Raw genomic sequence first — 72,089 nt, 5'->3', positions numbered from 1 at the left:
TCTCCTCCTTTGTTTCTCCTTCCCATCCCTTCCCATCTCCCACCCCCTCCCCCCAGCTCATGTAATTGTAACCCCTCTGTACGATATTTTCACAATTAAAAAATCTTCCTATAAATTCTCATGGTGAGACTCTTCCTAGGAGAGATCTCATCTGGAATATTCTATTCTTGTCAGATATGATTCTGTAGGTATGTCATAAGTTTCAACAGTAGTGAGCAGCAACTCCAAAAAGTGCATAGCTGAATCTATATAACTTTTTGATTTGTAGTTCAATATGCCTTTTAATATAGACTTAGGAGAGCAAATATATTTAAAGAGAACCCTAAAAAAAGGATCTAGCTTTAGTTTTCTACAGGTGTTTAACCAATTTTGCCAGCACCATTTACTGAAGAGGCTGTCTTTCTTCCATTCTATTTTTTTAGCTCCCTTATCGAAGATTACATGGCTATAGGTCTGTGGGTTCATTTCTGGTTTTTCAGTCCTATTCCGCTGGTCCTCAGGTCTGTTCTTGTGCCAGTACCCAGCTGTTTTGAATACTATGGTTTTGTAGTAAAGTTTGAAGTTTGGTATTGATTCTCCTCTGTTCTCTCCACTGATCTTTCTGCTCTGGGTTGTTTTTGCTATTCAGGGTCTTTTATTGTTCCATATAAATTTTTGGGTTCCTTAAAGAATGAGGTTGGGATATTGATAGGTATTGCATTGAGTTTGTAGAGAGCCTTTGGCAGTATTGCCATTTTCTGGATGTTAATCCTCCCAACCCAGGAGCATGAGAGGTTTTTCCACTTCCTTAGTTCTGCTTTACTTTACTTTTTCAGGTTTTTAAAGTTTTCACCATAGAGGTCCTTCACTTCTTTAATTAACTCCTAGGTATTTTGTTTTCTGTGGGGCTACTATAGAAGGAGTTGGTTTCCTGATTTCAGCCATGGTCTTCTCAATATTGGCATACAGAAAAGCCATTAATTTTTTTTTTTTCAGGTAAGGGGTAGGTTTATTCAGTAGACCTGCTGGGACCAGGCAAGGTTGGCACTCCACGTGGCTGGGAAAGGCCTGGGAATGAGAGAGAGCTGGGAAAGAGAGGAAAGAGCTAGAAAAGAGCAGAGAGAGGGGTAAGAACAGTAGCTAGAATAGAACAGAGAGAGCAGAGGTAAGAACAGAAAGAGCTAGAATAGAACAGAGAGAGCAGAGAGCTAGAAACGAACAGAGAGAGAAAAAGCAAAAGCCATTAATTTTTGAGGGTTAATTTCATACCCTGCTACTTTGCCAAAGTTTTGAATCAGCTTGAGTAACTTGGGAGTAGAGTCCATGGGGTTCTTTAAATACAAGATCATGTCATCTGCAAAGAGGGAGAGTTTTACTTCATCTTTCCCTATTTGAATCCCCTTCATGTGTGCATCTTGTCTTACTGCTCATGGAAGGCATTATAATACTAAATTGAAGTTGAGACAGTGGACTTCCTTGACTCCTTCCTGAATTTAAAGGAAATGGCTGTAGCTCTTTGCCATTAAATATAATGTTGGCTGTCGATTTGTTATACACAGCCTTTATTATATTGAGGAATGTTCCCTGGATTCCTAGTTTTTCCAGAGCTTTCATCATAAAGGATGTTGGATCTTGTCAAACACTCTTTCTTTTCTTTCTTTTTTTTTTTTTTTTTTGGTCAGTCGTGGGGCTTGAACTCTGGGCCTGGGCGCTGTCCCTCAGTTCTTCAGCTCAAGGCGAGCGCTCTACCACTTGAGCTACAGCGCCACTTCCGGTTTTCTGGTGGTTTATTGGAGATAGGAGTCTCACAGTCTTTCCTGCCCGGGCTGGCTTTGAACTGCGATCCTCAGATCTCAGCCTCCTGAGTAGCTAGGATTACAGGCGTGAGCCACCAGCGCCCGGCTGTCAAATACTCTTTCTGTATCTATTGAGATAATCATGTGGTTCTTATCCTTGGTCTTGTTGATGTGATGAATTATATTAATTGATTTGTGTATATTGAACCAGCTTTGCACCCCTGAAATGAATTCTGTTTGACTGTAGTATATGATTTTTTGATGATTTTTTTTAATTTAATTTTATTTTATTTGAGAACATACTGTACAGAGGGGTTACAATTACATGGGCAGGATAATGCATACATTTCTTACCAAGCATTGCAGCCTCCTCCTTTGTTTACCCTTCACCTCCCTTCCCAGCCTCCCCCCTCCCCCCCACCCAATCATAACCCCCTCCCCCCCACTCCGACATTGTAAAGCTGGTTTTGACATGACATTTTGTACTTCTCATTGTTGCAACAGGTCCACCTGAATCCTTAAACGACTTGTTTGTCCCCGTCTCCTCCACATGTTATACTGACATCAAATATAGTGAAAGCGGGGGTTACACTGTGGGGGAGGGACATACAAAGCAACAAAGAAATAATCTTATAAATGCATTAGAAACACATGCATGAAAGAAACAAAAACATTAAAATACATATTTGAGGGTTCGTTTTCCTAACATCACATTATCTGACTTCTTCCGCTTGACTCATACCTATACTAGATATTGCATATAAGGGAAACCATGGGACCTATGTTTCTTTGGGCCTGGCTTACTTCACTTAATATAATTTTTTCCAAGCCTTTCCATTTCCTAACAAATGGGGAAATGTCATTCTTTCTGATGGAGGCATAGAATTCCATTGTGTATATATACCACATTTTCTTGATCCATTCATCTACTGAGGGGCATCTGGGTTGGTTCCATATCTTAGCTATGGTAAATAATGCTGCAATAAACATAGTTGTGCTGGTAGCTTTAGTGTGGTCTTGTTTGTAAACATTAGGGTAAATGCCCAAAAGTGGGATTGCTGGGTCATAGGGGAGTTCTATGTGAAGTCTTTTGAGGAACCTCCATACTGCTTTCCAAAGTGGTTGAACAAGTTTACATTCCCACCAACAATGAAGTAAGGTTCCTTTCTGTCCACATCCCCTCCAGCATCTGTTGTTGTTAGAGTTCTTGATTTTTGCTGTTCTAACTGGAGTGAGGTGATATCTCAATGTTGTTTTGATTTGCATTTCTTTTATGGCTAGGGATGTTGAACATTTCTTCATGTGTCTATTGGCCATCCTTCTTTCTTCTTCAGAGAAGCTTCTCTTTAAGTCTTTCGCCCACTTACTTATTGGGCAGTTGTTTCTTTGAGGATTTTTTTTTTCGATGATTTTTTGAAGTCGATTGGACAAAACTTTGTTGAGAAGTTTTGTATCAATGTTCATTAAAGAAATGGGTCTATAGTTCTCTTTCTTTGATGAGTCCCTGTCTGGTTTTGGGATGAGGGTTTTGATGTGTTCAAAGAAAGAGTTTGGTAGTGAACTTTCTCTTTCAATTTCATTGAAGATTTGGAGGAGTATTGGTGTGAGTTCTGGTTTGAAGGCCTTGTAGATATCAGCTGTAAGTCCATCTGGTCCTGGGTTCATCTTGAGTGGGAGGACTCTTATTGCTGTTTCTATTTTGATGCTTGATATGGGTCTGTTAAGTTGTTTTAAGTCATCTTGCTTTAGTTTGTACATGTCAATATTTGCTAGAAATTCATCCATTTCTTCCCGACTAACATAAAGATTTGAGAATTAATCCCTTATAATGTTCTGAATCTTGGTTGTATCTGTGGTGATGTTTCCATTCTCATCACTGAGTTTGTATTTGGGTGTGTTCTCTTCTTTTTCTGGTAAGATTTGCTAAGGGTCTGTCAATTTTGTTAATTTTTTCAAAGAACCAACTTTTTGTTTTGTTGATTCTTTTATTTTTTTTACTCGAATTCATTTATTCCTGATATAATTTTATTTATTTCTTTCCATCTACTGGATTGGGGGTGAGCTTGTTGCTCTTTTTCAAGTATCTTCAGGTGCCTCATTAAATTGATGGTTTCAGATCTCTCCAATTTGTTGATGTAGGAACTCAGAGCTATAAACTTGCCTCTAAGTACTGCCTTTGCTATGTCCCAGAGGAGCTGGTAATTTGTGTGCTCATTTTTGTCAAATATCATGAACATTTGAATTTCCTTTCTATCTCTTCCGTGACCCACTGGTGGTTCAACAGTGTGTTGTTCAGCTGCCATGTGTTACAGGATTTTCTTTGGTGGCTTTTGGTGTTGAGTTCTGATTTTATTCCCTTGTGGTCTGAGAGTTTTCAGGGCATAGTTTCAATGTTTCTGAATTTGGAAAAATTTGCTTTGTGACCTAAAATGTTGTCTATTTTGGAGAATGTTCCATGTGCTGCTGAGAATAACATGTATTCTGAGGCTGCTGGGTCAACTATTCGGTAGGTGTGTGTTAAGTCTAGTTGGTCTGTGCAGTTGTTTAGATCTAAGGTTTCTCTGTTGAGTTTTTGCCAGGTTGATCTATCCAACAGGGATACTGATGTGTTAAAGTCCCCAACAATTAATGTCTTTGGATCTATATGTGATTTTAGGGAAAGTAGTGTTTATTGAGTAAATTTCGGTGCTCCGTTGTTTGGTGAATAGATATTAAGAATTGTAATATCCTCCTGAAGGAGAGATCCCTTAATTAGTATGTAGTGACCTTCTTTGAAACTCCCACCTGTTTGTGAGAGCCGTTTACTTGGTAGATTTTATTCCAGCCTTTTACTTTCAGAATATGTTTTTTTGGGGGGCAAGTTGTGTCTCTTGAAGACAGCAGATAGAAAGATCTTGCTTTTTGATACAGCTAGACAATCTATGTCGCTTAATTGGGAGCTAAGTCCATTAATATTGAGAGTTAGGAATGAGAGGAGTTTGGTAGTTCCTGCCATGTTATCCACTTTCTTGGGGGCTGTGCCAACTGGGTTCTTCTTATGATTTTTGGATTCTCTATTTGGGGGCCATTTATTTGCAATTATCATACTCTTTTTGGTTTTCAATGTGTAAGACATCTTTAAGTATCTTTTGTAAGGATGGTTTGGTGAAGATATATTGTTTAAATTTTTCTTCACTGTAGAATGTTTTTATTTGTCCTTCTGTTATAAAGGAGAGTTTAGCTGGGTACAGTATTGTTGGTTGGTAGTTGTTTGTCTTTAGGGCATGGCATACATCATTCTAGGCTCTTTCTGATTTAATTGTCTCTGTTGAGAAATCTGGTTATTCTGATTGGTTTTTCTTTATAGGTGATTGCTATTTTCTCCCTGCCAGCTTTAAGGATCCTTTCCTTGGTCTCATTTGATCTGTGTGGATTACAATCTGATAGTGCGATGCCCTATTCTGGTCTGGTCTATTTGGAGTTCTAAAGAATTCTTGTATCTGAATGGGCCTATCTCCTCGCAAATTTGGGAAGTTCTCTGCTAGGATCCTGTTAAATAAATTTCTAGACCTTTAACTTCTGTCTCTATTTCCTCCTCTACACCCATTAGCCTTAAATTAGGCCTTCTGATGGTGTCTTCTAAATGTTGAATAGATCTATCATATTTGTGGATTTGTCTTGAATACTTGTCTGTTCCTTCTCTATAATGTCTAATCTGTCTTCAATCCTAGAGATTCAGTCTTCTGCATGGTCTAACCTGCTGTCAAGGCTTTCTACTTTTTTTCATTTCCTTTCCTTCTAATTGTTAAGATTTAATGGCTTCAAATTCTTTGTTAGAGCTTTGTTTTAGATCTTGTATGGACTTAATTTGGTTTTCAGTGTTCATTCTCCAATCCCTTAGTTGATTGGTTATAGTTTCATCAGACTCCATTTCCTTCTGTTTCGCTTCATTCAGCATTCCCTTTGTGACCTCCCTGGATTCCTCCAGTTGTCTGTTTGTAGATTCCATGAATGCCTCTATTAATCTTTGTTTATTTTCATACCGCTCATGCAATTCCTGTGTTAATTTTTATTAGCTTCCTCATGTTCACGAAGTTCTGATATTAATCTTTCATTAACATCATCTCACTCGCTAAGTTCCTGTATTAATCTACAGTTAGCCTCATCACCCTCATGTGTTTCCCTATCATGCTCACACAGAGACCTTTGCAAGCTTTCAATCTTTTCATTAAGCATGTTTACCAGTAGTGTTTTTAGAGCATTTTGGGAACTCTCCTCTGGATTATTCATTAACTATGCTGTTGCCTAATTATCATGTGTGAGAATTAAGATACCTGGACTTGCCATTTTTCTTGTGTTTTTCCCTGCGATATTCTGCCCATTTGGGTATGAAAGCAAAACTAATTTTGTCCTAGAACACTATTTTAAGGCAAGCATCAACCAGAGCCCTGAGGTTGCACAGATTGTTTAATGCAGTCAAAATAAGTACAGATACAATCTAGTTCAATATATGCAATCTAGTTCAACAAACTACTATGGATCAATGATCTAAGAAATCCATAGAAGGAGTCAGCAGACCAGAAATTAATAGGTTTAGGGAGAATTGTAAGGAGAAAATAAGATTAGAGGAGTGTGGGGAGAGAAAAAGAGGAACCAAGACCTAAATTTAGAGAGGAAAAAGAAGGAAAGGAGGAGAGAGATAAAGAAAAAAGGAAAAAAATTAAAAGTAACACTTAAAAATTATATAAGTATGAAGGAATAATACTACAGTTAAAGGAGTTAAGGCTGAGAGTTTGTGAATTGAATATGCACACAATGAAGGATAAGGTCATATAACTGTAACCCCTCTGTACAGTATTTTTACAATAAAAATATATTAAAACACACCATCTACCTAAACGAAAATAAGTTCTCCCCATTTAGTAGCAGTAAACAATTTTCATAACAAAGCTGGACACAGGTGATGCATGTCTTTAATCCTAGCTACTCAGGGGGCTGAATTCTGATGATAGGGTTGAAATGCAAGCAGGGCAGGAAAGTCTGTGGCTCTCATTACCAATAACCACTATAAAGCTGAGAGTGGAGTTGGGAGTCAGGTGGCAGAGTGCAAGCCTTGAGCAAAGGAAGCTCAGGGATAGTGACCAGTCCAAGATTAAGCACAGTACAGAAATTTTTTTAAATGACAGTAAACTATGATTAATTATTTACATATTTTAATATCTAGAATGTCTGTTAAAATATACAAGCTGTACTTTATTAAATTGGTCAAATAATTTTTTCTGTCAATTGTGGGGCTTGATCTCTGTGCCTGGGTGCTCTCCCAGGGCTCTTCAGCTCAAGAGGAGTGCTCTACCACTTGAGCCACAGCACCATGTACGGTTTTCTGGTGGTTAATTGGAAATCTGAGTCTCACGGATTTTCCTACCTGGGCTAGCTTTGAACCGTGATCCTCAGATCTCAGCCTCCTGAGTAGCTAGGATTACAGTGTGAGCAACCAGCACCCAGCAGTAAGTCAAAATATTAAAACACCCCACATTAAGAAAGGAAAACAGGAAAGAGAAACAGAAAAAAGACAGAAAATATTATAAGAAAATGTTAGAATTTTCCAGGTTTCAGGTGGCTCACACATATAATGTTAGCTACTTAGGAAGCTGAGACTTGTGATCCTCAGTTTGAGGCAAGCACAAGAAGAAAAGTGCTCTAGATTCAATTTCTAAAGTGGACAGCCAAAAGGTTAGCAGTTAGAGTGGCTCAAGTGGTATAGAATCAGCCAAGCAACTATGGAGGGTGTGGAATCATACCTCACTTTACAAAAAAAAAATGTTATACCTAAGCAGAAGAATTAGGTTCAAGTTAAATAGTCAAAATAAATTAATGAAAAAGATTTTCATGAAAATGTTTCTACCTTCAAATGTTTCTACATCTATCCCCAGGATATGTTATTCAGTGAGCAGAACCACATACCTCTGAAACTTTCCCCATCGATTACACTGAGAATTCTCAAGGAAATTGTGCTTTCTTACCAAAGGCTTTGTTTCCCTATGATGCTCAAGATCCCTGAACACTCTCACACATATTTTAATGCTGTCTCAATCTGATGGATTTTTTTCTGTATGACAAGTCCTGGAAGACTTATACTAAAGCCTTCCCCACACTGCTCATCTGTAAAGGGCTTTTCTCCAGGATGAATATTTAAGTGTCCTTTAAGATGGCAGTGTTCCCTGAAGAATTTCTAACAGCAAGGGCCTTTTGGGAGTCTCTATCCAGTATGAGGTTTTGCGTATGCAAGATGACCATACCTTGCTTTATCAGCTTTCACACAAGTAACACAATTCAAAGGTGTTTCTCCCATTGTGTATTTTCAGGTGACTCAATATTTGATGGAGTGCTATAAATGCTACCACAGTGGCTACATAAAGTATTTTTCAGTCCAATGATGCTTATTAAGTTTGTTAAAGAACACAACAGTTTTGAATTTTGCAGGGAAGTCTAATTTCCTCTAGTATGTATTAGCTTATGTTTGGTAAAATGAGCACGCCTATGAAAAGCTAAACCACATTCATTACATTCATATTGCTTTTGTTTAGAATGAATTAGTTTGTGTTGCCTCAGAAGAAGCTATTTCTAAAGGTCTTTCTACACTCTGGGCATTCATAAGGTTTCTCCCCTGTATGAATCATTGCATTTCTTTTAAGGTTAGAGCTTGAGCTGAAGCATTATCCACAACTATTACATCTATGTAGTTTGTTTCCTGTGTGGACTCTGATATGCAACTGCAAAGCTGTGAGACACGGGAATTTCTCTCACATTGACTGCATTTAAGCAATTTCTTGCTAGTATGAGCATTCTTTTTTCTTTGTTTTTGTCAGTCGTGGGGCTTGAACTCTGGGCTTGAGCACTATCCCTGTACTTTTCAGCTCAAGGCGAGTACTCTACCGCTTGAGCCACAGCCCCACTTCCGGTTTTCTAGTGGTTAATTGGAGATAGGAGTCTCATGAAATTTCTTCACGGGCTGGCTTTGAACCATGATCCTCAGATCTCAGCTTCCTCAGTAGCTAGGATTACAGGCGTGAGCAACCGGCACCCGGCTTATGAGAGATCTTATGTTCCATAAGTTGTGTGAATGAACTTGAGAGTTTCCTAAGTCCTTGCATCCTTAACATTTTGTTTCTATCTGGTTTCCATCCTGCTCAGGATGTCACCAATGGAGTGACATTCAGGAAGATTGTGGCCATGTGTTGACTCCTAATTGCTGTTCAGTGTTTCTGTTTGCAAATTATTTTGAGTAAGTTGTGATTGTTGGGATCTAAGGGGAGTCATCTTTTCTGAACAGAACTCTGGCGGAATATCTCTGTCCATTTTGTACTGTTGTACACTCTTGCTAAGCATATCAGGTTTACTGAAGTAAAAAAATACCTGACACAAGTTCTCAGGGTTCTTCAATATCACATCCCTATCCAAGTTTGTCTGTTCTGAGGTCACTAAAATCTACTCATCCTTAGAACAATCTAGGGCCACATCCTCAAAATATATTGAGTTGCATGAGTGAAGGCATGTAGTCTCTGCCTCTGTGACCATTGACTGAAGTATATTAATAGAAGGTTCAGCAGACAGTGAGAATGCAGTGGGTGGAGGAGGGTCTGCCATTTTTCAGGTCAGAAAGTAGGTACACTCACGCAATGGCTAGGACAACTAGTACAATGATACTGTTTGCTTCATTGGTCCATTCAGGGAAAGTCCCAAATTCAGAAAGTTGGTGGTCCTCAATTGCAAGGCTCAGTTCAGGCTGCTGCTTTTATAATTTTCAATGTGCTTTCCTTTGGGAAAAAGAAAGAGGCTCTCAGCCCATGGTCCAGTGTATAATGCTGTGAGGGCAATTTTCTGAGTGAGAGTGCACCCCAAAATGTGAAAAGGGGCCTCCTACCATAGGTGCAAGAGCAGAAATAATTAAGGATATTTGAGTAGGTTTTAAAATGCTGTTAACATACAGTACTTATATGTCAACATTTCTGTTAAGTCTGCAATCTCTCAGCAAATAAATAGATATGACAACTATTCATGTTGTTATCATCAAAGAAATTGAAGCTTTGACAGGTTACTTAAGATGCCTGTGTCTAAAGAGATATTAAGCAGAGAGACTAGATCCAAAGTCAGAGAGGGCAATTTCACTCCAAAATTCCTACCTGAAACTACTCTGCTGGTTCTCAGCTGTAACAATAGTCAAATTCCAGATATGTACTGAGCACCTGCTAGAATAGCCAAGCAGTCTCATAATCTTGTCAAACACTTTATAGTATGTCACTCAACTTTCATATCAAAAGTATGAAGACCATAGTATCTTTCCACTCTTCCAGTTTAAGAGGTAGACATGTATGTCAAGACCTTCCTTTGTTCAGGGGCACATGTTTGAGGTCGGGCACTGGGGAGTCTATAGAAGAATGAAATCAAAATGACTTATGATATATTTGCCTGGGGTATTGTAGAGCCAGTATGAATCCTGCCCAGATCTTCCATTTCCCTGAGGCCTCAAAGAGAGGCCTTTGATCATTATCTAGATCTTTGGCCACAAACTCCAGTAGACACCCATTTGGAGTGAGACTGGTGATGGAGATTTCCTATGCTGGAGAAGCCTGAAGCCTTTACAGTCCACATTCTCACTTCAAATCCTGCTCTATAAAGGTGACAATAACAATGTGTGCTACAGACAGAGAAAAAATGAGAACTATTATTAACCAACCCAGGTGCTTCTGCTTCCAGGCATAATGAATACAAAGGAAAGGCTGAGCAAGTGGGCATTTCCAGACAGAAGATGGAGACAGTCACTCACCTTTTATTCATTTGAACATTCGTCTCCCATAACCATTGTTGAGCCTGCAGCTGTGGAATCTTCCCAATCCAGTTGAATGTTCCCTTTGGGCAAGGAGCTGGGGAGAAAAGAAGAGAGTACCTCTGCTACATTTCCCTCAAAGACCAGCCTTCCTAGAGCTTGCAAGTATTTGAGATATTGATTAGCCCACTGTGTGTGCTCTTTACCACCACTGCAGAGGAAGGAAGATCTCAAATACTCTTGGGAGTATATTGCTATATCAGGAAGTTACAGAGCCTATAGATGTCAAGTACACAAAACATTGATGGTGAATTAACAGATCAAACACCACTAAAGTGAGCATGAGGTTCCAAGAAGGCCCCCACACCATACTCTTCCTATCGAAGAAAATGGTGCTGTTAGCTTCCATCTCCAAGGTTTACTTGGAGTATATGGGTCACTACAATAATATTACCTATACAGAAGGCTGAAATCTGAGATTGGAAAGTAGAAGGCAGCCTGGCCAGCAAAGACTGAGAGAGCCTTATTTCCATTTAACCAGAAGAAGCTGGAAGTGGATGGGAGGGGGGGGGGTTGGTTAAAAATGGCAAGTGTGAGCTCAAGGCTCTGAGTTCCAGCCCCAGTACCAACACACACAAAAATCAGAGTGGAACAGTATGCCAACATCACAGAATATTAGAGAATAACTGTATATGCAATTTATTTTGCAGAAAGAACTGCTGAGAGGATGAATCAAAAGCCAGTACATGTACCTGTAGCAAGCAGGCTCAGGTCAGATACAGGAATGCAAAAATGAAACCTTCCCAAACTAATTGGGCAAAAAGAAAGGGGAATGGAACTTTGTACCTTTTATACAGTGTTGATTTAAGAAATTAGTGAGCAGACATGTTTTTTAAAATCCATGGTAACAAAACAGGAAAATGTAGTGGGAAAACAAGAAAAAGTAGTCTCCATAAGTTAAGAATTACAAGCCCGGGAAGTGTTAAACAAACATTAGCTGGAATGGAATTTAGGGAAAGAATGGGATCAGTTTCCTCTATTTAGAGACACTTTGCATGAGATGAGCTTTCATCTGATACCATTAACTGGCCCTGGGGTCCAGGGAGGAAGAAATTCTATGCAGACCCAGGGAAGTGAGGGAGAATTCCACCTTTTAAGGGACAGGAAGCAGCAGAAATTAGCAAGTCAGCTGGAACAACCTGAATGGCTGCTAATGTGCATTCCTCTTCCTTTTCCTCTCAGAAGAATGGTCTATGATTCCTATACTTCAGAAGGAGACTTCTCAATCTTGTCAAGGTCCCTATTGTTTTTGATACTGTGATGTATAGTGGTACCTGGATTTGAACTCAGGGCCTCACACTTTCTCTGCTTTATCACTCTTGGCTGGTCTCTACAGCTGGAGTCACACCTCCAAGTCCTACTCTTTGCTGGTTATTTAAAGATGGAGTCTTTTGGACTTTTTTGCCTTGTACTGCGTTTAAACCTCTGTTTTCAAGGTCTCAGCCTCTTGAGGAACTAGGATTACAGATGTGAACCACTGGAGCCTGGTTGATAGGTGGGTATTTATTTCCTTGGCATTTTTTCCCTGTGAATTACCCATGTTTTCAGCACACCCTCCCCAATTTAATTCTTTGTGATGTCGAAAGGAGTGATCCACTGTCTAGGAATTCACTGAGTACTGCTTTTTCCACCAAATTTGTGCTATACTCTCTTTCCTACTTCTTTGAGGCTTAGTCTCTTGGCTGTAATCAGCTGTCATCACGTTATAACATCCAAGCCTGATTCCTCTACTTTTTTTTTCTTTTTTTGGTCAGCCATGGGGACTGAACTCTGGGCCTGGGCGCTGTCCCTCAGCTCTTCAGCTCAAGGCTAGTGCTCTACCACTTGAGTCACAGCACCACTTCCAGCTTTTTCTGCTTATGTAGTACTGAGGAATCGAACCCAGGGTCCCATGCATGCAAGGCAAGCGCTCTACCACTGAGCCAACTTCCCAGCCCGATATTAATTATTGAGACAGATTTGGAAATCTTGGTTCCCAAAATCCTATTATGAATTCAGATTGGACTTCAGTTTCATGCTATAAATAGGCTAGTGTTCTACCACTTGAGCTAAAACTCCACTGCTGGCCTTTTGCTGATTAAGTGGAGATAAAAGTCTCATGGACTTTCCTGCCTGACATGGTGTAAGACCTGCTGAGTAGGATTACAGACCTCAGCTAACAACCCCTAGCCTCCACATTAATTTTTATTATTTAAACTACAAAGTTTCATATCAAATATTTAACAAGTATTCATTATAATCTCTACATTAGGAAATCAGAATTGTTTGTGTCTGATAAACTGTGTAAAACCTATCAGGTTTTCAATTGAGAACAAGGAGACTAATTAGTAAATGACATGTTCACTCATTTAGTACCATAAGTCCAGACTTAGGAATTCCAAGCACCTGGAAGAAAGATTGGAAGGGGTGAGGATGTTGTAAACATAAGAGTATGCTTTCTAAAAAAAAGAGTATGTTTTCTTACCTTTACTTTTTTCTTCTTTTCTATCTCTTCTTTTCTTTTATTTTCTTTCTCTCCCTATCTCTCTCTGTCTCGATCTGTTCCTGTCTCTCTCTGTCTCTCTATCACTCTACTCTGTATTTCTCTCTGTATTTATTTATTTATTTAGGTTGGTCATGGGGCTTGAACTCTGGGCCTGGGCACTGTCCCAGAGTACTTCAGCTCTACCACTTGATCTACAGTACCACTTCCAGTTTTCTGGTGGCTAATCTGTAAGAGTCTCACAGACTTTCCTGCCTGGGTTGGCTTTGAACCGCAATCCTCAGATCTCAGCATCCTTAATAGCTATGATTGGTGTGAGCCACAGGCGTCCAGCTTCTGTATTTTTGTCTCAAAGCTACTGCTCCATCACTTGAGCCTGAGCTGCATTTGTGGTTTGTCCTTTTTAAAATGGAGAGAAGATTCTCAGGGAAGTTCCTGTCTTGTCTGTCTTTGAACCTCAATACTGAGATTTCAGACTTCTAAATAGCTAGTTTACCAAAGTTTGATAACACCTTCTAGGTTTTGGTTTTGTTTTATGTTTCTGCAGGTCCTGCAGATTGATCTCTAGGCTTGGGCACTGGCCCAGAGCTCCTTTTGCTTAAGGTTAGCAATCTATCATTTTGGCTACAGTGAAACTTCTGGATTTTTGTGATTAATTAGAGATAAGAATCCCAGGGATAGGCTGGGAAGGTGGCTCAGTGGTAGAATGATTGATTTGCATGCATGAGGCTCTGGGTTCAATTCCTCAGCACCACATAATCAGAAAAAGCTGGATGTGGCACTGTGGCTCAAGTGGTAGAGCGCTAGCCTGGAGTTGAAGAGCTGAGGGACAGTGCCCAGGCACAGAGTTCAGGACCCACTACAGACAAAAAAAAAGAATCTCAGGGACTTTCTTGCCTGGGTTTTCTTTGAACCACAATCCTAGTTCTGAGTCTACTGAGTAGCTAGGATTGTAGGCATGAACCACTGGTGCCCAAGTGTAATGTTGGGTTTTAAGTCCTGGTTCCAGTTTTGTTTTGTGGAAATGTATCAAGAGAAACTCTCAGTGTCTGTATAATCCATTGTCATGTTTTCACAGCCTCTTCCTGCATTTTGTGTCCTTCTCATCCTTCCCTGACACCAGTTTTCTATTATGGTCTCTAGTTTAGTGTTGTTGGTTTTGGGTTTTTTTTATAATTCTTTTCTTCTGAGCATCTCCAATTGTATGATTAAATAGTACCCATGTGCATAGCTTAGACCTTGTGGGACTTTCTTGTCACTACTTTTCATCTGAGACTTTCTATATTGGGACACTTAAATAACTGAAATGTCTACCTTAGTGCACCATTGGTTTGGGGAGTAATTCAGATGATAAGCCCTTTAATTTGAGGAAAGGAGAATCACTTTCTCATATGTCAAAAATGTGAAAAATTCTGTGTGGTGGTTGCTCACTCCTATAAATTTAGCTCCACAGGAGTCCAGGATGTATTACTTTCAGTTTAAAGCCAATCAAGACTGGAAAATCGAAGTACAAGTTGTCATGTCCAAAACAAGCTTTACAACGTCGGTGCGGGGGGGAGGAGGGGAGGAGAAGGATTGGGATTGGAGGGGGGAGGGGGGAGGCTGGGAAGGGATGTGAAGGGTAAACAAAGGAGGAGCCTGCAATGCTTGGTAAGAAATGTACGCATTATCCTGCCCATGTAATTGTAGCCCCTCTGTACAGTATGTTCACAAATAAAATAAAATTAAATTAAAAAAAAAAAAGACTGGAAAATCCATGAGCCTCGTATCTTCTAGCAAAAGCCAGAAGTGGAGCTGTGGCTTAAGAGGTAGAGCACTAGCCCTGAACTAAGAAGGACATTGTTGGGGCCAGGAATTCAAGTCCTGGGACTGGCACAAAGGAAAAAACTGAAACATGGAATAGAAAACCGATGTGCAGCTTAGGGAGAAAGTGCAAGCTTATCATGTGGAAATCCCTGGCTTCAAGTTAAGGAAGAGAGAGAGTGGTTAGAAGAAGAGGCAGAGGAAGAAGAGGGGAAGGCAGAAGGAAGAGGAAAATGAAGAGGTAAGGAAAAAAAGAAAGAAGAGGAAAGAAGAAAGAGAAAAACTGTAGGGAACTCTGAAACTGAGCTGTGAAACCTGGAAAGGTTTGCAAGATTGGAACACTTCCTCTACAGTACTGGGAATGATGAGAACTGCCATTGAAGGGTTAAAATGGACAGCTCTGGAGAGAGTTATGAGGCTAGAATACTGCTTCTTTCTTTCTTTCTCTTTCTTTCTTTCCTTCTTTCTTTCTTGTTCCGGTAGTGGGGCCTGAACTCTGGGCCTGGGCGATGTCTCTCATCTCTTCAGCTCAAGGCTAGTGCTCTACCACTTAAGCCACAGTGCCACTTCCGGCTTTTTTCTTTTTGCTTCTGTGGTGCTGAGGAATCGAACCCAGGGCCTCATGCATGCAAGGCAAGCACTCTACCACTGAGCCATCTTCCCAGCCCAACTGCTACATTCCTTTGTGATGGAAGAGCTGAGAGCTCAATCTTGTAATCTAGATAAAATGAAGTATACACTTGGACGTTGCCTGGGTTGCAGTGTTCTTTCTCAAAACAGTAAGGAGTCGGTTTTTCTCACAAATACTGTTTTGTCTCTGATTGTGAGAACAGTAGAGACACTTTATTTTCTGTATGTATCTGTAGTAGCCTCCTCTGTATGAACTCAAATAAATATGCTTGCTTGTGGGAACTTGGGGTCCAAAAGCTGGTGACTTTTGATCTCCTCATTCCCGCTGCATCACTTTCTCTGTGTCTCTGTTTTTCTCATTTCATAGGCTCTGGTACCCAATCATGCTGCCTCGGGTTGTGGTTAGTAACACAAAAGGAAGGGAGTGAGGAAGGAAAATGAGAAGGGCAATGACTGTAGAGAAGAATGGAGAAGATGCAAAGAAGAAAGGAAGGAAAAAGAAGAGGGAGGGAGGGCGCAAGGCTGGTTGATCAGCAAGTATGTGCCTTGTACTTTCCCCCAAAGAGCTTATACCACAGTGACTGCCACAGGACATTTAAGTGTTAACAAATATTCAGTTGTTTACAGAACACAAACTTCTCTTTTAGCAATTTGGCCTCCTGACTGCTGGATGGGATATAACCCATGAAATCTAGTCATGTTTCTGTTCATTTCCATGTCTGGGGTTCCTTTTCCAAGTCCCTGCTAAATGGTTCAAATTCTGGCCAACCTTTATAACTAGTCAGGGCAGAGATGCAAACACAAAGAGTGTATCTGGGAGTCTTCACACCTGAGTTTGACTGCTGTCTGCCTCAAGCCACCTGTGAAGACTTCCACCAGTCATCCAATCTGTAAAAGGTCTTACAGAATGGATCTTAGCTGTAAGAAGTCTGCCTGATCTGAACTCACTGAGAGCATTCTATGAAATAGAGTAAAAACCACCAAACATGATGTTAGTCCCCCTCTAATCCTGAGGGCTTTTTCATTTTGTTGTTGTAGTGTGTGTGTGTGGGGGGGGGGGGGTGCACGCACACGTGCATGTGCGCACACACACACACACACACACACACTTATGGGGCAATAGCAGGGTTTGGATTCAGAGCCTGGTGTTCTTACGTTCCTTGTTCACTTAGATCTCCACCACTTGAGCCACACCTCCAGTATGACCTTTTGCTTTTAATCAGAGGTAGACTCTAGTGGACTTTTTTGCCTGACTGGCTTCAAACCATAATCTTCCAGATCTCAACCCACTGAATAGGTAGGATGAGATATCACGACTTTCCCCAAAATTTGATTTCTGTGTCATATTTTTCCAAATGGGCACAAATTTTCTTTGGATCTAAAGAAGAACTTCTCTACCTACCTAGTCCTGGTTTCAGGCAACTAAATACTGCCTGAGAAAAACAGTGGTTCCATGAATGCAAATATAAACCTGTTGGAAGGGATTCTAGTATCCTAGTGACACTACATGTAGAGTTTTCCCTGAACACTATGGAAAGGAGGTAGAGTAGAGTAAAGGACAGATAGCTGAAGACAATAAATGACCAACTTACTTATCATTCAACAATGCAATCTCTTTCATGCTTTCAAAGTGCAAGTCTCCTCCTATCTTCCTGATTTGCCCTCTTAAGCATGTGTTTTGTTCATGCTGCTAAGAAATCTGTCCAGAGGCCCAGTGCTTACTGTAAAGCAGGTGAACAGACAAATGCTTGCCTAATCTACCCAATTTTAACCAGAAATCAGTAACTGTCTTAGAACCCAAAATCAGGAGATTCTTACATACATCTTATTTGCCAAAGCTGAGTCAATTGGATATCCTTATTTTAAGAGAGGGTATAAGGTGAGCCTCTTTCCTAGGCACAATGAAAATTTGAGGCTGTAATGAAAAAGATAGGAGAAATGGATATCAAATAAGCAACTCTCATTCCTTCCCACATAAAATTTATAATCTGTTTCATTTACAAAGCCCCTTAGATAGGCATCAAACACCAGGGCTTCAGGCTAGAAAGCATCCACCACACTACATACATGTCTATACTCATGTAATTGTAACCCCTCTGTATAGTATCTTTAAAAGAAAAAAATTAAAAAGAAACTGAGTCCAGACCCTGGAGGCTCATGCCTGTTAATCCTAGCTTCTCAGGAAGCTGAAATCTGAGGATTGCCAACTTGGACAGGAAAGATCCTGAGTCCCCTCCTACCAACCAAATGCTCAGAAAAAGTTAGCCCTGAGCACAAGAACCTCAAGGATAGCACTCAAGGCATGAGTTCAAGCCCCAGACTTAAAAAAGAAACAGAAAATGAGAAAAGAGAATATTTAAATCTATTTTTACAACTTGATTGTTCACATTTTTCTTATGGAAATCTATTCCTTTATTTCCTGCTCGACTATAAGTTTTTTATTCCTGATAATATTATGTGCATATATTAAAACACAGATAGTAATTCTTTTTTTTAAAAAACCCATTTGGAGATTGTATCCAGGTGGAACAATTGTGCTCTTCTTTGCAGGAGACTTTAATGTTAATTCAGGTGAGAGTCCCAGTGGCATGAAGCAACCTGGGATAATATTTTCCTTAAGCACTGGCTGTCATTTTCAGCCAAGAGCTGCATAAAACCCAATTATACCATGTATGATGGGGTAGTATACTAGACAACTACTGAAGTCATTAGATAGCATGGGAGGAAACCAGACTGCGTGACCCTGGACCCCATAGCAGAAGCAGGTAGCCACAGTTAGCACTTTAAACCTGCTCCCAAAGACACACTTTTTATCCCCCACATACCAACTTGTGGGCATCATCGGCAGACCAACTGATGATCAGACCTTCACACCCAGGGTAGGGGTGCCAAATGGAAAGGAGGCAGTTCCCTCAGCCTATCAGAAGATGCTCATAAATGGATAAGCCTTCTGGCACTCCCAGTGGTGATTTATAGAAAATGCAGGCAGGGGCTTACTATCCCCCACACAAGCCCTACATGACAGACCATTGTGCCTGTGCATCTGTCCACATCTGTGTCTCTGCAGGTTATGGTAGAGGATTCGGATTCTCCCACTCACTTGTCTTTTGTCCATTAGGCCAGGTGTCCAATGCCATAGACAATTTTCAGGAAAGCATGAGGATTTGGCATTGCCTGGACTGACCTCAAACAAACACCAACTCATGGCAACTTTACTCTCCAAGTAGCTAGGTTAACACAAGCAGGTCACCACAGCCACCAGAAACCCATTTGAACACCAGAGGCCCTGCTGAAACATAATGCCACCCTGTCACTACTTACTCAATAGGGATTAGACACTTCGATTTTCTATAAATAATGCCACCTGGCCTACACAGACTACAACAGCTAGAATCTTTAGGCTTCTTTTAGAGGCTGAATCCTGGTGGAAGAACCTCTTTCCTTATCTCAGAGGTCATTAGCTGAGATTCAGGAATAAGAAACAAAACTCAGAGGCAGCAAGAGACTTGGGGCCATAGTTTTCTCTTGCACTGCCTGGCTGTAAGATGTACTAGCAAGCTGAAGCCCTAACTACATCAGATGGAAGTGGGAGATGTATTCTTCCCAACTGCTGACATTAGTGCATACCCAGAAATGACTATTGTTCCCTTAAATCCAGGCCAACACAAGAGACCAAGGAAGCCACAGTTAGCACTTTCTGTCTTCTCTAGTTTCATTCATGAATCCTTCTTTGCCCAGTGGCATTATCAACAACCCATCCTGAGAATTTTACACTGGATCCTGCAAAGCTTCAAATATCTAGGGAGCAACTCAGCCACTCCAGTATGGGCAGTGGAAGTTTTATGAGTCCTTAGGAACTCTAGCTCCCCACAATAGCCATTAAGAGACAAGCGTAAGGCGGTTCACCACAAAACCCCTAAAATAAACAATCCCTACCCCCATCCACAACTGCCACTCATTCCTGACTCTAAATAGGATTAAGAGTTCTTCACTTGCACACAGTTTATCAGAAACTGCTTGTGTCCCTCCCCCTGTCAATTAGAATGAAGGACCAGATAATAGGATAAGAAGAAATGAGTGTGTTTTTTTTTAACTGGGAAATGGTGGCATTCTGAGTTGTCACTGTTTGGAACTACGTAAGTAGAACCTTTACTGTTTTCTGTAGTGTAATTCCAAAATCCCACACTTATTTTTCAATTTCTCAGCAACATGGGGCTCCCAGTTTAGAAAGAAGACAATTGCCATAAGAGTCAACATTGGCTTTGTGCTGGCCCTCAGATGTAGATTCAGGAATACCCACCCACTTGCTTTGCATTCTCTTTTGGGGGGAGGTTGGGGGTGGGGACATGTTCTATCAGGCAGGCCATACCACTAGTAGCAATGGCATTTTTTTAAACTAAAGCCATGGTAAATTTTCCATGCACTGATCTCAAAGAAGGATCCACTGACAACTATCTTAGTGCTATATTAGCCAGAAAAATAGGAAGAGGCCATCACAGCTACCAGAAACATAATTTTGAGACCAGATGCCCTACTGAAACGTAATGTGAGGCAGTCATCACAAAATAAGTAGGGGTGGATACTTTGGATCTCTTCTTGAAGCTGCAGACAATTCATAGATTTCAACCCTCCCCTCGGGGTACATTAGCAGAAATCCAGATGGGAGGTTTAGTAGCACTCCAGGGGTGGAGGGGAGCTGTGACATATATTCCTCTTCCTACGACCTTAACCAACAGCAAGCAGGAATGCAAGTTGGATGAGATAAGAAGTAGAGATATCTGTCTAACTTCTGGCATTAGTGGATACCCAGAGAAGAACCCAGATCAGCTGACCAGTATCATGAAAAGAAGATATAAGCAGAGTTAGCACTTAAAATGTGTTCCCACAGTGGGAGGCTCAAGTCTGAAGTCCTAACTATACAGAATGCTTATATCTGAGATTTACTGTTTGAAGCCAGCGAGAGTAGGAAAAAGTCCATGATACATTTATCTCCATTTAACCACCAGTAAACCAGAAGTGGACCTCTAGTTTAAAGTGGTACAGCTTCCTGGAGAGAAAAAGTTCAGGGAAAACGAGAATGCCTTGAGTTCAAGACCCACAAATGACAGCAACAATAACAAGAACTAAATAAAACAAAAAAGAAAAAAAAACAGGTTCCCCAAGAGGCAAGTGTCATCTCGTCTTTCCTACCTGATGGAGTTTTCAAAGGACCACCTGAGGACAAGCACTGTGGATTCAGCAGGACGGCAAATAGCCAGTTTGCAATGGGGTCCTTGCCAGTACTCCCTGAGGAGATTTTGGGACTCCTTAAGAGAATTTAGGCCCCCAGCCGTCGGTGTCTGTAGATGACAAAGGCAGAGAATCAATGTCCACGCAACATCTGTACTCCCTATCCCACTCCCTGTATCCCCAACATACCCTCCCTCCTTTCCGTGTGCATTCGCTGAGGTGGCCCAGGGTCCCCACAAGACCCAGGTTCATCTTTTCTCCTCCACTGCCCGGCGGCACCATCCGAGAGAGAGCCGCACCCCAATGGCACCAGGCTGAGGAGCCAGACGTGTTCCCCCTACTGCTGGCATCCGGGATCCCTGACAGGAACGCCTACGGCCTAGCCCCAGCACGAGAAGGCAGTCACCCTCACCACTGTACCCCGCTCCCAAAGAACCACGTGTCCTCTCTTCTCTCCCTGCCGGCGTCTTCCAAGAACCCACTGAAGAGCAGACCTCTGCAGCCGCCACGCGGCAAACAGCCAGGCGGCAATTTCCTCAGCGCCGGGACTGCCAGTGGACACCACGCCGACCTTTTGGACCTCTAGTGCCCCTGACTGCACCTGCGCACCATACCGGCCAGGGTTATGATCTCTTGTGCACACCCTGTGAATGAACTAGATGCCCAGATTGAAGCACACTCCCCCAGCACCAACTCCTATCACTTAGGCTAACACGCACAGTGACGGTCCAATCACAGACAGGAGGTGGCCGAGAAATGAGAGGTTATATTGGACTGGAAGATATTCAGGTATGTACTCACAATCTAACACTGCACCAGTGGAGACACACCCCCAGTCCTTTTATGTTTCCTTAGGGTTTCCATAATGACTCACAATTACCCCATTCCCCTTCTGCTTCTCTTTGTGCAAGAGTCACACCACCATGGTAAGTAGCGCTGTGTGTGCTGAGCTTGTTTGGACTCTCAGGTGCAGGGATTCACCTCCCAAACTTGACTTTCTTCCATTTACTTGGAATTGTTATAATATGACCCATGTAACCAGTACACGAACCACTTTTTCAGAAACACTGACTAAAACATATATTTGCCTGGCCTAGACCCAAACACGTATGCATGAACACATGCGCGCGCGCACACACACACACACACACACACACACACACACACACACACACACACACACACACACAGCCCTAAGTCCCAGGATTAGCTAGAAAAAGCTAGTGGTTATCACAGTCATTAGAATTGCCACTTTTACAACACAGGCTATACTAAAATACAATTCCACTGTGTCACCACAAATTAATTGTGCCTAGAACTTATTTCCTCTTTTGGTGGCTGTAGCTGAGAGAAGGATGGGCATTCTACCTGTCAAGCTGCATTAGCTGAGATTCAGCGAGATTCAGCTTGAGAGGACCCTGGCACCAAGCACCCTGGGCTCATACTTTGCTCCTCTGCTAGCTATTGGAATCATCCCATGGGGAATGGGAGCCCAAAATTCATCAGGCAGTAGGGGAAGAGATATTTTCCACAACTGCAGGCAATGTTTGATAGCCAGAAAATAAACCAGACTGTCTGTCCCTGAACACCACAGCAGAAGCTGGTAGCCACAGTTGGAGCTTCCATTCTGCTCCAAACATGCAATATTCTTTCCCTTGCCCTCCAAGTGGTGACACCACAAACAGCCCCAATATTGAATCTGTAGATGCTGCCTCTGGCACACAGCTAGAAGGTAATTTTCTGTTGACAGCTCAGAGCTTGTACATGGATACAACCTCTAGTGCTCAAAGCAGACATCTATAGACCATGTAGTTGGTACTTCCAAACACAAACCATTGTCCTGCCCTATAAAAGTGTTCAGATGCCCTAAGATTCAAGTAGTTGACCCCCAGCAACCACTGGCCCTCATCTTTCCAATTAAGATTAGAGACCTAACACAGATGAGAAGACAGGGAGAAACTGACTGTTGTTTTGTGATGAGGAGTGGGGGAGTGTCAGAGTGTTGTTGACATTTGTACATACTGACCCTGTACTTACCCCCTGGTCATTTGCATTGGATTATATTTTGAATGAGTTCTCACAATTTTCCCTAGCCCAACCTGAGCTTTGTGTCTAGCAAAAGGAATACAACCTTACTTGGATGTTTGGTGTGTCTGGTCTGGTCCTGGGACTTGGATTCAGGGATTTTCCCACTGTAGCTTAGATTTCTTCCTTTTGAGGTCATTCTATTCCTTGAATTATGTCACCAGTATTCACTGCCCATTTTGGGTGAAAGACTGAGGACATGTCAACTTTTTACCTGGGCATAGGTAAAAGCAAGCTTCACCAATAATGGTCTTTCCTTCAAAATTAGCTAGTTTACCAAAAGTGGGCACCATAGCCTTCAGAAATACCATGTGAACAACACAGGCCTTACTAAATCAAAATGCCACCTGACTACCACATACTCAGGAGGTACTCTCTGGTGCCTTTTGGTATATTCAGCCCAGTGCAGAATACATTCTCCTCCAAGGTGCTTCAGCTGAAATCAAGCGGTGCCCACAGGCCTGGGAAATCCTTTACTCCTCAACTGGCTAACTTCCATATTCAATAACAATTTGGAACTTTAATTGTACCAAGCAGGAGGAACAGGAGGCATTCTGGCGAACTACTGGTATCCGTAGACACCTACAGAGAAACCCAGAAGGCCTGACTTGAGGAACCCACAACAGAAGCAGGTGGCCACAGCTGGCACTGTAAGTCTGTTCCCAAATAGCAATTTCCATCCCACTCATCTCTAGTTGGGGGCCTGAACATGAGAAAAACTGAGAAGCAGGCTTGTGGACCAAATGACAGGACAAAACACTAAGAGGCAATTCCATATGCCATAGTGGTGACAGAACAGAATTGCTGTGTATTTTGGACCTTTGGTGTCCCTGGCAGACATCAGCAGACACTTCAGGTCAATAACAACCCCACCCTGCCTTGTGCTGGCTCTATGGAGTCTGTAGTACCCTGCATTTTCCCACAGTCTACAACAGTGCCACTGGCCCACACCTTCACAGTTAGGCTAGGGACCATTCAGAGACAGTAGAACAGGGAGAAATGTAGCAATTTATAGGGGAAGGGGAAGAAAATATTCCCATTTCTGGTTCCTAAACCATCTTAGTCCACTGGAGCTACACTCCATTCCTTAGGTGGAGGTATATTTTAATAAGGTCTCAGAATTTTCCTTTGATCAACTGATGCTTCTAATCGAGCACAACATGCACCCCCACCCTGGCATCCATTCTGTTTGTACATGCTGATGTGTATGATTTTGCATGTATAGGTATGGAGATTGTGAGACACTGATTCAGGGATTTATGCAATTTTATTTACCTTTCTTGCTTTTAGGACTGATTGAATACCTGGGTCATACCTTGAGATCAATCAATTGCTTTTTTGTTGAGATCAAAGCCAAATCAACCCTCTTCATAGGCAGTGTTTACAATATGAATCTTCGATTTTGTTGCCTAAGTATCTTAGATAGCCAGTTGGATCCACCATACCTGGCACAGAACTTATTTTGGTAACACTGGCCCTAGAGAATAATAATTCCACTGAATCATCATACATTGAATGGGGTCTCTAGAATTTGGGCACCTTTTCTAGCTGTAGCCATCCAGAGAACAGTGGTGGGGAAATTGGCCTCTTCCCTTAGGAATCAGTAGCCAAGATTGAGTAGGGAATTCCAATGACACAAAGTAGCCAGGGAAAAAATTTCTTTCATCACTGGTTGGTGGCATCATCCGACAGGAAGGCTGAACCAGATTATGGAGATGTACTCTATCAACTATACTATTCTATATATACTCAGAGACGATCACAGCCTGCCTCCCCCCACCCCCACAACAGAATCACATAGCTAGATGTAGCACTTTAAACCTGATCCCAAACAAATACTTGTCCTCTCTCACATTCCTACCTAGAGGAACTATGTTCTGATCCAAAAAGGATAAGACCTCTGAACTCTGACACCAAGGATAACTGCTTAATGAGTCATTTTTTTCTGTTAGCATGGTGCCAGCAGAAACTCATGTGTGGTTAGAACCTCACTCAAGTACAGATGGTGCAGTTGGGGCATCACACTTTTGTCCATATTGCCTTGAAGAGTGCTCAACAGCCTAGACTATGACAGAGTTGCCCTATCAACTGAGGCCCAACTGCCCTCCCAATGAGAGTGATGATCACCCCCAAAATGGATGGCAGAGCAAAATCAAAGGATTTGTCTAAGTTTGGGGATGTGCCTGGAGGCATTCTGTAGGTTGAACTTGTATGCAGGCAAAGTAGCAGTGGAGCTATATCCCCACGCTGGTGTGGTTTGCATACCTTGAAGAAAGCTGACTGCATTTCCACAGGCCAAGTCCTAGGTTTCCCAGGATTCATGAGTCACTAGAGATACTTTTCAATGTGCACTGAGTTTTGCTTACCTAATTAAAGAAAACTATTTTGTCTTTTTTTCTCATATGGGTTGGTGAAGATTTTGGTAGTGATAATTTTTCATTCAAGACATTTTGCAAATAATTGACTACATTGAGACATTTATGGCAGAGACAAGAAGTAAATTTTGAGGCCAGCTTGCCCTCTTAGCAAGTTTTAGACGAGCAAGTGCTGCTAGTGATTTTATTTTTTAAAGCCATAAACTAAAACCAAAATTTAAAAATACAAAAGGCAAGGATGTCACTCAGTGATGTATTAATTTCCTTGCATAAAGAAGGTTCTGAGTTAGGTGTCCACTCCTCTAAAGAAGCAAATTCTCAAAAACAGAAAACTGTAACAGTATTTTATGTATACAACCATACAAATAAAGAAAAAAATCAGTTGGGCCATCAATATTTCAGTTAAAGACAAGTTGTTCTGATTAATAATGAACAAAATATTGCCTAACATTTAAAGAGATTTATTATTGAAAGAGAGAAAATATACCAAAGAAACAATTATTCTTTTCTGAAAGAGGAAGCAACTCCAAAAAGCCTTATTTGTTCAAATAGCCAGTGGTATTGAGGAAAAAACAGTATCTCAATATCTCCCCCAATATTATATTCAAAACCAATGTATCGGGGCTGGGAAGGTGGCTCAGTGGTAGAGTGCTTGCCTTGCATGCATGAAGCCCTGGGTTTGATTCCTCAGCACCACGTAAGCAAAAAGAAAAAAGCCGGAAGTGGCGCTGTGGCTCAAGTGGTAGAGTGCTAGCCTTGAGCTGAAGAGCTGAGGGACAGAGACCAGGCCCAAAGTTCAGGCCCCACAACTGGACCCCCCAAAAAACAAAACAAAACAAAACAAAACCAATGTATTAAACTTTATTTTACTATAAGGAAGTTACTGTTACACACCATTAATTTAAAGCAGAACACTCATTATAAATATATATATATATTTATATAATCATATATACATATATGATTATACATATGTGTAAATAAATGAATCAGATAATTACTGAGCTTCAACTTCTGGAAGAGAATTCCAAGTTATTCTCTCTTCATAAAAAGCAATTACCATCTGAGGGCATATCACATTACCCTCTTTTGCTGGTACCAATTCAGCTTAATCTGAATCTTTCCACTTCATGACAAACATCAATCCTCCATTACTCTACTTAATTTTTAATTTAAAAAAATGTTTTCTATTTTTTCTTTTATATTTTTTATTTTAGGTGTGTGTATATGTGTGTGTGTTGTTTTTTTTTGTTGCATGACCTAATTGCTGTTCTGCTCATCCCCAGATATATACCCATCATTGATTATTAGATCTTATCCTTGACTGTGTACATACTTAATTCAAAAATTGATTACTCAATTAACAACCTCTTAGGCTTAACTTCTTTAATAGTAGTATTATTTCTTTACACCTATATAATTCTTAAGTATTCCATTTTTAAAGTTTTTATTTTTTATTTTTTCATTTTTCGTTTTTATCTCTCTCCTCCTCTCATTCTATCCTTTTCTTCTATCAGTGTTATTTCTTTATACTTACATAATGTTTAAGTGTTTCATTTTTTTAATTCAAATTTTTGTTTTTTCATTTTTTCTTGTTTCTTTATCTCTCTCCTTTCATTCTCTTCTATCCATTTCCTCTCTGAGATTAGGACTTGGTTAAATTCACTCTTTCATTTTGCCTCTCCACTTCCCTCTAATCCTGTTTTTCCCCTCCCCCACCCAATTCTCCCAAAACATATTAATTTCTGGTCTTCTGAATCCCTCTTTGATGTTCTTAGCCTATTAATCCATAGTTGTTTGATGTTGAATAGATCATATCTGTTGAACTAGATTGTACCTACAGCCATTTTGACTGTGCAACTACAGGACTCTGGTTGATGCTTGCCTTAAAATAGTGTTGTAGCACGAAATTGGTGTTACTTTCATACCAAATGGGCAGGTATCTCAATTCCCACTCATGATAATCAGGTGACAGAACAGTTAATGAATAATCCATTCACCATGGTAAACATGGTGAATGAGAAGACTGAAAGCCTGCAAAAGACTCAGTGTGAGTGTGATAGGCAGTGATACAAGGCTAACCAAAGATTCAGGGACTTCGAGACCATGATAATGCTAACCAAAGGTTAAAACAGGAATCTCATGAGAGTGAGGAAGCTAATCAAAGATTAATACAGGAATTGCATGAGCAGGCTGAAAACAGTCAAAGAGAAATACAAGAATTGCATGAGTGTGAGGAAGCTAATCAAAGAGTAATACAATAATTGTGTGAGCAGGATGAGAATAGACAAAGATCAATATAGGCATTCATGGAATCCATAAACAGACAGCTGAAGGAATCCAGGGAGACAACAAAGGGAATGCTGAATGGAGCCCATCAGAAGGAATGGGAGTCCAATGAAATGATAAACAACTACTAAGGGATTTGAGAATAAACATTGAACACCAAATTAAGGAAGTAAAGAAGTCCATACAAGATGTAAAACAAACCCCCAACAAAGAATCTGAAACCATCAAATCTGACCAATTAGAAGGAAAGGAAATACAAAAAACAAAGTAGAAAGTCTTGACAGTAGGTTAGACCATGCAGAAAATCTAATCTCTGGGAGTTAAGATAGCCTAGATAGAGAAAGAATGGGCAACTATCCAAGACAAATCCAAGAAATATGATAGATCTATTCACAATAGAAGACACCATCAGAAGGCCTAATCTGAAGTTAATGGGTGTAGAGGAGTACCTATAGACAGAACTTAAAGCTCTAGGAAATTTATTTAACAGGATCCCAGCAGAGAACTTCCCAAACATGTAAAAAGATAGGCCTATTTAGATACAAAAACCTTTTAGAGCCCCCCAAAACCAGACCAGAACAGGACATCCCACCATCACATTATAATCCACACAGGATCAATTCAGACCAAGGAAAGGATCCTTAAACCTGTCAAGGAGAAAAGATCAATCACTTATAAAGGGAAACCAATTAGTATAACTTCAGATTTCTCAGCAGAGACAATTAAATCAAGAAGAGCCTGGAATGATGTATGACACACCCTAAAGACAAACAACTAACAACCAAGAATATTAAACATAGCAAAACTCTCCTTCATAACCGAAGGTCAAATAAAAACCTTCCATAGCAAAGAAAAATTGAAACAATATACCTGCACCAAATGATCCCTACAAAAGATATTTAAAGATGTCCTACACATAAAAAAAACTAACAAAAGCGCAATAAAGCTCAAGAAACTGCACCCAAACTGAGAATCCAAGATCCATAGAAAGAACCCAGTTGTCACAACCCCCAGGAAAGTGGATAACATGGTAGGAGCTACCAAACACCTCTCAGCCCTAACTCTCAATATTAATGGACTTAACTCTCCAATTAAGCAACATAGACTTTCAAGTTGGATCAAAAAGCAAGATCCTTCTATGTACTGCCCATAAAAACAAATATATTCTGAAAGTGAAAGGATAGAATAAAATCTACCAAGCAAACAGCCCCCATAAACAGGCAGAAGTTGCAATCCTAATATCAGATAAAATAGACTTCAAATCAAAATTAGTGAGAAGAGATAAAGAAGGTAGCTACATACTAATTAAGGGATCTCTCCCTCAGGAGGATATTACAATTCTAAATATCTATTCGCCAAACAACAGACCACCTAAATTTATCCAAGAAACACCACTTTCCCTCAAATCTCACCTAGATCCAGACATTAATTGTTGGGGACTTTCACATACTGCTATCCCCACAAGATAGATCAACCCGGCAGAAACTTAAGAGGTACCGCATATCTAAACAACTGCATAGATTTAACAGACATCTACCAAATATTTCACCCAGCAACATCAGAATACACTTTCTTCTCAGCAGCACATGGAACATTTTCCTAAATAGACAATATTTAAGGTCACAAACCAAACTTGTCCAAATTCAGAAACATTGAAGTTATACCATGAATTCTTCCAGACTACAAGGGAATAAAACTAGAACTCAACAGCAAAAGCCATCAAAGAAAGTCCGGTAACACATGGAGGGTGAATCACCCACTGTTGAATCACCAGTGGGTCATGGAAGAGATTAGAAAAGAAATTCAAATGTTCATGATAGTCAACAAAAATGAACAGCAAAGGCAGTGCTCAGAGGCAAGTTTATAGCTCTGAGTTCCTACATCAACAAATTGGAGAGATCTGAAACCAACAATTTAACAAGGCACCTGAAGTTCCTTGAAAAAGCGCAAAAAGCTAAACCCAATCCAGTAGATAGAAGCAAATAATTAAAATTAAATCAGAATTAAATGAATTAGAGTCCAAAAAAATAGAATCAACAAAACAAAGAGTTGGTTCTTCGAAAAAAGTAAAAAAATTGACAGACCCTTAGAAATTCTTATCAAAAAAAGAAGAGAACACATTTCTGGAAGAAATGGATGATTTCCTAGCAAATATTGACATACCAAAACTAAACCAGGAGGAGTTAAACCAATTTAACAGACCATATCAAGCATTGAAATAGAAACAGCAATAAGAGACCTCCTATCTAAGAAAAGCCCAGGACCGGAATGATTTATAGGTGAATTCTACAAGGCCTTCAAAGCAGAACTCACACCGATACTCCTCCAACTCTTCAATGAAATTGAAAGAGAAAGCTCACTACCGAACTCTTTCTCTGAAGCCATCAAAACCCTCATCCCAAAACCAGGCAGGGACTCATCAAAGAAAGAGAACTATAGACTCATTTCTTTGATGAACATCAGTGTAAAACTTCTCAACAAAATTTTGGCCAATCGACTTCAACAATTCATCCAAAAAAATCATACACTATGATCAACAGGATTAATTTCAGGGATGGAAAGCTGGCTCAATATACACAAATCAATTAATATAATTCATCACATCAACAAGAGCAAGAATAAGAACTATATGGTTATCTCAACAGATGCAGAAAAAGCATTTGACATGATCCAACACTCCTTTATGATGAAGGTTCTGGAAAAACTAGGAATCCATGGAACATTCCTCAATACAATAAAGTCTGTATATGACAAACTTACAGCCAGCATTACACTTAATGGCAAAAAACAAAAGCCATTTCCTCTAAACTCAGGAATGAGACAAGGATGTCCAGTGTCTCAAGTTCTCTTCAATTTAGTATTAGAATTACTAGGTACAGCAATAAGACAAGATGCAAACATAAAGGGGATCCAAGTAGGGAAAGATGAAGTAAAACTCTCCCTCTTGGAAGATGAAACGATCTTGTGTTTAAAGAATCCACTCCCAAATTACTCGAACTGTTTTGAAACTTTGGTAAGGTATGAGGGTATAAAATTAACCCTCAAAATTCAATGGCTTTTCTGTATGCCAACAATGTGTGGCTGAAATCAGGAAAGCATCTCCTTTTGTAACAGCCCCACAAAAAATAAAATACCTAGGAATTAACTTAACCAAAGAAGTGAAGGGCCTCTATGATGAAAACTTTAAAAACCTGAAAAAAGAAATCAAAACAGAACTTAGAAAGTGGAAAAACCTCCCATGCTCCTGGATTGGAAGGATCAACATCGTGAAAATGGCAATTCTACCCAAGAATTCAATGCAATACCTATCAATATTCCAACCTCATTCTTCAGTGAAATAGAAGAAGCAATCCAAAACTTCATATGGAACAATAAAAGATCCTGAATACTAAAAATGATCCTAAACAGAAAGTATAATGCTGGAGGAATATTAATACCAAATTTCAGACTTTACTACGAAGCCATAATAATCAAAACAGCTTGTTAGTGGCACAAGAACAGACCTGAGGACCAATGGAATAGAATTGAAAACCCAGAAATGAACCCACAGACCTATAGCCATGTAATCGATAAGCGAGCGAAAAAAATAGAATGGAAGAAAGACAGCCTCTTCAGTAAATGGTGCTGGTAAAATTGGTTAATCACTTGTAGAAAACTAAAGCTAGATACTTATATATCACCCTGCACCAGAATCAACTCCAAATGGATCAAAGATCTTGAAGTCAAAGCAGACACCCTGAAAACATTACAGGATGGAATAGGAGAAACCCTAGGTCTCCTTGGCAGAGGCCGAAATTCTCTCAGTAGAGACCCAGAATCACAACAAATCAAAGAAAGGTTGGACAAATGGGATTGCATGAAACTGCAGAGCTTCTGCATGGCAAAGGTCATAGCTAGCAAGATCAATAGAAAGCCCACGGATTGGGAGAAGATCTTCACTAACCATACAACGGATAAGGGTCTCATATCTAAAATATACCTGGAACTCAAAAAATTAAATTCCCCAACAACAAATCCTCAAAGAAACAACTGCCTGATAAACAAGTGGGCTAAAGATTTAAAGATAAACTTCTCTGAAGAGGAAATAAGAACGGCCAATAGGCATATGAAGAAATGCTCAACTTCCTAGCCATAAAAGAATTGCAAATCAAAACAACATCGCAATTCCACCTCATCCCAGTCAGAATGGCTATAATCAAGAGAGGATGTGGCCAAAAGTGAACTCTACTGCATTGTTTGTGGAAGTGTAAACTTGTTCAACCACTTTGGAAAGCAGTATGGAGGTTCCTCAAAAGTCTCCACATAGAGCTTCCCTATGACCCAGCAATCCCACTTTTGGGCATTTACTCAAATGATCACAAACAAGACCATACTAAAGCTACCAGTACAACTATGTTTATCACAGCATTATTTACCACAGCTAAGATATGGAACCAACCCACATGCCCTTCAGTAGATGAATGGATCAAGAAAATGTAGTATATGTATACAATGGAATTCTATGCCTCCATCAGGAAGAATCACACTGTCACATTTGTTAGGAATGCAAGGTCTTGGAAAAAATTATATTGAGTGAAGAAAGCCAGGCCCAAAGAAACATAGGTCCTATGGTTTCCCTTATTTGTAATAACTAGTATATGTCTGGTACAAGCAGAAAAGCTCAAAAGCTATGTACATATGACCAGATAAGATGATGTTAAGCGAAATGAACCCCAAGATATGGACCCAAGTAGTTTTTTCTTTCTTGCTATTGTTCCTAACGTATTTATAATGTACCATGTGATTTTTTTGTTTCTTTGTATGTTCCTCCTCCATGGTATAACCCCTGTTTTCACTGTATTTGATGTCGGTGCCCTGCATCTTGTATATATACTTCTCTAGCTTGAGGAGGGGAAGGGAAAAAAACAAAATGCTTAAATAGAAATACAGGTTGACCCATTGTAACAACGAGATGTAGAAGACACTGTGTTGAAAAAGGAACTTTATAATTTAGGCAAGGAGCGATGGGTGGGGGTGAGGTGGAGTGTAGTTGGGGAGGTGGGAGGAAAGGGAGGGTAGGGGAGAAACAAAGGAGGAGGTAACAATGCTTGATAGGAAATCTACTCATTACCTTACTCACATAACTGTAACCCCTCTGTACAGTATTTTTACAATAAAAATGTATTTAAATTTTTTTAAAAGAAATGTACTGTTTACCTGACATTTGCAATGGTATCACCTTTCTATGATACATTTATAATTACATTAAAATATTTAACAAATTTAAAAACTCCCACAGTATCTATAGAGAAATACTCACCATTACCTAATGACAAACTTTGATTTAAATGGTAGGTTATTTCTCCTCTGAATCCAGAAAATTCTGGATGGTAGGGATACAGTTTTCAAATTGGAAAAGTAAAGAACTGTCAACTCTGAATTCCAGGTGCAGGGAAAATGTCCTTCAGGAATTGTGGGCAAATTAAGACATGCTCATATAACATAAAATTTAGAGAAGTTCCACTAACAGATGTATCATAATGAGTAGGTAAAGGACAGAAATACAAAAAGGAAACAATACCAGAAAGAGACTTGGAAATTTAGAAAGAAAACCAAGAAATATTTGAAAATCCGTGTGACTATCATAGCCACATCTTTCCTCATTTAATTTGAAATCAAGTTGAATGGTTGACAGAAAATTTATAACATCTAATGTTGAGTTCCATATACAGAAAGAAATAGATGAGTGCTTTATATTCCAGGAGCAGGACGTTGATGAAGGCATAGAACAACTGCCTGCAAAACACAAAGCTCTGAATTCAAATATCAGTATCATTAAAATGAACCACTTTCACATAGTAGGAGGATAAAAAGGACAACCCTTTATGAAAATAAGTTCTCTACACATTAGTAGATGCTAAAAATATCGTAAACAAAGCAGGTTGCAATTAACTCATTCCTGTCACCAGAAATTACAGATGGGATAGAGAAGTTGTATCTGGTCTTGATGGTGGAGGTGAGAGGAGGAACCCCATTCCCCCTGTTAGGGTACATTAGCTGAAATTCAGCGCAGAGCCCCAGTAGAACCAGAAGGCCAGGGATATACTTTCCTCCTCTTACGCCATCAGACAAGAACAAGACGGAATGTCAATTGGACCAGACAGAAAGTAAACTTACTCTGTCCAACTGCTGGCATTGGTAGATACCCGGAGAAGATCCCAGATAAACATGGAAGCTACAAAATAAGAAAAAAAACAAACACAGTTAATACTTAAAACATGCTCTCAAAAAGGCACTTGTCATCTCTTCTCTACTTGATAGCCACTCAAACCACCAACTGAGGAAGAGACTTGTGGATTCAGCAAGGCTGCAAACAGCCAGACAGCAATGTGGTCCCCACAGAGGAGATCATGGGAAACCTTAGCACCTTTGTGCCCCCAGCTGGTGGCCTCTGTGGATGACGAAGGCAGAGAAACAGCGTCCACCCAATGTTTCTATTCCACTTCCTCCACTCGTACACATCTTCCCTCCTCTCGGGGTGCATTCGCTATGGTCGCCATGGGTCCCCGCGTGACCTGAGTTCATCCTTTCCCCTCCACTGCCCAGCAGCAGCGCCATCCGAGAGAGAGCCGCACCGCAATGGCACCAGGCTGAGGAGCCAGACGTGTTCCCCCTACTGCTGGCATCCGGGATCCCTGACAGGAACGCCTACGGCCTAGCCCCAGCACGAGAAGGGAGTCACCCTCACCACTGTACCCACAAAGAACACTATATCCCAAAGAACCACGTGTCCCCCTCTTCTCTCCCTGCCGGCGTCTTCCAAGAACCCACTGAAGAGCAGACCTCTGCAGCCGCCACGCGGCAAACAGCCAGGCGGCAATTTCCTCAGCACCCGACTGCCAGTGGACACCACGCCCACTGTTAGACCTTTAGGGCTCCCATCAGTGCCTGAGCACGATGCGTGTCAGGCTCATGTTCTCACGTACACGTGCGCACATGCGCACGTGCCCATGTGCGTGCACGCGCACGCGAGAACACACACACGAGTCTTCGTGACACACACACACACGAGTCTTCGTGACCCTATGGATGATCTACATAACCAGATTGATTAACACTCCCCTGACTCCTGCCACTCACACTACTACACACATTTGGGACCAAACACAGGAGGAAGTGGAGAAATGAAGGGTTGATATGGGGCTGGGAGATATTCACGTGTGTACTCACAACCCACCACTACACTAGTGGAAACACACCCCAGTCCTTTTATGTTTCTTTAATGGGTTTCCATAATGTCACCAATTACCTCTCTGCCACCTTCTGCTTCTGTTGGAGTTGTGCCGCCATGCAAAGTTGCTCTGTGTGTCCTATGATAGTCTGCAGACTTGGATGCAAGGATTCACCACATTTTGTTGTCTTCATATTAGAGGATGTTGTTTTAAGTTGTGCCACTCAATCAGGACATATAGCCATTTTTTGAGTGATTCCAGATCATACAGTGCCTGGTGTAGATACAAACACACACACACACACACATTCAAAGGAGGTATCTACAGATCATGCAGATAGCAGTTCAGATCTCACATCATTGCCCTGACCTTGCAAAATGTTCAGATGCCCTAAGATTCAAGAAATTGACCAACAGCAATCCCTTCCCTTCATCTTCCCAATTAGGGGAGGGACCAATCACAAAGTAGGCTTTTCCATTGGGGAGAGGGCAGTAAGAGTGTTGTTTAGATTTATAGTCATAAATTGACTATAGCTGCATCTTGGCCTTTTGTATTGAATGATATTTTGAAAGAGGTCTCACAATTATCCTACACCATCTGGTAAACAGATAGAAGGCCATTTCCTCTCCTGACTTTTTGCCAGCTCAAAGCTTATACATGGTTACCACCTCTAGCTCTCAGAGAAAAAATCTGCAGACAATGTAGGTGATGGGTCACATCCCAAATCAGCATTGTTCCTATGGAGTTACAACACACTCCTTTATACATCTAGTTGTATTTTGAATAAGTTCTGAAATTTTTTCCTAGAGCATCTTTTGCTTCCAATCAAGCACAAAGTGTACCTCCACACTGATACCATTTTTGTATGTGAGTTGTATGTGTGTTCACAGGTTTGTGTGTGTATGTCTGGGGAGGGTGATAATTATGAGATTTAGATTTAGCCTCTACTTCGGACACCTTCATTTTTGTTGTAATTGAGGCCAGGCTAAGTCTTTTCCTGGGCTATTCTGAAACTATAAATCTTGATTTTGTTCAATGAGTAGCTAAGCTAATGGAAACGAGACTCCATACCATCCAGAAACCGTATTTTGATGACAAAGGCCCTAAAGAATAGTGGCAGCATGCCATCACAGAATTAATGGGGATTCTAAATATTGGGCACATTTTCTGGCTGCAGCCAGCAAGACAGTGGTGATTGGGAGCTTCACCTCTCCCCTTAGCAATCACTACCTGAGACTGGTTGTTGGCATCATCCAAAAGAGGGACTGAACCAGAGTATCAAAGTGTACTCTACCAACTACTATCATCAATGCATATCCAGAGATGATCACTAACTGTCTCACCCCCACCCCACTGCAGAATCACATAAACAGATTTAGCACTTGAATCCTGCTCCCAAACAAGTACTTATCATCTCCCACATCCAAAGCTCATAACCTACCAAAACAAAACCCCGGGCCAAATAAGGACCAGATTTCTGACCCGAGGCCATTGGCTAGGAGTCAGTATTCTCTGCCACAGAAGTGCTAGCAGAAACTCATGTTTGTTTAGGACTTCCATTGTCCTCAGATGATGAAGACAGATGTCATACTCCCCCCTCTCCATACTGCCCTGCTTGGAAAGAATGCTTAGAAGGCCAAACTTTGAGAGAGTTGGCCAGCTTCATCTTGTGCCCTCAGCCTCCAAATTAGTGTGATGGAACATTCATAGGCTGGTGAGCAGATAGAAATCACTGCATTTTGGGGAAATGACAAGGAAGCCAAATGCAGGTTGAACTTATATGCTGGTGCAGTATCAGTGGAGCTATATATTCATGCACTAGGAAATAGTAGGAGTTTTGATTCAAAGTATAACTAAACCAGACAGCTTTATGCTCTTCATTGAGCAAGAGATAAAGCACCACACTGAGTGTCTGAATGTGTGTGCGTGTATGCTTGTGTGTATATGTGTGTATAATAGTGAGTGTACATGGGTCATGAGACTTGGATTCAAACATTTCCTTACTCTCTTGTCTTTCTTGCTTTCAGGAGGATTGCCATCATTTTTGCCACTCCATCATTCTGAACAGATGCCATTTCCTTCTTGTTGTTGAGACTGTGGGCAGGAAAACTTTTGTATAGGCTGGTCTCAAGTTTAGGTCCACCCACATATACCTTTGTTTCTCCATTAGCTAGGAGAACATGAATGGGCTACAATAGCTATTAGAAACACCATTTTAACCACACAGGCCCTACTGCCACTTGGGTCACCAGAGACTAACTGTAGACTTTGTCTCTTTTTGGTTCATAGCCAGCTAAGGGGACCATGTCCTTCTCCTCAGGAAGCAGTGACTATGCTTCATTTGGGACACCTAGTGACATCAAGCAGCCTAAGGACATACATTCCTCTTCCATTGTCTGGTATCACCAGACACTAGAGCTTCAGTTGCACCAGGCACAAAGGAAGGATCTGCCCAAGTACTGGCCCCAGTACATTCCTGGAGTGATCTCAGGCCCTCTGATCACATGCTTTCACAGTAGCAGCAACAGGTAGCCAGAGTTTGCACATTAACCTTTCTCCCATCAGTACATACACAGGCCTAATTAGCAATGTTTCATCCCCATTCACCACTGCTACCTTCACCATACCAAGGAAGGATCAAATCCCATACCTGAGTCTCCAGGCACACAGCTAACAGGCAACTTCCCCCTCTACAATGTTGTTAACAAATCCTCCCTGGGTGGGGAGATCTTTGTGCTCTTGCACAAGAGAATCCTGATGGGTATGTATTCAGACCAAACATTCCATCTGTCTGTTACTGTTACCGTACCAGAAGTCACAGAAAAAAAACCAGAACATCCATAAAGTCTACCAGGGGCTACTTGTGCCTCTCATCCTTCCAAGCAGATCAAAAGAATGGTATCAGAGCAAAGCATGGGGAAAGATACCCTGTAATTATTTTTCTGTGAGTGTCAATGTTGGGGCTTTAAGTCAATAGCTGATCACTATCTCAGATCTTTTCAGATTTAGGATAGACTTCCATCACTTGAGCTACAACCACACTTTCACCCTTGTTATGTTAATTAGATATAAGTGTGTGAGGGATTTCCAAATGTGAGCTGGCTTCCAGATTTGATCCTCCAATCTCAGCTTCATGAATGGCTAGGATGACAGTCATGAGCCATTGCACCTGGCTCACTAAATTTTATAAGGGTTTCTATTCCTTGAAGTTGATTTCAATAAGCATCATTTTATTGTGTTTATATTTCTATGCCAAAGAAAAGAGAACCTAAAGTTTGAAGCTAGCCTGATGCCTGGCAAAATCAAGGCCACATGAGCTGCTCAAGGACTCAGTCTCAAAACAAAACAAAACAAAACAAAAAACAGAGACCAGGGATTTAATTGCCTAGCTTATGACCTGAGTTTTGTGCCCAACACTACTCTAAACAAAATCTCCAAAAACGTTTGCTAGTGTAATGGAAATAACTAGCAAGATCAATAGAAAGGCCAAAGATTGGGAGGAGATCTTCACTAGCCATATAACAGACAAGGGCCTTATATCTAAAATATACTTAGAACTCAAAAAATTAAATCCCGCATACTGGGCACTGGTGGCTAATCCTAACTACTCAGGGGCTGAGATCTGAAGATTGAGATTCAAAGCCAGCCCAGGCAAGAAAGTCTGTGAAACTCATCTCCAATAAACCACTAGAAAACTGGAAGTGGCACTGTGGCTCAAGTGGTAGATAGCTAGCCTTGAGCTGAAGAGCTGAGGGACAGCACCCAGGAACAGAGTTCAATTCTCATGATTGAAAAAAATAAACTCCTCAACAACTCCTCAAAGAAACAACTGCCCAATTAATAAGTAGGCTAAAGACTTAAAGAGAGACTTCTCTGAAGAAGAAAGAAGATATGGACACAAGAGGTCTGCCTTTATTGTTACTATTTTAAATGTACCATGTGATTTTTATTATTTTTTGTAGTTTCCTTCACATATTATTTCCCCTAAGGCATATCCCCTGTTGTCACTGTACTCGATTTTGATATCCTGCATCTTGTATAAACATATGTCTAATCTGGGAGAGGAAGGGGAATAACAAAACGCTGAAACAAAGACACAGAATGACCCAGTGCAATGAAGATCCCTACTAGACAGTATATTGGAAATAAACTTTACAGCTTCAGGCGGCAAGTGGGAAGGGGGGGTAGGAGTATGGGAGGTGGGGGAGAGAATGGATAGTGGGACAACAAGGAAGGGAAGGGGTAACAATGATCGACAAGTAATGTAGTTATTGCCTTACTCATGTAACTGTAACCCCTCTGTACAGCAACTTATCAATAAAATAAAAATATTTTTTAAAGTGGCCAATGACACATGAAGAAATGCTCAACTTCTCTAGCCATAAAAGAAATGAAAATCAAAACAACAGTGTGATTCCACCTCACCCCAGTTAGAATGGCTATAATCAAGAAATCTAATAACAACAGATGCTGGAGAGGATGTGGACAGAAGGGAACCCTACTGCACTGTTGGTGGGAGTGTAAACTTGTTCAACCACTTTGGAAAGTAGTATGGAGGTTCCTCAAAAGACTCTACATAGAACTCCCCTATGACCCAGCAATCCCCCTTTTGGGCATTTACCCAAATGATCACAAACAAGGCCACACTAAAGCTACCAGTACAACTATGTTTATCACAGCATTGTTTACCATAGCTAAGATATGGAACCAACCTCAGTAGATGAATGGATCAAGAAAATGTGATAGAACTGGGAAGGTGGCTCAGTGGTAGAGCGCTTGTCTTGCATGCATGAGGCCCTGGATTTGATTCCTCAGCACCTTGTAAGCAAAAAGAAAAAAGCCGGAAGTGGAGCTGTGGCTCAAGTGGTAAAGCACTAGCCTTGAGCTGAAGAGCTGAGGGACAGCACCCAGGCCCAGAGTACAGGCCCCATGACCCGACCCAAAAAAAAATTTAAAAAAAAAGAAAATGTGATATATATACATATATAATGGAATTCTATGCCTCCATCAGAAAGAATGACACTGCCACATTTGTTAGGAAATGGAAAAACTTGGAAAAATTATATTAAGTGAAGTTAGCCAGGCCCAAAGAAACATGGGTCCCATAGTTTCCCTTATTTGCAATAACTATTATATGTCTAGGACAAGCAGAAAAGATCAAAAGCTATGTACATATAACCATATAAGATGATGCTAAGTGAAATGAACCCCAAGATAGGGACACAAGAGGTTTTATCTTCCTTGCTCTTGTTTTTAATGTATGTATAAAATACCATGTGATTTTTTTTTGTTTCTTTTGTATGTTCTTCCCCCATGTTATAACCCCTGTTTTCACTGTATTTGATTCCAGTGCCCTGCATCTTATATATACTTTTTTCTAATTTGGGGAGGGGAAAGGAAATAACAAAAAGCTGAAATAAGGATATAGGTTGACCCATTGTAACAATGAGATGTACAAGACATAGCTGGGAGCTGGTGGCTCATGTCTGTAATCCTAGCTACTCAGGAGGCTGAGATCTGAGGATCGGGGTTCAAAGCCAGCCCGGGCAGGAAAGTCCATGAGAATTTTATCTCAAATAAACCACTAGAAAACCACAAGTGGCTCTGTGGCTCAAGTGGTAGAGCGCTTGCCTTGAGCTGAAGAGTGCAAGGACAGTGCCCAAGCCCAGAGTTCAAGCCCCACTACTGACCAAAAAACAAACAAACAAAAAAAACAAGACACTATGCTGCAAACAAACTTTATATCTTTACATCTTGGGGTGGGGGGGAGGGAGGAATTCGGGAGGTGGGAGGAAAAGGACTATAGGGAGAAACACAGGAGGAGTTAACAATGCATGATAGGAAATGTACTCATTACCTTTCTCATGTAACAGTAATCCCTCTGTACAGTATGTTTACAATAAAAACATATATATTTTTTAAAAAACAAGTTGCAGAAAAGTAAATGAGCATTACCTATTTCAAGGTTTCTAAAGGTTCATTTAAATGCAAATGAAAGCTAAAGGATGAACTTATAAAGGAGAGGTTTGTAAAAAGGCTTTGGAGAGGAGTGGGATCCTAGACAAAAGAAATTTAAAAGCAAAAATTGTCTTAAATGTTTGTTTCAAATTGGAAAAAGGGAAAATTAGGACTATTAAAATGATGTTTAATTGCTGTTTAAGTTTTTGCCTTTGAAGTTTTTCTTTAGCAATTACAGGTGGACCCACAGAGAGACACACGACTCTTATGTTTGTCAGATGTAACTCTGGTTCTTAATAACATCCAGGTAAGACCATGTATAGGGACTATTTCTATTTCATCTCCTTGTTGCTTCAATTGTTGTAAAAGAGCTTTGGGTAAAGACTCATTGATCTGAAGACTGCAGTTCAAAAGTCAGCCATCCCACTTTTGGTCATTTACCCAAATGTTCACAAACAAGACCACACTGAAGCTACCAACACGACTATGTTTATTGCAGCACTATTTACTATAGCTAAGATATGGAACCAACCCAGATGCCCCTCAGTAGATGAATGGATCAAGAAAATGTGGTATATATACATAATGGAATTCTATGCCTCCATCAGAAAGAATGACATTGCCCCATTTGTTAGGAAATGGAAAGGTTTGGAAAAAAATTATATTAAGTGAAGTAAGCTAGGCCCAAAGAAACATAGGTCCCATGATTTCCCTTATTTGCAATAACTAATATATGTCTGAGACAAGCAGAAAAGGTCAGAGAAGTTGATGTTAGGTGAAATAAACCCCAGGATAAGGACTCAAATGTGTTTTTCTTTCTTGCTATTGTGTCTAACATATTTATATTTCTTTGTTGCTTTGTATGTCCCTCCCCCCATGGTATAATCCCTGTTTTCACTGTATTTCATGTTGGTATAATTTGTGGAGGGGAAGGGAAAAAAACAAATTGTTTAAGTAGGGATGCAGGTGGACCCATTGGAACAATGAGATGTAAAAGATGTTATGTCGAAAATGAACTTTACAACTTTGGTGCAGTGGGGGTGGGTAGGGGGGAGATGGGAAGGGATGCTAAGGGGAAACGAAGGAGGAAGCAACAATGCTTGATAATAAATGCGCTCATTACCTTGCCCATGTAACTGTAACCCCTTATTAAAAAGAAATCTGGTTAACGAAAATTGTCACCCTGGTAAATTGCCCCAGGCCATTGTCTGAAAACTGCCTTTAAAATCAGTGGGGCTCCAGTCTGCAGAGCCTACACCCTCAGAGAAAGCAACCAGAAAAATATTGGAAGATTTCACTGAAATCACCATCATTAAGTAGTTTCATAATACTTCCTTAAGTCTCGGTAGTCTCTGTGTAAAACTTACAGGTAGCCCAGCAGGAGGTGTGCAATCAGACTGGGAGACCCTACCATTTCCCAGCTCAGATACAATCCATCCCTTCCAACCTGTAGGCTCCATTTGGATTTAAAAGTTCATCAAAGATGGATGCACTCCTGCTTGGAAGGGACCCTACATCACTATCCTGACCACCCCTACTCTGGTGAAGGTAGATCGAATCCCTGCGTGGCTCCATCAAATTCGACTAAAGCCTGGATGGAAGACACAAGCCACTTCAGATCCACTGAAGCTTAGACTTCTACATTTCCTGATCCTTTGCCCTCCTCTAAGACCCCAAAATGCAGCTTAGGCCCCAAAAATCAATGATTCAATTTCATGTACATTAATCCAGTGGGGAATGAAGTAAGGCGAATCAGTCTTCCCCTAGATAATTGGCCCCTGACATTCCCTAGATGACTTTCTTTTATTTAACCCTTTTATTACATTTAAGTGTTCTCATCTGGTTTGATTTGCTTCTGTATAACACTTTTGTTAGTTTTAATTCCTTACACATTTATGTGGTCTTGGTCTATATAAGCTTTGTGCAAGCTGCATTCAAGGCTGCTGGTCTTTGAGAGAAGAGTCAACTAGCAGTCCTCTGGATCTCCAATAAAGACTCACAGTTTGGCCTCTTAAGCAGTTGTTTCTCTGTTTCTCAAGACTGAGTTTCCTTACAAGATTGTAATGTCACCTGAGAACTATTCAAAAAATATGATGGGAAGGGATGGGAAGGGGAAACAAAGGAGGAGGCAACAATGCTTGATAAGAAATGTACTCATTATCTTGCCCATGTAATTGTAACCCCTCTGTACAGTATTTTCACAAAAAAGAATGATTAAAATAAAAAAGAAAGTAAAAAAATGATGAATGTTTTGGTGTACACCAATAATTTTTTTTTTGTTGGTTGTGGGGCCTGAACACTGGGCCTGGGCACTGTCCCTCATCTCTTCAGCTCAAGGCTAGCACTCTACCAATTGAGCCACAGCACCACTCTGGTTTTCTGAGTGGTTCAATGCAGATAAGTGTCTCACAGATTTCCCTGCCCGGGCTTGCTTTGAACTGCGATTTCAGATCTCAGCCTCCTGATTAGTTAGGATTACAGGTGTGAACCACCAGTGCCTGGCTTCATAGGCAGTTCTATGCCTACATCCACACTTCTAGCCACTAGTGCCTGGCTGGTGTACACCAATTAACCTAGCAACAGGAAGGCAGAGGACAAAGTATGGAGAGGTCAAGGAACACATAGGCTGAATAAGAAGACCTTGTTTATTAAAAAAACACAAAAGCCAGACCCTTGGGACTCATTCCTATAATCCTAACTTGTTAGGAGTATGAGATCTGAGGATCACAATTCAAACCCAGCCTGGGCAGAAAAGGCTGTAAGACTCTTCCCATCAACCAAATGTTCAGACAAAGCTATCTTTGAGCAAAAGAAACTCGGGGACGGCACTCAGGCCATGAGTTGAAACCTCAGGACTCAAAAAAGAGAAAATTATAGAAGAGAATATTTAAATTCATTTTGACAATGATTATTCATATTATTATAGGAAGCTGTTCCTTTATTTAACGTTTCATTATGAGATTTTTATTTCCTGAAAATACTATGTTCACATATTAAAACACAGCAAATTTGGAAAAACTAAACTTCCATCCATTTTGGAGGCTGAATCCAAGTAGAAGAATCATGTTCCTCTTCTCATGCAGCATTAATCTTAATTCTGATGGGAGACCTTGTGGAACCAAGCAGTCTTACTGAATATTTTCCAAATGCACTGGCTGCCATTTTCAGCCAAGAGCCAGCCTGAACAATAATTATACCAGGTATGAGAGCAAGTATATACTACACAACTGCTCAAATCATTAGATAGCATGGAAGAAAGCCAGACTGCTTGACCCTGGACCCCACTACAGAAGCAGGTAGCCATAATTCTCACTTTAAACCTTCTCCCAAAGTTGCACTTGTCATGCCCCACGTTGTGGGCATCAACAAACCAACACATGATCAGACCTTCACCCCTGGAGGAGGGTATGGCAAATGGATAAGAGGCAGTTCCCTCAGCCTCAATGGTACTAGAAGATATCTCATACCTGGATAAAAACTTCTGGCACTCCCAGTAGTTATTTACAGAAAATTCCCACAGGGACTCGCCATGTCCCACACAAACCCTATTCCTCTCCTCCTAGGAAGAATTCAGAAGCCCAGATTTATTTGCACACGGTCATCAGCCACTCCTGCCTCTTGCCCTCCCAATTAGAGCAAGGAACCAAACACAGACAAACGTTCCAGAAAACTGGTGCATTAGGGTTCATACTCAGGAGCCAACACTGAAGAAATGTACCTTCACACTCCTAATCCTTTTAGGTTGCATTACACTTTGAATAAGCTCTCACAATTTTCCCTAGATAGCCTAGGGCTTCCAGGCTGGCAAGGGGCACAACAGCACACAACACACACACACACACACACACACACACACACACACACACACACACACACACATGTATGTATGTATATATAAATCTGTGTCTGTATCTCTTCTGGTCCTGAGTAGTGGATCTAGGGATTCTCTCACTCTCATTTGTCTTTTGTCCTTTTGGTGGTTATTCTATCACTTGGGCTAGTTATCCAGTGCTATAGCCATATTTCTGGAGAAATTGAGGCTGTGACATTGGCTGCACTGGCCTTAAACATCAACTCCCAGCATATTGTTCCTCAAATAGCTAGGCTAACACAAGTGGGTCACCACAGCCACCAGAAACACCATTTGAATAACAGAGACCCTATGGAACATAATGCCACTCTGTCACTATCTACTCAGTACGGACAAGATATTTCAGCTTTCTATAAATAATGCCACCAGGCCTAAACACACTAGTACAGGCTAGAATCTTCAGTTCTCTTTTTGAAGCTGAAGCCTGGTAGAGGAAACTCTTTCCTCATCTCAGAGTTCACTAGGTAGATCATTTTTTAATAATAAAAAATATAGTGACACCAAGAGACCTGGGGCCATACTTTTCTCCTACACTGCCTGGAATAAACATGCAATAACAAGTTGAATCTCCTGCTGTACCAGATGAAGCAGAAGATGTATTCTTACCAACTGTTGACATCAGTGGCTACCCAGGAAGGAATACTGTTCCCTTCAACCTAGGACATCACAACGACCAATGAAGCAACAGTTGGCCCTTCGAACCTGTTCTCCAATTACTACTTATCATTCTACTTTTTGCCTGGTGACATCATTGATAAACCAATCTATGAATTCGGCACTGGACCATGACAAGTTTCAAATATATAGGCAGCAATTTCATCCACTCCAGTACTGCCATTGGAGATCTCATGAGTGTTTAGGAACTCTAGAGCCCCCAATAAACATCTGGAGAAGGAGCATGAGGAGGTTCACCACCAAAACCTAACATCACTACCTTTCAACACTGCTCCCATATTCCTTTCTGACACTGAATAGGAGTTAAAAGTCTGTACTTTCACACAGTTTGCCAGCAAAAATTTGTGCCCCTCCTCCTACCAGTTAAGTACAGTACAGTGAGAAATGAGTCTTTTTTCTTGTTTGTTTTACAGAGGAAACATGGTATTCTGGTTTGTCATACGATGGAAATACACAAGTAGAGCCTTTACAGCATGGGTAGCTTTTAACCACCATCTTACAGTTACTTCTCAGCAATGCTGGGCTTCCAGTCTAGGAAGAGGACAAACAGCAGAACAGGCCATGTCTGCTATTTGCTAGTCCCAGGATATAGATTGAAGGATGTACTATCACTTGCTTGGCTTTTTCTTTTTGGGGAGTATGGGTGGTGCATTATTTCAGGTGAGCCATGCCACAAGTACCATGGCATATTGACTTTATTTTTAAAAGAAAGCCATGGTAAAATTTCCATGCATTGATCTCAAACAAAGATCCATCAACAACCACCTTTGATTTGCTTGAAGAATAAGAACAGGTTGTCACAGACCCCAAAAACATCATTGTAACACCAGAAGCCCTACCGAAATATAATGTCACCCTGATACAACAAAATAAGTAGGGATAGAGATTTTGAATTTCTTCTTTAAGCTGCAGACAGATGGAGTATCATATTGCTTCTCTCAGTGTACAACACCAAAAATTCAGTGGGGAGGCCCAGTAGCATCAGGGAGTCTGCAACCTATTTTCCACGTCTTATGACACCAACCAAGAGCAAGAAGGAGTGTAAATTTGACTTGGTTGGAAGTAGAGTTACCATGTCCAACTGCTGGCATACTGGATACCCAGAAAACAAACTAGACCACCTGACCTAGTACCACAGAGCAGCAGAAATAACCACACATCCCACTTAAAACCTGCTCCCAAAGCCAGGTGCCAGTGGCTCACATCCTACCTACTCAGGAGGCTGAGATCTGAGGCTCACTATTCAAAACCAGCCCTGCCAGGAAAATTCTGTGGTGATCTTATCTATAATTAACCATGAGAAAATCAGAAGTGGAGCTGTGGATCAAAGCAGTAAAGCACTAGCCTGGTGTAAAAAGCTAAGGGACAACACCCAGGTGGGAGTACAAGACACATGAATGACAAAAAAAAAACCCTGCTCCCAGTTACTTTTCATCCTGTTTTCTACCTGATGGTGACTTCCAAGGAGCACCTGAGGACCACACCTGAGGATCAGATCTGTGGATGCAGCAAGGTGACAAACAGCTAGGCGGCAATGTGGCACACACCAGTACTGCCAGAGGAGAACTCGGAGCCCTTAGGGCCTTTGCACCCCCAGTTGGCGATGTCTGTGGATGACAAAGGTGGAGAATCAGCGTCCACGCAATGTCTCTACTCCTCATCCTCCCCCCCACGCATCTTCCCTCCTCTCGGGGTGCATTCTGTGAGGTGGCCCAGGCTCCCCACGCGGGGAGCCTTGGTTCATCCTTTCCCCTCCACTGCCCAGCAGCAGCGCCATCCGAGAGAGAGCCGCACCCCAATGGCACCAGGCTGAGGAGCCAGACGTGTTCCCCCTACTGCTGGCATCCGGGATCCCTGACAGGAACGCCTACGGCCTAGCCCCAGCACGAGAAGGGAGTCACCCTCACCACTGTACCCACAAAGAACACTATATCCCAAAGAACCACGTGTCCCCCTCTTCTCTCCCTGCCGGCGTCTTCCAAGAACCCACTGAAGAGCAGACCTCTGCAGCCACCACGCGGCAAACAGAAAGGCGGGAATTTCCTCAGCGCCGGGACTGCCAGTGGACACCACGCCGACCCTTAGGACCTCTGGTGCCCCCACTGGTGCCTGAACACCATGCTGTCCAGGGTCATGACCCCACGCACACACATGCATCATCTTGACTCTGTAGACAATCTAGACACACAGATTTACACACAATCCAGCCAACATCAACTCCTGCCTCTCACGCTACCATGCATAGTGAGGGACCAATCACAGAAAGGAGGAGGCAGAGAAATTAGGGGTTTTATGGGATTAGGAGATATTCAGGTGTGTCCTCAAAACCCAGCACCAGTGGAGACACACACCCAGTCGATCTATGTTTCCTTAGAGTTTCCATAATGGCTCACAGTTACCCCTGTGCTGCCTTCTGCTTCTCTTTGAGCAAGAGTGGCACCATCATGCCAAGCCACTGTGTGTGCTGAGCTGGTCGGCAGATTTGGATGTAGGGACTGAGCGCTTAAACTTTGCTGTCTTCCTTGTAGCAGGCGTTGTTGTGACTTGGCCCATGCAACCACTTTTTTTTGAACAACTGGATTCAAACCCTGTATTTGCCTGTCCTGTCCCCAAACACCCCCGCTCCATTCCGGAGGCCCACGATTAGCTAAGTCAGTCTTCAGAATAATCACTTTAACAGCATAGGCCATACTAAAATACAATGCCACTCTTTCACCACCAATGAATTTTGCCTCCAGCCTTCTGTCCCCATTTGGTGCCTGTAGCCTGGTGGAGAAATTGAATTCTGCCTCTCAGCTGCATTAGGTGAGATTCAGCTGGGAGATCCCATTGCACCATGTGTCTGTGCTCATACTTTCCTCCCACACTGGCTAGTGGCATCACCTCAGAGGGAGTGGGAATCCAAATGCATCAGGCAGCAGGAGAAGAAGTATTTTGCACAACAGATGGCACACTTACATAACCAGAGACGAATCCAAAGTGCATCACTGTGGACTCCATAGCAGAAGATGGTAGCCGCAGTTGGAACTTCCATCTGCTCCCAACCATGCACTGGTCTTCCCTTTCCTCTCCACCTTGTGGCTCCACCACAGATTGAGGACTGAATCTCTGGATCCTGCCTCTGGCACACAGTTAGGAGGCTATTTCCTGCTGCCAAGTAGAGGTTATGTGCAGCCAAGACCTCTAGTGCCCAAACAACATATCTGCAGACCTGGTAGGTAGCCGTATGAACCCCAAACCATGGTCTAGCCCTTTCCAATTGTTCAGATGCCCTAAGATTCAAGTCATCAACCAGCAGCAACTCCTGTCGAGATCTTTCCAATTAGGGCAAGGAACCAAACACAGACAGGGAGAACTGAGTGAATTTCTTTTGAGGAGTGTGTGTCAGAGTATTTTTTAGATGTGTACTAATAAATTGAGCCTGTACCTACACCTTGGTCCTTTGCATTAAATCATATATTGAATGAGGTTTAGCAATTTTCCCTAGACCTTCTGGAGCTTCAAGTCTAGCAAGAGGAATACCACCAGAAAGAGACGGTGTATTTGTGCTGGTCCTGGGATTTGGATTCAGGGATATGCCCACTTTAGCTTAGACATCTTGCTTTTGGAGTCATTCTGTAACTTGATCCATGCCACCAGTACTCACAGATGATTGGGGGGAAAGATGGAGGCCATGCCATCTTTTTACCTGGGCATGGGTAAATGCAAGATTCACCCATGTTGGCCTTTCCTTCCACATTAGCTAGGATACAAAGATTGTGCACCATAGCCATGAGAAATTCCACATGCACAACACAGGTCCTACTGAATCAAAATGCCATTTGACCACGACATACTGAGGGGACACTCTCTAGTGCCTTTTGGCATATTCAGCCCAATGCAGGAACCAGGATCCTCTTGGGGGCATTAGTTGAGATCAAGTGGCACCTGCTGGCCTGGAAAATACTTCCCTCCTCCACTGGCTGGTCTCCATATTCAAGAACAAGATGGAACCACAATTGTACCAGGCAGGATTGACATGGGTATTCTGGTCAACTGTTGGCATCACTGGACATCTACAGGGGACTGAAGAAGTCTTGCCCTCAGGATCCTACAGCAGGTGGCCACAGCTGGCTCTTTAATCCTGCTCCCAAAGAACAATTATCAGCCACTCATCTCTACCTAGTGGCCTCATCATGAGAAGACAAGGAGCAGACTTGTGGACCAACCAAACAGACAAAATACACTAGAAGGTAATTCCCTCTGCCATAGTGATGCAAGAGCAGAGCTCCTCTGTAGTCTGGATCTATAGCTCCTCCCAGCAGTGTTGGCAGACACTGCAGGTGAAAACTCATCCCTCCACCCTGCTTTGCTCTGTCCCTATGGAGTCTTTAGTAGACTGGATTTTCCCAAAGTGCACAAACAGTGACACTTGGCTCTCACCATCCCAATTAGGTTTCCATGTCAGTAGGACAGGGAGAAACAGGGAGGGAGAAGGAAATATTCCATTTTGATTCTTAAGACACCATTGTACCACCGGAGCTACACCATCATTAATTTTAGGTAGACTTGGTATTTAATAAGTTCTCAGAATTTTTTTCCTACTGCAATTGAGCCCAACATGAACAACCACTCTGACATCTATTGTGCTGGTATGTGTTGGTGTGTATGACTGCATATGTAGGTGGGGAGATTATCAGACTCTGATTTAGGTATTAAGCAATTCAATCTTGCTTTCTTGCTCTTGAGGACAAATTGATCACCTTCTCCATGACTCCAATTTAATCAACTGCTTTTTTGGTGAGATTGATGTCAAACCAACTCTCTTCATGGGCTGTATTTAAATTATGAATCCCAGATTTTGTTGCCTGAGTATCTAGGATAACAACTTCAAGCCACCATACCCAGCACAGAACATTTTGACAACACTGGTGCTATAGAAAAATAATAACAATGTATTATCACACATTAGAATTTAGGCACCTTTTCTGGCTGCAACATTTCAGAGAATGGTGATGAGGAACCTGGCCTCTTTCCTTAGAAATAGCTAGCAGAAGGCTGGGAAGGTGGCTCAGTGGTAGAGCGCTTGTCTTGCATGCCTGAGGCCCTGGATTCGATTCCTCAGCTCCACATAAGAAAAAAGAAAAAAGCCGGAAGTGGCGCTGTGGCTCAAGTGGTAGAGCGCTAGCCTTGAGCTGAAGAGCTAAGGGACAGCGCCCAGGCCCAGAGTTCAGGCCGCACAACCGCACCCAAAAAAAAAAAAAAAGAAAGGAAGAAAAGAAATCGCTAGCAGAGATGAGTAGGAAATCCCACTAACACAAAGCAGTCCAGGAGAAATATGTTCCTTCTGCACTGGTTGGTGGCATCATCCACACATAGACTGGATGGAAAAGCAAAATCAAGGGGTTAGTCTTAATTTTTATGGTTCATATGTAGGCAAAGAACCAGTGAAATTATAATCCCAGTCCTTTTTGTTTTACTTATATTTTGAATAAAGCTAATTACACTTCCACAGCTAGAGTCTTATATTTTCTAGGATTCCTGAGTTTGTAGTATACAGATACCAATATTTTGTACATGAATAAGTCACTACAGACACTTTTCAATGTCCACTGAGTTTTGCTTTCCTCAGGGAAAAAAACAGTTTTTCTTAACCGTCTCATTTGGGGTGGAGGAAGTTTTGGGGAGTTATAATTTTCATTCAGAACATTTTGCAAACTACCTACTGAACTTAGATTGAGGGCAACGTAGCTACTAGCAAGTTCAAAACCAGCAACTATTGTTGGTGAACTTATGTTTAAAAAAAAAACAAAAACCAATCAAAATTTTTTTTCTAAATAAAAAAGCAAAACCAGCAAGAGAAATGCTATTCAGTGATACATCATTTGCATAGCATTTTAAGGACCTGAATTTGTTGCACAGCACCTTTAAAAAAGGAAAATCTCTAAAACAGAAAAGTATCACTGTATTTTATGTATATACACACAAAAATAACCAAAAGTATTCAGAATATTCCTTAACACTTCAGTTAAGATAAATCATTATAGTTAATCATAAACACAATATTGCCTAACATTTACAGAAATTTGTCATTGAAAGAGGGGAAATATACCATGGAAGCAAATAGTCTTTCCTGATAGATGAAGCAACTAAAAATGCCTGTATTATATTTGTTCAAATATCAAATGGTATTGAGAAAAAGCAGTATCTTGACACCACCACATTCAAAACAACATATTAAATTTTATTTTATCATAAACCAGTTGTTTCACAACTTTGTTTCCAAATGTAAGACTCAGCTTGTATATACATAATAACATATATATGTATACATATAAACAATATAGATATGAACAATTCAGATGATTACTGAGCTCCACCTTATGGAGAATTCCAACTTATCCTCTCTTCATAAAAAGCAATTACCATCTGAGGGCATTTCACATTAGCCTCTTTTGCTGGCACTAACTCAGTTTCATCGGAACCTTTCCACTTCATGACAAACATCAATCCTCCACTACTCTGTTTGACATCAATTATTCCTTCAGGCTCTAGACCCCTAGCAAAGCCCCTTGGGTTGTCACCTGCATCTCTTGGCTCATTTGATGTGCTAGCACCAGATAAACTAGCATTGTGAGAATTTAGAAAAGCCTCAATTAGGTCTGGACAATTTATATTGTCTTCTGTTTCCCAAGTATTATCAGCATCTGAATATCCCTTCCATTTCAAGAGATATTCTACCTTGCCCTCTACTATGCGTCGGCCCAATACTTTCTCCACAGCAAATAGTTTAGGCTCTGCTTTTGGATATATGATGCGCTTTCCATATGGTGTCAATCTTCTTTTTGGTAGTATCCTTTTCTTGGGAGCCATTTTGACTTGCAGATGTGAAGAGCTAGTATTAACCACGTCAGATGCTGTGAGTCTCAATCCGGCAGTGACTCTGGCCCACGCACCTCAAGCTCCAGTCACCCCTGAGTGGATACTCTAATGTTTTTGGTAAGTCCTAGAAAAACAAAAACACCATTCTGACTCAAATGTGAAACTTGCTAAATCAGCATGCTTGCTATTTAAAACTGTTCTCCGTGTGGCATCTTCCTTAGCTTCAGTTTAGATTCTTAGAAATAGAAAAACTAAGCAGACCAGACAAGTACTCCAGGTTGATAAAAGCTAAATTGTCATTCTAAAACCACAAAAGTAGGTCAGACAACCCTCCAAAATATACATACCAAAAAATATCAAAAGCAATTTATGAAAACTAAAATTAAAAACCAAAACTTCCTTAGGAAAAAACTTGGACAGAATGTGGGAAGGGTTGACACTGTTCAAAAAGGAACGCAGTCATTATCCTGACTTATGAAATGGTATCCCTTCTATACAGAACCTTTACAGTTAAAACAAAATATCTAATACAGTGAAAAAATCCTCCCCATAGCAGGAACATGGAAATACTCAAAAATACCTAAAAAGGAACACTGATTTAAATGGTAGCATATTTCTTCTCTGAATCCAGAGAAGTCTGGAAGGTAATGGTACAATTTTCAAGTGGGAAAAGCAAAGGACTGTCAACTCTGAATTCCAGCTGCATGGAAAACGTCCATCAAGAATAATGGGTAAATTAAGACATACATACTCACATAAGAGAAAATTTAGAAAAGTTTTACTAACAGTTGTATCAATTACAAGCAGCTAAAGAAAGTTCCTCATACAAAAAGTAGATAATACTAGGAGTCTTGCAAGTTTAGAAAGAAAACCAAGAAATATATGAAAATTACGTTGAATATAATAGATAATGTCTTTCCTTAAACAATTTTAAATCATGTTGAATGGTTGAAGGAAAAATTATAATATCTGATATTGAGTTCCATCTATATAAAATAAATGAGAAATTTATATTCCAATAGCTGGATATGTGGACAAAGGTATACAAAAACTGCCTGCTAACAGAAAGGTGTGAGTATGAATCTTAGTACAGTAAAACAAATTCTCATAGTAGGAGGATGATAAAATGACAAGCTAAATGAAAATAAGTTGTCTACATCGTTAGTAGATACCAAAAATATTGACAACAAAACCATTGCAGTGGACTCACTCTTGTCGCCAGAAAATATGTAAGGATAGAGAATTTGGATCTAGTCCTGATTGTGCGGTCAGGGAGGAACCGTGCTCTGTCTCTCAGGGCACATTAGCTGAAATTCAAAGGAGAGGCCCAGTAACACCAGGGGGGCTGGGACATAATTTCTTCCTCCTATGACATCAAGCAAGAGCAAGAGGGAATGGCAACTGGACGAAGCAGGACGTAAGGTTATTTGGCCCAATTGCAGGCATTAGTGGATACCCAGAGAAGAACTGAGATCACCTGAGCCATGATGACCCAGCAGAAGAAACATCCACCCTTAACATTAAAACCTGCTCCCAAAGAAACACGTCTCCTCTCATCTTCCCTACCTGATAGCGACTTCAAAGGACGATCTGAGGACCAGACCTGTGGACTTGGCAAGGCGGCAAACAGCCGGGCAGCAATGCGGTTCACATCGGTCCAGTACAGCCAGAGCAGATCTTGGGAATCCTTAGGGCCTTTGCGCCCCAGCCAGCAGTTTCTGTGGATGACGAAGGCAGAGAAACAGCATCCACGTCTCTACTCCCCATTCCCCCCCACACCCCACACATCTTCCCTCCTCCTGGGGTGCATTTGCTGAGGTGGCCCAGGGTCCCCGCATGACCTGGGTTCATCCTTTCCCCTCCACTGCCCGGCGGCACCATCCGAGAGAGAGCCGCACCCCAATGGCACCAGGCTGAGGAGCCAGACGTGTTCCCCCTACTGCTGGCATCCGGGATCCCTGACAGGAACGCCTACGGCCTAGCCCCAGCACGAGAAGGGAGTCACCCTCACCACTGTACCCACAAAGAACACTATATCCCAAAGAACCACGTGTCCCCCTCTTCTCTCCCTGCCGGCGTCTTCCAAGAACCCACTGAAGAGCAGACCTCTGCAGCCGCCACGCGGCAAACAGCCAGGCGGCAATTTCCTCAGCGCCCGACTGCCAGTGGGCACTACGCCGACCGTTAGACATCTAGTGCCCCTGCCTGCGCCTGCGCAAGATGCTGGCCAAGCTCACGACTCCAAGCACACATGCGTCGTTGTGACCCTGTGGATGATCTAGATGCCTGGATTGAAGCATACTTGACCCAGCACCAACTCCTGCCACTCAACTACCATGCACAGTGAGGGACCAATCACAGGCCGGAGGAGGTGGGGAAATGAGAGGTTGATATGGGGCTGGGGGATATTCAGGTGTGTCCTCACAACCCAGCACTGCACCAGTGAAGACACACCCCCAGTCCTTTCATGTTTCCTTAGGGTTTCCATAATGTCACCAATTAACCCAGTGCCACTTTCTGCTTCTTTTTGAGGGTGAATCGTAGCACTATGCCAAAGCCCTCTATATGTACTGCGCTGGTCTAGGGACTCGGATATAGGGACTTGCTGCCTCAGCATTGCTTTCTTCTTGCTAATTAGCATTATTATATCTTGGTCCACGCTCCCAGTACACACACTGTTTTGGAAAGAGTGATTCCAGATCATACATTTGCCTGCCTTCCCACCCTATACCCACAACTATGTCACAGGATTCTCTAGCATAAAATGATTAGGCACTCCAATCTCTAGATTCACTACTTTAACAAACAGACCATATTAAAATGCAGTGCCACTCTGTCACCAAATAATTACAGCTACAGCCTTCTGTCTCTATTTGGTGATGCACCTGGGTGGACAAACGGCCTTCTTGCTCTCATGCTGCATTTGCTGAGATGCTGTGGTAGGCCTCATGGCTCATAATTTCCTATTCCACTGCTTGTTAGCTTTATCTTAAGGGGAATGGGAGCCCCAAGTATACCAGACAGGAGAGGAAGAAAGGGTTTGCACAACTGTGGTACTGTTACATAACTAGATAATATTGCACATTGTGTGATACTGGACCCCAGAGAAGAAGCTAACAGCCACAGTTGGCACCTGCATACATGTCCCAAATATCTCCTCCCTATACAACAGACCCAGATTAAATCTCTGGATCTAGCTTCTGGCAAACAGCTAAGTGGCCATTTTTCTCCTGTCTTGTTGCACACAATACAGGTGGCTCCTCACATTGCAAACCAACATTTTATCACAAGAGCTACAGCACAGTGCCTTTATGATTAATTATAATTTGAGTAAACATCTAAATTTTTTTCCTAAACCAATTTATGCTTCCATTTGAGCACAGAGGTCCCTGCCACTGACATCTTTTGTGTGTGAGTTGCGCGGGTGTTCACGTGCTTGGGTGTGTACATGGGTGTGTATGTATTTGTGGGGGAGAAGGGTGAATATGAGATTAGGATTTATAGATTCACTTAATTTCACCTAGATTTCTTGATATGGGTGCTAATCTATCACCCGAGTCACACCTCCAGTTAAAACATCTGATTTTGTACTGTGATTGAGGCTAGGGCAAATTTTCCTAGGCTGTTCCCAAACTCTGAGTCCCTGGGTTTATTCCATGAATAGCAAGGCTAATGAAAACGAGTCACCCTACCTAGTAGAAACCTTATTGTGACCTAACAGGCCCTACAGAACAATAATGGCAGCATAACAGACTAAATAGGGTCTCAAGCCTTTGGGCAAGTTTTCTGGCTGCATCCAGCAAGGGAATAGTGTGGAGAACCTCACCTTTCCCCTTATCATTCACTAGCTGGGATTGATTGGAATGCCAGTGACACAAAGCACCCTGAGCAAATGTATTCCTCCTGCACCAGTTGGTAGCATCATCCAAAACTGAAGCTGAAGCAGAGTACAGAGGTATACTCTACCACTTTCCCTCAACAAGGCATACCCTACCTCATCCCTACCCCACAGAAGAATGACATAGACAGATTTAGCACTTGAAACCTCTTCTCAAAAAAGGACATCATCTAGCAAATGCATAACCAACAATCACCATGCCAAATAAGGATCAGACTCTGAACTTGCCCCATGGCCATCATTACCAGGCAATTGTCTCTGACACAGTGGTGCCAGCAGAAAGTCATGTGCGGTTAGGACTTCCAACATGGGCAGATGATGGAAACCCATGTAATACTCCCACTCCATGCCAAGATATTTCCAGGCATGTGACAAAGTACTTAGAAGACCAAAATTATGCAAAGTGTGACAGCATTTCCTCGTGTCCCTCAGACTCTCTAGTGTGGAGAAGGATTCATCCCAGACTGGTGCACAGAGCGTAATCAGAGAGTCTGTGGTTGTGGTTGAAGGGGGGATGGTGGCCTCCTCTAGGTTGCACTCACAAGCTGCATAGTAACAGTTGGGCCATAGCCCCAGGAATTTGTGGTTTAGTTATACTTTGAATACAGTCTTCAAGTATTCCCTCGATATTCTTAAGTTTCCCATAGACTCAGAGGTGAAGCACAACAATGAATGACTGTATGTACTAGTGTGTGTGCACTGGACATGGGCTTACATTCAGCCACTTTCCTCCTCTTTCTTCTCTTTCTTGCTTCTTGAAGGCATCCCACCACTTTGACCATACAACCAATCTGAACAGGTGATGTTTCTTTGTTGTTGTTTAGACCTTGGGCAAGAAATTTTTGTCTGGGCTGGATCCAAGCCAACGTCCACCTACACTCACCTTTGCTGACCCATTAGCTAGGAGAACAGGAATGGGCTACCATAGCCTTTGGAAACACCATTTTAACCTCACAGGCTCTAGTGCCTCCTGGGTAGCCACAGCCTAAGTGCACACATTTTTCGTACTGAGCCAGCTAAGGGGACCTTGTTCTTCCCTCAGGGAGCAGTCACCATACTTCAGTTGGGACACCCAGTGGCACCAAGCAGACTAGGGCCATACTTTCCTCTTCTGTTTTCTGGCATCAACAACCAAGAGCAGGCTTGAGCCTCTACTGTACAAGGCACATAAAGAAGATGTCTTCTCCCCTAAGTGATGGCATCAGTGGATTCCTGGAGTGACCCCAGGTCCTCTGATCACATGAATTTATTGTAGCAGAAACAGGTAGCCAGAGTTTGCACTTTAACCCTTCTCCCAATCAGTGAACACATGCATAGGCCTAATTAGTAATTTCCATCCCCATTTGCTGCTGCTCCCTTCACTATACCAAGGAAGGATCAAATCCCACCCCAGAGTCTCCATGTACACAGCTAAGAGGCAACTTTCTCCTCTACAATGTTGTTAGCAAGTGTCCCTCAGGTAAGTAGATTCTTTGTACTCTTGCACAAGAGAATCCTGTAGGAGATGCACACAGACCTGAAGTTCCCTCTGCCTCTCACTGTTATGCCAGAAGTCACAGGACAAACCAGGACTTAACTGTCTACCAGGAGCTACTTGTGCCTCTCATCCTTCCAAGCAGAATGAAAGAATGGTATCAGAGTAGAGCATGGGAAAAGATATTCTTTAATTATTCTTCTGAGTCAATCTCTGGACTTGAAGTCAAGAACTAGGCAAATCTTAGATCCTTTTGGCTCTAAGAATACCTCAACCACGTCCAGATTTCGTTGGCAGTTAATAGGATATAAGTGTCTCAGAGACTTACCAAATTTGGGCAGGCTTCCAAATTGGATCTTCTGATCTCCACTTCCTAAGTGGCAATGACGACAGGCATGAGCCACTGTGCCTGGCTCATTAATTTTTTAAAGGACAGAAAACTCTTTTTTGACTACTCTTCACCATTATTAAAAATTAAGCAAACAATATATAGTGAGATTACATTCTGATGATGACACAAGTTGCTTTTCTGGCTTTTGTGGCACCAGTACTACAATACTGAGAAAAATTGACCCTACTTTAAGGAATGAATTTGAGAAATGCAAAATGTTTAAGTCAATTATAATGAAATTTTCCTCACTCATTTAGGCCCTGAATTGTCAAAATCTCTAAGTAACTAATTCCTTTTCCACAGGCTGAGTCTTAGATATGCTAAAATTCATCAGCTTTCTGTATAAATATTTCACTATTCTGTAAAGTAGTGGCTCACTACTGAAAGTTTTCAATGCCCACTTAGTTTTGCTCAGCTAATTAAGGGAAACCAAGCTGTATGATTTGCTCATTTGCATGGTAAAGATATTGGTTTTAAAACATACTCTTAAAAATTGCAAAGAACTTATTGCATTTGCTTTCCTATGTCAGAGGCAGGAAAACCTAAAATTTGAGGCAAGTTTGATGTCTGGCAGGATCAAGGCCAGTATGAGCTTCCCAGGACCCAGTCTCAAAAACAAAACAGAGGTCAGGGATGTACTTCAGTGATAGATCATTTGGCTAACTTTCCAGCACCCCAAAATAAACAAAATCTCCAAAAACATTGCCAATGTGTTATATGAATACAAACACAAATAAATACAAAACATGTGGATGGTCCTTCAACATAGCCATTAGAAACTATGTTTTTTTTTTTAAGTACTAACTAATATGTTTGGCTGATATATGAAAAGCCTGTTCTTTAAAATCAAGAAAATATAGCCTGGAAGCAATTGTTCTTTTCTGATAGAGAATGAAACTCCAGAAATCATGTAATATACTTAATTCAAAAATCTCCAAAAATAAAACTCCAGAGCGGCCCAAATACTACATTCAAAACCAAGATATCAAACTAGATTTTATTAGAATGTAGTTGCTGGTTCACAACATTAATGCTAAACACAAGATTCAGATCATAGTGGATCATATATTGTTCAATGTATATATTTCAATCAATGGAAACAATTTACTCTGTTTCATCTTCCATTCCAATTTAGTCTTTCTTGGTAAAAAGCAATTACAAGTTGAGGGCATTTAGCCGTAGCCTCTTTTGCCAGCACCAACTCAACTTCATCTGCATTTTTCCATTTCACGAGGAACATCAATTCTCCACAAACATCAGTGACACCAATGATTTCTTCCGGTTTCAGACCCCTAGCAAAGCCGTTCCTATCTTCAAATTCACTTGGAGGTGAACCAGATTCATCAGAATTTATGAATGCTGTGATTAAGTCAGCACAGTTTAAATTTTCTTCAGTTTCCCAGGAATTATATGTATCTGAATATCCTTTCCATTTCAGGAGGTATTCTATGTTGCCACATCGTACACGGCGACCCAGCACTTTTTCCACCTCAAACTCTTCAGGCTCTAATTCTTCCACCTTTACAGACCTTTTGCTCTGTCTCTTTCTTCTTTTTCGTGGTACACTCTCCTTGGAGGCCATTTTTAGTTGTAGATTTGAGGGGCTATTATTAACCACCTCAGATGCTCTGGATCACAATCTTGCAGCAAATCTGGCCAGCGAGCTTCAACCTCTAGTCAGCTCTGATGGGGATATTCTTTAAATTTTTATAGTAATTACTGGAAATAGAAAAAAAAAACACCAGTCTGAATCAATTGTGAAACTTCTAAATCACCCTGCTTATAGATCTAAAAAACTGTCCATCAGCCTGGCATGCTCCTCAGGAACAACCTGGCTTCTAGTAGTAGACAAAGCAAAGCAAATAAACACTGCCCAGGGTGTTTAAAGCTGAATTGTCATTGGAACCACAACCACAAAATAGGCAAGGCAAACCCCCAAAATATCCAGACCAAGATATTCCATATGAAACTTATGAAAGTTAACTTTAAAATAAATCCATACTGCAACTAGAGAGAAATTTATTACCTATAGAGGAACACTAATTTAAATGCATAGTACATTACTTCTCTGAATCCAAAAAAGTCTAGAAGTATGTGGTACATTCCCAAACGGTGAAAATAAACAACAGTCACCTCTGAATTCCAGGTTCAGGAAAATATCCTTCTGGAATTGTGGGTAAATAAAGACATTCTCAGAAGACAGAAAATTTAGAAAAGTGTCACTAGCAGATGTATCAATAATGAATGGCTAAAGGAAATTCTCCATAAACAAAAAAACAATACCAGAAAGTGGCTCATAACTTCAGAAGGAAAAGAGAAACATATGTAAAAATCAGGATGAATAAAACAGACACACCTTCCCTTGTGTTTTTCACTCAAGAGGGAACTCTACCACAAGGGCTTCATTCCAAATCCATTTTCCAAACTTCTATGGCATAAATATACACGTATGCATATATTTATGTATGAATATGTGAGTGCATATATATACATATATTTTATATACATAATGATAAATATAGTATATACTTATAAATATATAGAGAAGTATGTGAATGTGCAAATAAATATCACACTATATAGCCGGATGTAATCTATAATGTATACATAAATCTGAATTTCACCCAGCATATTTCTAAGGCTATCATATCTGGGTAACTCATGTTTGATACTGTTCCTTTTCATATTTCAGAATTGGCAATGGCTGGCCCATTCCCAAGATCTTTTGCTGTCTTATTTTCCGTTATCAGATTTCTCAAGCATCACAGTAACTTTTAACCAATGGTGATCTCACATAACTTACAGTCTACTAAGGAAAGAGCAGATAAGTTAGCCCAGGAAGACAAAATCTGGCCTAGCTACCATGTAAATAATATTGTTTTAAGCTTGGCTTGTAATCCTAGCTATTCATGTAGCTGAGATATGAGGATCAGAGTTCAAAGCAAGCCCCGGGCAGAATATTCTGTGAGACTCTCATCTCCAATAATATCTCCCCCCAAAATCTATAGTGGAGCTGTTAATCAAGTCATAAAGTACAAACCATGAGCAATAAAGCTCAGAGACAGGTCTTAGGCCTTGGGTTTAAGCCCCAGATGCTCCACAAAAAATCACACTGCACTTATTGGTTGCCATAGGAAGTACTATCAACAACATTCCATTTTGTTTTCTTCATATATATACGTGTGTGTATATATATATATATATATATGCATATATGTATATACTAATGAAAATGCAGTTGGTATTTGAGTTGTAATGGTGAGAGATAACTTTGTAAATTACACTTCAGTGACTTCCATTGATTTTTTTATACTCTGCAGCCAACATTGTTCTGATAAAAAATGAAATATTTTGCCCTGTGATTGGGGCAAAGGAAGGATGCTTTCACGCATCACTTTAATTCAAAATAGCTCAAATGCTCTAACCAGCATAATAAGGCAAACAGAAAAATAAAAGACATCCCCCACGATAAAACCCCTACTTTTACTGTATTTGATGTTGGTATAATTTGTGGAGGGGAAGGGAAAAAACAAATCATTTAAATAGGGATACAGGTGGACCCATTGCAACAATGAGATGTAGAAGATGTTATGTTGGTCAGCTTTGAAATGAAATTCTCAGATCTCAGACCCAATAGTGGCACACACAATAAGACATACATGTATACAAAACAATACCACTTAAAACTGTTCTGCACAAAATGAAGTACATAAAAACTGAACAAAATATATACAAGATGTGTATGCTGAAAATTCCAAAATGCTAATGGTAAAGTGTAGACATGGAATTTAAAAAATCAGAAAAAATCAGGGTTAGAATTGTAGTTCAAGTAGAAGTGTGCCAACCAAGTCAATGTGAGGCCCTAAGATCCATAACCTAGTACCACCAAAAAAGAAAAAATGTAAGGAAACAATAATATGGAGTTAAATGCATGAATGTAAAAGACAAAATAAAACCCATCTGTACAATTCATTTATATTAATATTAAAACAAGCTTATTCATACTGAAAATGAAAGAAAATCATAAAATTGTCTATTTTAAAATTATAATTATTTAAACTGTAATGTAGTAAACTATAAAACTGTTATATTTGTAGAAGAAAGCAAAAGACTGACTAGGTATGTATTTCTCAGACAAGACACCAAAACATAACATATATCACGCAATGTGAAAAATTGAATGTCTGAAAAATTAAATTTTCTGTTCTGAAAAACATCTCTTATTAAGTAAATGAATGGAAAGACCAGCTGCAGAATAAGAAAATATTTTCACATTGACAGAGGACTTGCAAAGCTGTATGACATGACTGGCCATTAAGGGAAAGCAGGTTTTAACAAAGTATCACCACAAATCTATCAGAATGCCTTTATAATGAGAATATTAAAGACTGAGAAAGATCTAATGAAACTGATCTCATTCACTGATGTTGGATATACAAAATGGTACAGACAGTCTGGAAAGGTTTAACAGTTCATTTTTTTCTTAATATTTTTATTGTAAAGATACTGTACAGAACGGTTACAGTTACATGAGCAAGGTAATGAGTCCATTTCCTATCAAGCATTATTACACCCTCCTTTATTTTTCCCCTACCATCCTTTCCTCCCCACCTCCCCAACTCCTCCCTCCCCTCTCCCACCTCCTCCTCTTCCCTCCCCGCCCCCCTGCAAAGTTATAAAGTTCATTTTCAATATACTGTCTTTCTTTACTTTTTTTGTGCAAGTCCTGGAGCCTAAAATCTGGGTCTGGGCCTATTGCTGAGCTTTTCTGCTCAAGTCTAGTGTTACTGCTCACCATCCAGGTTTTTGGTGGTTAAGTGGAAAAAAGAGGGTCTCATGGATTTTCCTTCCTACCAGGATCCTTAGATGTCAGCCTCCTGAGTAGCTGGGATTCAAGGCTTCAGCCACCCATGCCTGGGTTTTAATGTGCAAGTTTGCGTGTGTGTGTTTGTGTGTTTGTGTGTGTGTGTGTGTGTGAAATTGAAGACAAGGCCTCTTTCTCTTCCTCAGATATTTCACTCACAACTGAGGTTATATAATGAGAGCCATACTTCCATTTCCTCACAGATTCTTTTAAGAGTATAAACATTCTTATCCAAGCTAGACAACACTGAACTTTCAATTAACATCTGACCCAGCAACAGTAATTCTGGGTATTTAGCGTGATGCAATGAATTTATATTTCCACAGAATACTAGAGAAGAATTATAGTGCTTTTTCTCTTATTATTTTTGCTGTACTAGGGCTTGAACTCAGGGCCTGGGGCTTGGGAGGCAGGCTGTCTTACAAATGAGCCACAACTCCAGCCTTTTTCTGTGCTGGTTATTTTTAATGCTGACTTTGGGCTTGCATTCTGCATACTGCTACTGACATTCTGCATACTGTTCCTGACCTATTTCACTCAAGGCTTAGTGCTTTACCATTTGAGCCACAGATCAACTATTGGATTTCTGGCATTTAATAAGAGATAAAATTCTGTTTCCTACTGGGTCCGAGAGCTGACTTCCAATTGGAAGCCTCAGATCTCAGCCTCCTGAGTTGTTGAGATTACAAGCAAGGGACACCAACACCGGTCTGTGCAGGGGTTGTATTGTTGGTGTTTTGTTTTGTCTGTTTATAAGATAAGAATCTTAATTCTTGTCCAGGGGAGTGCTCTGTTGTGATGGCCTTATTTTAGGCAAGGTCTCTGTTGAGGTCGCTAAAACTTATCTCCAGTGGCCAGCCTTAAACCATAATTCTCCATATCTCAGCGTTCCAAGTAACTAGGATTAAACATATGAGCCACTGACACCTAGCTAGCATGTGTATTTTGTCCATCTGTGTGCAAATGTGTGTGTGCATGTGATAAACACATTTGCACACAGGACTTTCAGCTCTCTCAGCTGTTCTATTCAGGGTGGAGATCAATCACTTGAACCAAAACTCTAGTCTGGTTTTCCCAACACTTAATTGCAGATCAGAGTCTTATAGACTTTTCTGCCCTGCCTGCTTTTGAGTCTCCATCCTCCATGTCTCAGCTTCCTGAGTAGGTAGCATTCCAAGCAAGAGCCACCAGCACCTAACTCATGTTTATTTTTTGATAAAAATTGGGGCAGGTGCCAGTAGTTCTAGTTACTCAGGAGTCTGATGCAGGAGGGTAGAGATTTGCATGCAGCCTGGGCAGCAACGGCAGAGAGATGCTTATCTCCAAGTAGCCAGAAAGAAGCTGGAAGTGGGTTGTGGCTCAAGGAGAAGAGAGGCAGCACTGATTGAGAAAGGCAAATGTGAGCTTGAGGCCCTGAGTTCAAGCCTCACTACACAATAAATGAAAGTGCGACGGTGTGCTGGCTCCAGAACATACAGAGAATAATTGTATGTGTGATTAATTTTGCATGAAGAACCACTGAGGGGATGAATTAGAAACCAATCATGCACCTGTAGCAGGGAAGGTGGAGTCAGAAATGGAAAGGACAAAAATTAAACCTTACAAAACCCAAGAGAAAAGATTGGGAATGGAAATTTCTACCTTATATTGGTTGTTTGGTTTTAAATTGTGGTAAATATTTTTTTTAAAAAATGCATGATAACAATACAGAAAAGGAAGGGGCAAGCAAAAGACAAAGTATTGATGGGTAGGAAAAAGAAGCCCCAAATCGTCTTTCCAAATACTAGTTGGAGCTGAATTCAGGAAAACAAGAGGATCAGTTTCCTCTCATCAGAGATAGCTGGTATGATTTGACCTCTGTCCTGATCCCTTACACTGGCTCTGAGGCCTGGGAAGGAAGAAGTTTCCTTGATGACCAAGGGTGCTGAGGGAGCCCACCTTGGTTAAGGAACTGAAGCAACAGCACATAGCAAGCCAGCTGGCACAATTTTCATGACTGCTCATGTGCATTCCTCTTCCTTTCCCTCTCAGAAGAATGCTACCTCTGTCGATGCCAAATATACTAGCTCTTTTCTCTTTTTGATTTTCCTCAAGGCTACTGCTCCACCACTTAACCCAGGTTCCAGTGCCCACTGGTTTCATTAAATGGAAAGTAGAGTGTCAGGGACTTTCTGCCCAGGCTGGCTTTGACCCACCACCCTTACAGCTCAGCCTCTCAAATAGCTCAGCTCCCCTTGAGTCACCATTCCCAACAGTAAGGAACATTTGTAAGTGATTTTCCCAGTTTTAATGTGGAGCAATGAAGGATGTAGTTAATGAAAATGTGCCTGTTACTCTGCCATCCATCCTCTCCTTTTCATAAGCATATCATCCATCTTGTGTCCCACTCACCCTGCCCTCACTCTATCAGTTTTCTACCATACTACTGAGTTAAGGACTATTCTACTTGCTTCCTCCTGGGCATCTCCCATTGCATGGTAAAGAGCACCTGTGAGCAGAGCACAGACTTGAGACTTTGGGGTTGTTCCATTATCACTACTCTCCAATCATTTGTGACACTTTCTATGTTGGAGTTCTCAAATAATTGAAATGTCTCCCTAGCTATATTATCAGCTTCCTAGGGAATGGAGATGACAAGGCTCTTCATTTTGAGGAAAGGAGAATAAATTTATTAAAGATAAAAAATAATACTCCATGTGATAGTGACCCATTCTTGTAATTCCAGCCATTCAGAGGCTGAGATCTGAGAATTTCATTTCAAAGCTGACCAAGACAGGAAAGACCATGGGCCTGATTTCTCCAACTGGCCACCAAAAAGCAGGAAGCAGAGCTGGGGCTCTAGAGGCAAGATACAAACCCTGAACAAAAATCTCAGTGATAGGAAGCTGGAATGTAGCTTAGAGAGAGATTTTGTGTTCATAAATCACACAAGATCTACATTCAGCCTAAACCAAAGAGGCGGGGAGAGACAAAGAGACAGAGACAGACAGATACAGAGACAAAGAAAGAGATAAGATGGGCTGTGTACTGGTGGAAGGAAAGGGGAAACAGAAGAAGGGTAAGATTGAGAAGAGGGAAGGCAGAGGGAGCAGGAAAACAAAGAGATAGGAGAACGAGAAAGAAAGAAGGTAAGAGAAGGAGGGGGGAAGAGAAAAGAGAAAAAGGAAAGGAGACAGTAAGAAGGAGATGGACAGTAAATATGGGAGAGAAAGGAGATAGAAAAACAAGGAGGAAAGAAGAAAGACAAAAAGAGGAGGAGGGAGGGAAGGAGCAAGGCTGGCTGAACAGTGAATACATGCCTTGTACTTTCCCCTAAAAAGGCATATCCTACAGTGACTGCCATAGGACATTGAGTTATCAAAGGATACTTTGTTGTTTAAAAACCACAAATTTCTCTTTTTGCCATTTGTCCTTGTGACTTCTGTGTGGGATGTAATCCATAAAATGTGATCAATATTTCTGTTCATTTCCATGTTCTGGATCCCTTTTCCAAGTCCCCACCCAAAGCTTCAAATTCTTTCCATTCTCCAGGACTAAGGGCAGAGTAGCAAATACCAATGGTGCATTTGGGAGGTTTCACACCTGAGTCAGACTGACATCTGATAACCTGTGAAGACTTCCACCAGTGATCCAATGTCTAGTTTCCTTCTCTGTAAGGGTCTTGCCTGTTCTTAAGTCATTGTGAGTGTTCTAGAAAATACAGCAAAACCACTAGCCATTGTTAGCTATCTACTAATTATGTGAAATCCTGAAGCATTTTGTTTTTTGCATTGGGTTTCTTTGTGTGTGCATGTGCAAGTGTGTGTGTGTGTGATTGTTCATGTCTCTGTGTGTGTGTGTGTGTGTGTGTGTGTGTATGGACTCAGAGCCTAATGCTCTTACTGGGTTTCCTTGTTTACCTGCTGCTCTGCCACTTGGGTCATAATTCCACTCTAAACCTTTTCTGGTTAATCTCAGGTAGAATCTAGTGACAGTTTTTACCTGGCTGGCTTCAAAACACAATGCTTGAGATCCCAGCCCACTGAGTACGTAGTATGACAGTAGTGAGCCATCAGGACTGACCTTTGAAGTCTGCTTCTTTTCCAGGTCTTACCTTTCCAACATGACACAAACTTTCTTTGGGCCCATAGCAGGACTTTTCTATCCCCCTCCTCTTGGCTTCTGGCAAAACATACTGCTTGAGGCTAACAGTGGTTCAATAAATGTGAATAAAACCCTTCTGGAAGGGACTCCATTACCCTATGACACTGAATGCTGAGTTTTTGCTGAACACTGCAGGAGGGAGGTATAGGGTGTAGAGGACTGTCAGCGGAGGTCAGAAAATGAGCAACGTGCTGATCATTCTACAATGCAGTCTCTGCAGTGTCTTCAAAGTGCCAGGCTGCTCCTTATGCTGTTAAGATAGCTTACTGCCCATTACATATAGTGACTGCATTCTTGGTACAGAGAATGAAGCGGGTGAATTACAAAAGGCCAGTGAGGTCTCATCCTTTTCAACAAGAAAATGATAACTTTCTCAGAAGCCAAACTCAAGAGAATCTTACTTACATTTTACTTGCCAAAGCTGGGTCAAATGGCTATCTTCACTTCAAGGGAGGCTAGAAGGTGAACCTCTTTACTTGGCACAGGGAAAATTTGAGGCTGAAAGGAAAAGATAGGAAGAATGACTATCAGGTAAGCGGCATTCATTAAATGCCACATAAAGCTTATAATCTCTTTATAAAGCTTCTTAGATGGGTATCAATAACAGGGCTCCAATCTGGAGAGCACTGCCTGCCCCATGTATGTATGTATATGCTTCTTAATCTGTTTGCCCACTTGATGTGCCCTCTAGATCAACATTCAGTGAGGATCCTTGGTCTCTCCCTACATCTGCCTATCACCACAGTACAAAGTAGCTCCACTAGTAAAGCATTAAGAAAGAGGAATATACATTATGTTTTGCAGTTGCAGATACAGTTTTCCTGAGTTAGAACAAAGACAATGCATAGCTGAAATTTGATGCTACTTGAATATATCTTTGTGAGTGTGTATGGGGGGCATGGTCCTGATTGAAGTCACCCTGAGAATTTTGGATCAAGACAGGCATACTACCCCCACTGAGCCACAGCACCATTCTGAGCTAAAAGTAAATGGAAATAAGACTCTCAATGACTTCCCTGCTCTGAGTGGATTTGAATAGCATTCCTTAGATCTCAGTTTCCTGAGTAGCTGGAAATATAGGTGTGAGTCAGTGATGCCCAGACTGGAAATGTCTTCTTTTAAAATCTTTTCTGAATTAGGGGTTAGGGGTACTGATGTGACTTACCCCCAACTGGGTGAAGCCAGGACAAAGGGGGAAGTCAAGGCTGACATCTGGTGGCTCTCAGTGTGAGGCAAGCCCTGGAAGAAAAGTGTTCTAGACTTTGTTTCTAAACTAGCTAGCCAAAAGTAGGGCAGGTAGCGTGGCTCATGTGACAAAGCCCCAGACAAGCAGCATGATGGTCTGGATTCACATCCAGTCATGAGGAAAAAAGAAGCTATACATATACTCAATAATTATGTTCAGGTGAAATAGTCAAAATAAATGCATGAAAACATTTCTTTAGCATTTGCTAGGCAGATGCTACATAAATTGACAAGTTTTCATTCCAAAAAATATATTCTTTAAAGCATAGTATATGCTGTCTAGAAACTATTTTCATGTATAGTAGCTGAGAATAAAAATGTAGAAAACAGAAAATAAAAATAGAGTTCCAGGAAGATGGCAGAGGAGAAGCTGGAGGCTAAACAAGCTCTCACATAGAAAGCAGTTTTAGTGCTCCAGTGAACAGTCCTAAGCCAAAGAATCACACCAAGTGTGCCATCATAGTACAGAGAGTTAGGCCAGAGAGGGAAAATCCAGGCAAGGAGACAGATCTGAGCACTTGCCAGCAGCCTTGGCTGCGGCTGCGGTGGCAGCTGCAGCTGTAGCCGCCATTCCTGCAACACAGAGAGTCCAGGACAAAGGCGCCAGACACAGCGGGAGAGCAGATTCTACTCAACACCAGCAAGAACTGACAAGGAGCAGACATCTTCATCCTGCAGATCGCAGACCAGAGATGACCCAGGAACCAAGACTCTGGTATGAGTAGAAGCCTGACGTCCTCACTCCTTCTCAGGGAGCAGAGGAGGGAAGGCCACCCCTCCCCCCCTCCCGGATATTTCCATCTTTGATACTGACAAAGGCCTGGCTGAGCAGCTAGCTCCAACTCAGGCCTTGGAAGAAAACAAAACAGTCATTTAGCAGGTCAAAGGAACCAGACCTACCTGCCAGGCTCAGCTCCACCCAGGAAAAAGTCACCCAGGCCAGGCCAGGCAAGCTCCAGGAGTGGCTTTCTTCACTGGGTAAACATAGCCAGAGGCTGCCCCTCCCTACAGCAGCCTTGACAATCAATTGAAATTCAGTAAACATGAACCCTGAGAATGCTCCAGGCTGGGCTCTGTGAGTACCTCAGAAGCTAGCCCCTCAGGGAAAAGCTTCCATTTGCTGAAAGGCCTCAACTCTACCCAGAACCTAACCTCAGCACAGCATCTCCAAACTAGAGGAAACAGCTATCTCCCTCTTTTGTGATACTCAAAGCAGATCTCCCTCCAACTGAACTAGCCTGGGAGGAGGATCACAAAATCCTGGGTAAAGCACAGCATTTTTCTGCCTGCTCAAACAAATTGACTTAAGAAACCAACCACACCACAGGAAAATCAACCACCACAAGCAGACCAGAGACTCCACCAAGAGACTGGTTACTGACACAAGGGAGATACAGGATCTTCCCATCTCCCCCCCAAAAATCAAAGAACTCTTTTTTTTGTACCTTTTATAAAAAAATTTAACTTTTTTAATTTTTAATTTTTAACATTTAAAAATAATTGTTTTCTATTAACTTTTTTTTCTTCCTCTTATAATTTTTATTTTAGGGATATATATGTATGTGCTTTTTTCTTTTTTTTTTTATTTTTGTTTTTGTTTAGCTCCACTGACCTTTTGATCCTTTCTTTCTTTCTTTCTCATTCTTTTCACTTTTTCTTCTCTTTTGTTCTTCTTTGCATGACTTAATTGCTGCTCTGCTCATCCTCAGATATACCCGTAAGTCAATTATTAGACCTTATCCCACATTGTGTACACACTTAATCCAGAAATTTATTATTTAATTCAAAACCTCTTAGACTTAAATTCCTTAATAGCAGTACTACCTCTTTATACCTATATAATATTTTAAGCATTTTTATTCTGAAGTTTTTCATGTCTCCTTTCTATTCCTCCCCATCTCTTATCCTATCCTCATTCTTCTCTGCATATTACGTTTTTGTTTTGCATAATTTTAAGTGTTTCACTTTTTAATTTTTAATTTGTGTTTTTCTATTTTTTCTTGTCTGTTTTTTTCTTTCTCTTTCTTCTTTTTTTCTCCCTCTCTACTATCATTCTATCCAATCTATTTTCAGCTTTGAGATTAGGACTTAGTTAATTTAACTCTCCCTCTACCTTTCCACATCCCTCTATTCCTATTTTTACCCACGTCTCTCCCTAAACCTAATAATTTCTGTTTTGCCAAATTCTTCTTTGCTGTTCGTAGCCCATTAATACATAGTTGCTTGATGTTGAATAGATATATCTGTTGAGCTAGATTGTATCTGCAGACTTTTGACTGTGCAACTACAAACTTTGGTTGATGCTTGCCTTAAGATAGTGTTCTAGAACAAAACTGGTGTTACTTTCATCCCAAATGGGTAGAATAAGCCAGAAAAACACAAGAATAATGGCAAGTCCGTGTATCTCAACAACCACTAATGATAATCAGGGGACAAAACAGATAATGAATAATTCAGAGGAGAGCTCCCAAAAAGCTCTACAAACACTACCAGTAAACATGGTAAATAAAAAGATTGAAAACCTGCAAAGGACTCAGTGTGAGCGTGATAGGGAGAGAGAGGAGGCAAACCAAAGGTCAATACAAGAATATCATGAGCATGAGGAAGCTACTCAAAGGTTGATACAGGAATTGAATGAGCAGCTTGAGAACACTCAAAGAGAAATAAAGGAATGGTGTGAGCAGGCTGAGATCAGTCAAAGAGATAGACAGGAATTGCTGGAGCTGGCCGAGAACAAAGAGAAAGTCAGGAATGGCATGAGCAGACTGAGAACACTCAAAGAGAACTACATGAATTGCATGAACGTGAGGAAGCTAATCAAAGAGTAATACAGGACTTGAGAGAGCAGGATGAGAATAGACAAAGATCAATAGAGGCATTCATGGAATCCATAAATATATTGCTGAAAGAAGTCAGGGAGACCACAAAGAGAATGCTGAATGGAACCCAACAGAAGGAATGGGAGTCCAAGGAAACCATAACCAATCAACTAAGTGATTTGAGATTAAACACTGAACACCAAATTAAGGAAGTAAAGAAGTTCATACAAGATCTAAAACAAAGATCCAACAAAGAATTTGAAGCCATCAAAGCCGACCAACTAGAAGGTAAAGAAATAAAAAAACAAAGTAGAAAGTCTTGATAGTAGGTTAGACCATGCAGAAGATTAAATTTCAGGGATTGAAGACAGCCTAGATATAGAGAAAGAACATACACCCATCCAAAACAAATCCAAGAAATATGATAGATCTATTCAGCACTTGGAAGACACCATCAGAAGACCTAATCTGAGGATAATGGGTGTAGAGGAGCACCTAGAGACAGAAATTAATGGTCTAGGAAATTTGTTTAACAGGATCCTAGTAGAGAACTTCCCAAACATGAAAAAGATAGGCCTATTCAGATACAAGAAGCTTTTAGAACTCCAAATAGACCAGACCGGAATAAGACATCCCACCGTCACATTATAATCCACACAGGATCAATTCAGACCAAGGAAAACATCCTTAAAGCTGTCAAGGAGAAAAGATCAATCACCTATAAAGGGAAACCAATTAGAATCACCTCAGATTTCTCAGCAGAGACAATCAAAGAAAGAAGAACCTGGAATGATGTATGTCATGCCCTAAAGACAAACAACTATCAACCAAGAATTCTGTACCCAGCTAACCTCTCTTTCATAACCGAAGGTCAAATAAAAACCTTCCATAGCAAAGAAAAATTGAAACAATATATCTCCACCAAACCAGCCCTACAAAAGATTCTTAAAGATGTCCTACACATAGAAAACCAACAAGACCACAATAAAGGCCAAGAAACCACACCCAAACTGAGAATCCAAAAACCATAGGAAGAACCCAGTTGCCGCAGTCCCCAAGAAGGAGGATAAAATGACAGGAACTCCCAAATACCTCTCAGTCCTATCTCTCAACATTAACGGACTTAACTCTCCAATTAAGTGACA

The 72,089-nt window shown here is 41.1% G+C and overlaps 2 protein-coding genes across 2 annotated transcripts; both read right to left on the bottom strand.

Annotated features, from left to right (window-relative positions):
- Positions 1-51,609: 51,609 nt before the first annotated feature.
- Positions 51,610-52,101, bottom strand: LOC122111734 (chromobox protein homolog 3-like). Its single transcript, XM_042684469.1, has one exon. The coding sequence runs from the start codon at positions 52,099-52,101 to the stop codon at positions 51,610-51,612; it is 492 nt and encodes a 163-aa protein (XP_042540403.1).
- Positions 52,102-58,987: 6,886 nt separating this feature from the next.
- LOC122111733 (chromobox protein homolog 3-like) lies at positions 58,988-59,455 on the bottom strand. The gene has a single exon (XM_042684468.1). It carries the CDS (start codon positions 59,453-59,455, stop codon positions 58,988-58,990), a length of 468 nt encoding a protein of 155 aa, XP_042540402.1.
- Between the last annotated feature and the right edge of the window lie 12,634 nt (positions 59,456-72,089).

This window comes from Dipodomys spectabilis, unplaced genomic scaffold (assembly GCF_019054845.1).
Source record: "Dipodomys spectabilis isolate Male_0828 unplaced genomic scaffold, ASM1905484v1 ptg000087l, whole genome shotgun sequence".
Classification (NCBI taxonomy): Eukaryota; Metazoa; Chordata; class Mammalia; order Rodentia; family Heteromyidae; genus Dipodomys; species Dipodomys spectabilis.
Note: the sequence above shows the minus strand (reverse complement) of the source record. Positions and strands in the feature narration are given on the sequence as shown.

What these genes read in the sequence shown, in the direction of transcription:
- LOC122111733 (XM_042684468.1), bottom strand. Translation starts at nt 59,455, where the DNA reads ATGGCCTCCAAGGAGAGTGTACCACGAAAAAGAAGAAAGAGACAGAGC.
- LOC122111734 (XM_042684469.1), bottom strand. Translation starts at nt 52,101, where the DNA reads ATGGCTCCCAAGAAAAGGATACTACCAAAAAGAAGATTGACACCATAT.